At 41.5% G+C, this 72,089-nt stretch overlaps 1 long non-coding RNA gene across 2 annotated transcripts; it reads right to left on the bottom strand.

Annotated features, from left to right (window-relative positions):
* Window positions 1-18,762: 18,762 nt before the first annotated feature.
* On the bottom strand, window positions 18,763-57,989 carry LOC128947153 (uncharacterized). Of its 2 annotated transcripts, none has more exons than XR_008484030.1 (3): window positions 57,913-57,989; window positions 56,455-56,560; window positions 18,763-18,824 (listed from the first exon to the last, which is right to left on the bottom strand). It is a non-coding gene; the product is annotated as an uncharacterized LOC128947153 (long non-coding RNA). The 2 variants fall into 2 exon arrangements; XR_008484031.1 differs by lacking the exon at window positions 18,763-18,824 and adding an exon at window positions 52,776-52,963.
* Between the last annotated feature and the right edge of the window lie 14,100 nt (window positions 57,990-72,089).

The following is a 72,089-nucleotide window of genomic DNA, read 5'->3' as shown; positions in this document are numbered from 1 at the left end:
AGGTAAATCCTCAGAATATCCCTGTGAAATGGTAGTCTTTAGTCTCCTTTAGAAAATGAGAGGCCAGGAATATTTAAAACGTCTTGACCAACATCATAGAAGTTTCCATCAGGAAGCGAGCTGCACCCAAGGAGCTCTTGGCTGCCTGTGCCATGCCACATCTCCTGTAAGAGCACACTGTGCATCTCATTCCAGCCTAGTGCTGAGCTGGATCACCTACAGTCAACTTGTATGTGGCAAAAACATTGAAAAATTATAGCAGCTGGTCTCTAATGGGGTAAGAAGTGCTTTCATCATTGTCCTCATTCTTGAGAAATACTCTTTTTGGTAAAGTCAGTATAGTTGGTGGTGGTGACATTTTTGGGTGTTTTTTTTTTGAGGGTCAGAGGCTGAGACTTTTGTCCTGCTGCAGAATGAGAATGCAGAAAGGTGCATCACTGAATTGCCGGCAGTGATAGTCTAATTTCAGCAGCTTGGCCATTCAGACATGACTGAAGTTCATCAGGATTCCCTCTGTCGTGTTCTCTGTGTGCTCTAACACATAAACCCAACTAGAGCAGGAAGGCAGAGAATAAGGAACATGAGAGGGAACTCACTGTGTTCTTCACCCTGCTCTGTGCCCCCTCACTGACAAAATCTCCCACCTATTCTCCCTCTTTAGATCATTTCCTCAGGAGACCTGCTTCTCTTTTGCCTGAGCAATGACTGTTTCCTACTGCAGTCAGCAATTGTCCTCTCCTAAATATTTTTCTCTTCTGACTTTCTCACCTTTGTGTCTTGGTCTAAACGTGACAGATAAATTGCCTGATTGCTTTTGAGATGTTCTTCATTGGTGTTGGACATGGGCAGGACAACACTGGTAGTGGACATTGGTCACTGGTGCTGGACACAAGGACAGGACAACACTGGTACTGGACACTGGTACTGGACACAGGGACAGGACAGCACTGGTACTGGACATCGGTCATTGATATTGGACACAAGGGACATCCAGATGACAACATGGGTGAGAGGGACAGATCTTATCAAGATTTCAGCACTCCACACTGCTGCCAAAGGCCACCACCCACCACACCTCAGGGACTCCTGCTCCCCAGGAGAGTCAGACAGCCCAAGCTAGACAATTCCCATCTCATAAAGCCATGAGGCAGGAGAGGGAGAGAGCCCCTCAGCCCCTCAACACAGACCACACGTGCAAGTCCACTTGTCACTCCAGGTCAGCTTTATTTACTTCAGTACTTCGTGACCAGGAGTGAAGATGTGGAAGACCTGAAGATCTCAGGACTGGGGGAAAAAGCAGGCTCTGGTGTTTCCCCGAGGAAGGGAGTGAGCTCCCCAGAAAAGTGACATCACCCTCAGCGCTAATTGCGCTGAAGGCCCTCCTCTGCCCCAGGGGAAGAGCCCAGCCCACGGGGAAGCTCCCAGCACCACTGGGACGTGTGAACCAGGAAAGTCGCAGACCAGGGAAGCGTGTGAATGTATGTATCATTTCCTTATAGCACCATGCAGAAGAAGATGTCAGGAAGAAGAGAAAAAAATGATTTTTCTCTTTCCTCCCCTACAGATCTCCTTCCCTGTCGATATTATTGAAAAAGTAAAGCTTGTAAGCACAGATACAAAGAAACATGCATCATTTAACTAGAAAGTGAGTAAGTCCATGTTTGTTTATTTTTCCTTTGGCTAAACAAGTGATCTAGGTTCTGAGAACCTTTGCATTTAAAAAGCCAAACAAAACACACAAACAAAGAAACAAACAAACAAAAAACCCCCTAAAACTGAATCCTCTTTGATATTTACCCTTAAGATATCCATTATTTGTCTGTTTTGGTGGAAGTGGAAGGGCTGTATTAGCATGCTTGGCTGAAAATGCACTTTTTCCCACCAGCTTATGCAAGTTATGGTACCTGCAGTGACTGATTCACAGCATCAGTGTGCAGGAAGTCCCTCCGTGCTCAGTGCTATATACATAACACACGTCAGCGTTCAGAGGCACTGAGCTGCTCCTAATTTCCACTGGGATTGTTGGACTGCATCACCTCCACATTCCAGCTCTCTGTAAACATCTCTTTTTCATGTATAAAACATCTCCTTTGAACGCTGGCAGTGTGTGATCACAGGGGCTGAGCTGTGCTCAGCATTCAGCTCTCAGGGAACACGGCTTGTCAGGCACAATGATGGGCAGAGCTGTAACATTTGTGTTTCCAGTGGTGGGTGAAGACAGGAGCCTTCCACCAGCCATCCACAGAGGAATCTGGCACCAGCCTGGAGGAAACACGGCACGCTGCTACACATTTGTGTAATGAAAGAAATGCAGCTTTTATCTCTTCTTGGGGAAAAGCTTGTTAAAAGCTCACAAAATCATGATTAATTAAGGAAGAAATAATATTAAAGTAAGGTCTTCTGGTGTTCCACTTCAAGAAAAAAAATCCCTATGTATGGTTTTCTGAAATAATTATTTTTTTTTCCAAAGGTAGATTCACAAATACAAGAACCTGGCCAGTTTTAGCATCGCTTGCTGAATTTTAGCTCTGCTGAACTGCTGAAAGCAAACACAACTCAATGCAGGGCTGCTGTCTGCTAAAGTAACAAGAAAACCAGAGTACTGCTGCTCCTCTATGGCACTTGTGAAAAGGAAGTCTTGTTAGACTCTTATCAACAGAAGTAAAACAGCAGCGTGGAGAAGGATTTCATTTGCTCCGTTTCTAAATCAACTTTTTCAGACTACGGTGACATAAATATACAGTGGGTGAGGGTGGGGGAGGTTTGGGTGGGAGAAGGGGAGGATGGAGGAGGACAGGGTTTTGTGCCAAGAGCTGAATCATAACCATGTGAGTAATTTTGTTGGTTTTTTTTTTTCGTAAGGGTATGAATCAAATTAAATTTGTTTTGCTGTGGGTGAAGGAAGAGAGAATATAATAGCATGAATCAGAGCTATCATCAAATATGTGGCACAGACTAAAAATTAATTACAATTACTGCGTTCTTGTAAAAAGTTTCTGCTCTAAGATGCAGCAATTTTGTTAATCAATATAATCCATTTAAAATTCACAGGAATTAAAACCTTTCAATTACTTTCCTCTTCCTTTTAATTTTTTTCCTACTATAACAAGGAAAAGATGAGCATCTCTGAACAAAATCTTTCTTCATCTGTTAGAAGCCCTTTTGCTCCAGTGGTAAAAAGATTGCTGCTAAAAATGAAAATTAGATATTAGACCACATGTAGTCTCTTCAGTCAGGACTAGCTCAAGGATGCAAGTCCAGGGAATACATGATTTACCACCTTAGCACAGATGCTTTACTAGGCATTCTAATAAAAACAACTTATTTAGTGAATAAGCCAAACAAAAAAACACTCAGTATCTCTTTGTCTTTTCCTGTGAGAGTGAGATAAGGTCATGGAAAAATGAGTGTTTTTTACACTTTGGAATAGCTATTAAACTATGAGATACTGGGTAAAGAAAAGAGAGCTTAGACCATAAAACCTCTTTTAAAGAGGCCAACACAAATACTTAGGAATAAACCCATGCACTATTAATTACTAGTTAGATAGATAACTAAGGATATATATGTATTTTTTGTACTAGTGAGGAACCACTGATTTTGATAACTAAAAACTTTGCCTCCAAGCTTCTGGTACGGAGAAAATGTTATTTAATTCCCTGTCTGAAAAACACAATAAAGCCTCAGCAAGGCATCATTTGGAATCAATTCCTCCCCCTAAACAACTCCAGATCTTTCCCATAGTAATTCTCTTGCACGTGCCCAGTAAAACTCTCTGCAGAAAGGACGGGTGTACAGCATGTTCAGGAATTCAGCTGAACCACCAGCCTTAAGGACGCGACTCTCAGACAGACAGACAGAAAATTTCTGCACAGCCCACTGCAGCTGCTGTGCCTTTCCAGGGCTGTGTGTCACAGGGGGGAAGGAAGAAAATGGAAGGCAATTCCCTCAGCCATTCTGGAAAACCCCCTTTGAGAATCCCAAACATGAAGTTGCTGGTCCAAGAACCTCCTTGCTGCCTCGTGGAAGCTGTTCCTCTTTTTTGTCAGCATCACTCAGCACCCAGGTTCACCCAAACCTCTGCCAGGTAGGACAAAAGCCAGGACAACTTTGCAGTGCTGGGTGAGAGGCAGATTCAAAACATCCCATGGATTATCCCACAGCATCTTAGATTATCCATATTATTTATTTATTTATATATATAAAAAAAAATATATATATACAGACATAATACATATATATATACATATATATATGTATATACATATATATACACACACATATATACACACATATATATGCACATATATATACACATATATACATATATACACATATATATACACACATATATATACACATATATACACACACACATATATATATACATATATATATATGCACACATATATATATATATATATATATACACACACATATATATACACATATACATATATATATGTATATATATATAATATTATATCCAGTTTATATTATATTCAGGATAATCCAGATTATTCTTACAGCATCTCACAGTCTCACATGCAGGACATGTAAAAAGGAACAAAATCACTCAGAAGATGTCTTTGACACAAGCACTCAGGACTGCAGGATGACCAGACAGCAGCACACGCTGGAATCACCCTCTAGAACACAGCAACTGAAATTCTCCAACAATCCTTAAAAATCCCTCAAAACACAGCAATAGGAATCCTCCTGCAAAGAGATCAGTGCCACTGTGGCAACCAGTATTTTGAGATGGTCTGGTGGTATAATAAGAATATACAAATTTTTTTCTTTATATTCACAACCTCAAAGAAGAGCAATTCCCCCTCACTTGCCTCAAGACAAAAATCACTGATGTTCCCTAATTTTACTTGCAATGAAGAGTAAGCTCCAAGTAGAAATAGCAGAAATAAGCAGAAATAAAATGCAAGTGGCCAGAAGTTAACCAGAGAAGATGCTTAATATCTCTTCCTGAAGGATAAATCAGCATTTTTACCATAGCTGTGGTCATCTTTATTTATTACACAATAGCTTACCACAGACCGTGGGTTGTTGGGCTTTTTTACATTTCTGGTTAAATTATTTCTCAACTACTGTGTAGAAACCAAACTTCTCAAATGTCCACCCTCCTTATTCTGGCATACAATAGCAGAGCTCAGTAGGGATTTTTATAGGACTGTCCTACACACAACACTTGGTAAAGTTAATTCCCATCTTTCCATGGCAAAAGGCTGCCATTTCTTGCAGTTATTAGAAAGGTACAGAAAGGAAAAGAACATTTTTCTTTGGCAAAAAATTACTGTAAACCAATATTGATCAGAGCAGTAACATTCTCAGCCACTAAACAGAAAAGCTCTTACACCTCAGTCCCAGATATTAATAATGTTTTAAATATTGTTATCATTATATGCAATATAATTTTGTGTATGTTAGCTATGAGGTTTTTAAGTAGCTGCTGGAACATATCTTTTCTACCAGCTCTTCTCAACCATCTCAGCGACAAATTTCAAAGGGAGCCTTCTATCTAGGCACTTGGCTACAAAACCATATTAAGGCTAGAGAATAATTTTTATCCAAGTACAGGAAATAATATACTTATGCACTTAGCAAAATCATTAGGGATTTATCTAAACACTACAGATTTTTGTAGAAAAGCCTCCTGTAAATGCAATGGCTTTAAATTAGTACACATATTACTACTATTTGTTTACTTTAATGGCTTAAGAAATATTTCTGAAAGTAGTCTTTGAAAACTGAAATTCTGTTTCGGTTTCAAAAAAGTCCACACATCCTTCACATTTTCAGAATTGCTGGAACAGTTCAAGAAAACAAGATGGGAAATTCCATTTGAAAATGCCAACACTTGCAAACACAATTTGAAGCATGGGATGGGAACATCGTCAAGAACCAAGAACAAATATTTCTCCACAATTGCACATTTTGTTTCTCCCATCCCATGAAGAAAAGCTATAGGAGGGGGAGTTTGTGGGGATGTGAGGAAATGGCAATTGTAGTCAGGAACATAACAGACGACTCATAATAAAATGTAGAACTTCTTCCTTTCAAAACTCATAGGCACAGTGCAACCCTGGGTACAAACTATTGCTTGCCTTCCAGTGCATTCTTTATTCCTGCCCTGTTAAATTTAAAAGGCAGTCCAGGATTACGAGTCTTGGTGACTTCATAATGGATGCACATGTGAGTTTTTAAATTAGCCTGCGATGCCTAAAACGCGTTATTTGAAATTTGTTTCAAGGCATGCTTCGAGAGAGAGGTCTCAGCACAGACAATCCTGAGCTGGCACCTTTCACAGAGCTAACAGGAGGCTTTTGATTTGCATGGATTAGTGAAGGCAGTGCAGGCTGATTCACGTGCCTACAACAGCTCCTGCACCCCAGAACTGCATCCAGAGGAGGGTCACAATACTAATAAACGCAAAATTAATTTCACACCTCCTAAATTACAAGGCAAGTCTTATCAGTGCTAGACTGTGAGCTTCTAGGGGCAGAGACAGCCTTGTCTGTCTCTCTTGCAGAGCATTAATCATGCTGTGGGTGCTCAGGGCTAATAAGACGCACATAAATCTATTCTGATGTGGTTTTTTGCCACTTCAGACTCGAGGAGAGTCACACACACGCACAGACACAATCTTACCTCTCTACCTAACGCTACACTATTGCACCTAATTGAAAAAACAAGTCTTGATAGGAACAGAAAGGCTTTGTTTTTGTTTATGCCACCCAGACAGAGTCTGTGGCTATACAATGCAAATAGTTGGCAAAACCTAAACCGCAAGTATGCAGCAGCACTGTGAGTAATAAAGATAATGTTTGTATTTTGTTTATGAAGAGCCCTAACCAAATACTAAAGCAACTGTACCGAAACCAAACAACACTCAGATCTTTAGAAAGACTTCAGAGGATCCAAATAATATAATTTAATCGCTTTGTTCTTTAACAATCTAAACATCACTTAAAATTTACAAGCAGTAATTCTGTAAGTAAGTTCTCTGAGCTGAAAAATGGGATGCAGCCAGTTGCCTTTTTCTACCCCAACTATTGAAGTTCAAACAAATGAAGCTCTATTGCTGAGGGAAAAAGAAAAAAACACCTTACAAAATTCCCTTGCCCCTAAGGTTGAGAAATGCTGTATTGCTCAGCCAGCATGGAATTCCTCCATCTCTGGAATCATGTGAAAGTGTGTTGCAGTTACTTCACTGTGCTGAATAATCTGCATGCAGCTTTGACAACACACGTGCACTTCTGTGTGGAGTGCACATAAGAAATGTATAAGAATGGATAAGAAATGTATCCTATACTGAAAAAAAAGGAAAGGAAAAAAAAAAAAGAGATGCTGAGGTAACTTCTTGCTAGGAAAACCTAGGATTCAACTGGTTCATCCCCACAGGGTGCACCAGAGGCAGCCTGGACAGCTGTGCATGACTATCCCTGAAAGATGTTGAGCAAAACTGCCAATGTGTACCTTAAAAAGCAGAGCCTGGTCTGTAATTCCACTCTCTCCAATCCCTGTGTGTGACATAATTGATCAAAAGAGACAACACAATCAACCCCGCAAGGAGCTGCCCAGCAAAACATGGGGAGCCTGCTTGGAGAAGTCCCAGTAATACTTCACCGAGAATTGAGGTGTAGAACAAAGCAGCAGTCAGCTCCTCCTGCACACAAGTGAGACATTTCATTTCCTAACCCATGGTTCTGAGCCTCCACAGGCAGCCCAGACCCCTCTGGTGATGCTGCCAGGCAAGACTCAAACCCAGGGCTGCAGGTGACCCAGAGCTGCTCAGCACTCAGGTGCTAAAGCAGGGACAATGCTGACCTCCTGTCACCTGCCTGAATGGCCAGGTCTGGGTACATCACCCCATTTTATAGGAAATGCCTTTTGCATTTACCTTGGCTGCTGTGGCATGACTGGCGCCAAGTCTGCTTGGGCAGAACCTTTTCTCTAGCAAAAAATGACCACAAATGACATCTTGAAGAACTACTCTGCACACATGTGGAGAAGATCAACAGAGACATTCTCTTCCAAACAAAAAGCACTCCAGCAATACTAAATCTTCTGCTCTAAGCTGGCTATCTTGTCCTAAGGAAAATCTTCTGGTGATCTGTCTAGGCAGGACTTGGAGAAAGAGCAGAGATTGCCTTCTCCTCATGTTATCCACCCTGAAATCACCACTGCATGAGAGGCTGTGTTGGCTGAGTCTTTGCTTGCAGGGTTTCTCAGGGAGAGCCTTGGCAAATATGGCACTGGGAGATAACATCTCTTGTCTGATTATCACCCCCACACACTTAGGGACAATTGTGAAACACTCCTGTGGAAATCCTATCGACCTGGAGCTGGAGAGGAAAGACCAGCATGGGATGTGTGTGTGTGTGTGTGTGTGTGTGTGTGTGTGTGTGTGTGTGTAGGAGGGATCATCAACAGCAGAGCAGCAGCAAAAAGGGGGAAAAAAAAACCCCCAAAACAAACCAAAACAAACAAAAAAAAAAACCCCAAAGAAACCAAAAAATCCTAAACCAACAAAAACAAACCCACCCAAATAAAGAAAGCTCCAGGAGTAGTTGACATGTTCACAAGGATGGTTTCTCTCCTATACACCTAACATTTCTTTTCTCTTCTGCACCCACCTGCTTTGTAAAGGGAGCCACATCACAGGCATTATTACAATTAAATGGGAAGACTGGGAGTTCTGCTCAATCTTTTCAGTGTTTGTCTTGCCAAACCTCCCAAAAGTGGCACCTTGGTACCTCCTCTTTAAGGTCTCTGCTTGCTCAACAGCCTAAAGATCCCATTCATAGATCTCTGCTGGTAAAACACCTGTGAACAGCTACTGAAACCCTCCAAAAACAGACAAAAAGTGATCAGCTCATCTTCCTTCCTGTCACAGACATCATCAGCTCTGTTATTGAATATTCCTTGCCTCCAGCACCCAAAACTGCTCCATTTCACAAGGAGAAGAGTTTGGTTAAACTCTTCCCAAAGCCAAGGAGTCCCTGCACATGGAGTTTCAGCACTCCCAGGGCACTCCAACAGGGAAGGTGGCACATTTAGGTATTCCTGGAGCTCTGTTTGCACCTTCCTGCCCCAGAGCAGTCCTCCTGTGACACAGATGCAGCAAAGTTTGTCAGGATTATCACACCCCATGCCCAGGAATCCTTTGATTTCCTGCAGGCTCTGAGTGTCCTGCACTCAAGTCCAGGCCAGCTGACCGCTCCAATGCCTCCACAATTAAATGTTCTGGGAAGCAGGTTAGATTAAAAATACACTGTAACAAACATCTGAAAATGTGTCTGCTCAGTCAAGTCTGAAAGGCAAGAGGCGCTGGTGCATTAAAGTATTCTTGTTCACAGGGTAGCTAAAAAATCCCTGATTTATTGCTCTTTGGCAACATTGTGTCTAGAGATAATCAACCACTCTAACCTCTCCTACACTGAACAGACTATCATTCTCAGGGAAATACTGCTACACTTTTAGATATCTTGTTCAAAGTATGAATGGTTAGGTTATTTTCTCATCTTAATAAATGATGTAAAACCTCCGGACATATGGTAGCATTTGTAAGCTTTTAGGCAAGCAATGATAACTTTCAAATGTTACTTCCCCTCCTCCTCCTCCACTACATGAAACAAATATACTGGAACCCATTTAAATCTTAGTGACAAACACATTTAAAAGGGACTAATTCCAGTTAAAGTTTCCAAATGTCAGATGAACACGTTAAATAATTACACTGAAAAAATGAAGAGCAGATGAATTCTCATTCTCATCATTGGTTGAAAAAGTGCCTGTATATTTCCAATAAGGATTGCACAACTTTATGAGACAATGCTTGTGCCTAAATTAGCAAGGAACAAACAAGTGTCAGCTCATACTTACAGGGACATCTGACAAGTATCATTCATGCTAACTCAACACTACCAGATTAGAGGATTGCTGCTGTCTCATTCAGTTTTTGAGTATCCATCCACAACTGCTCCATTTTTTTCTAGTTTAAGATCCCCAGCACAGCTCATTTCTGAATAATGATTACAAACTGTCTGTGGACTGAGGCTTTGGTTCCTCAGAAGCAGAAAGCCACAAAATTCATAAATGAAGGCATGGCACCACACATGTCAAGGTACTTAATTACGAGGAGAAGTCATCTCCAGGAAGAACATGGACCTGTTTCAGCAAGTCCAGAGGAGGCCATGAGGATGATTATGAGGGTGGAGCATCTCTCCTATGAGGAAAAGTGGAGGGAATTGGGATTGTTCAGCCTGGAAAAGAGAAGATTTTGGGGTAACCCAATTGTGGCATTCCAGTACCTGAGGGGAGCCACAAGAAAGATGGAGAGGGACTATCCACAGGGAGCTGGAGTGACAGGAGGAGGTGCAATGGATTCAGATTGAACGAGAGGAGGGTTAGATCCAATAATAGGAAGACATTCTTCACTGTGAGGGTGGTGAGGCCCTTGTACAGGTTGCCCAGAGAAGCTGTGGATGCCCTGGAGGCATTCAAAGCCAGGGCTCTGAGCAACCTGGTCTAAGTGGAAGGTGTCCTTGTTGGGGATGTTGGAACTTAAAGATGATCTTTAAGGTCCCTTCCAATCAAACCCTTTCTGTCATTCTCTAAGCCTTTGCCTGCTGTGTTCTTTGGAAAAACAAAGGTGCATTTTCCTTAGGAGCTTTTTGCATTTACCAGATTCTCTCCTATTATCAAGAAGCACACATGCTCTCCCCAGAGCACGTAGCAGAGTCACACTGGAGTGGTTCAGACATCCTCTCTGATTGAATGCTGTACTGTCATCCATTATTACTCAAGGCCACTCATAGCATGCATTAACATTTATAAAGTTGGAATCTATTCAGCCTGTCCACCCAATACTGACTAACTGGATGTTATTGCTTGAAAAATAAATCTCACAAAAAGGGAAAACAAAATAACCTGGGTACACAGAATAACACACTCTATGTTCTCTAACACAAGCATTACTAATACTGAATAAATGGGCAAGTATTTCATCTGTAACAGCTTCTAAGCTTCTCACAGAACAAGAAGAGTGAAGACTACACACTTAATATTATTTTGCACTTTCACAACTGAAAGGAAAACTAAATAGGCAAATACTTTCTACTAGTTAGGGGCTAGCTGGTTAACTAGTTAACTTATTGCTATTCCTTTAAATTAACAAAGGTGCTGTGTGCTTCAGGGGGAAACAGGCACCAGTAGCAACAAGCTGTTCAGCACTTTGTGCCAAATGCTCACAAGAACACTGAACACAGAACACATCCAGAGCTGCAGCAAGCCAGGCTCAGGAAACCCAAAGGTGGAAGAAACACATCTTGCACCACCTTGACCAAAATTAAAAGAGACTAAACCTCACCCCAAAATGTTGCTTACAAGGGCTTTGCTTGCAGCAAATACAATGTAAATTTGCTTGAATTGGAAAACAATAAAGGCTGCATTCCTGGAGCTGGGCGGTTTTGGGTTAATATGCAGAACCTTTAGGTGCTGCCCAGAATTACTCTTGTCCTGGAGCTCAGCGGGTTCCGCACGCCGTGTCCAGCCTGGGGCTTTAAAAGGTGCTGGAGAAAGCGGGGCCGGGATCCCGGGATCCTGCCCTGGGAGCTGCCCCCACCCCATCCCATCCCATCCCGTCCCATCCAATCCCATCCCATCCCATCCCATCCCATCCCGTCCCTGTCACAGACATCTTTTCATTAAAATCCTTTCTTAGGATTTTTTCCTGCTGAAGCTGAGAAATTTCAGCAACAAATTGTAAACAATTGTTATCTGCTGCTGTGGAATGCAACAGGTTGATCCGTGATTGGTCTCCTGTGGATGTTTGGATTTACTGACCACTCACGGCAGAGCTGCTCTCGCTCTCTGCCGGGACACACAGATCTTTGTTATTCATTCTTTTCTATTCTTAGCTTAGCCAGCCTTCTGAGAACTTTTCCTTCTATTTCTTTTTAGTATAGTTATACTGCAGTATATATATATCATAAAATAATAAATCAAGCCTTCTGAACATAGAATCAACATTCTTGTCTCTCTCTCACCCTGAAAACCCTTGTGACCACCGTCACACACCCCATCCCATCCCATCCCGTCCCCCATCCCATCCCATCCCAGGGCTCCCCGGTCGCCACCTCAGCTCCCTGCTGGCTCAACCCTGCTCAGTACTCGAGGTCCCTTCTTTTCCTTCCTTCTTTTCCTTCCTTCCTTCCTTCCACCACTTCCGCCACTTCCTTCCACCACTTCCTTCCGCCACTTCCTTCCTTCCGCCACTTCCTTCCCTCCTTCCTTCTTCCTTTCCTTTCCTTTCCTTTCCTTTCCTTTCCTTTCCTTTCCTTTCCTTTCCTTTCCTTTCCTTTCCTTTCCTTTCCTTCCCTTTCCTTCCCTTTCCTTCCCTTTCCCTCCTCCCGTGGCTTTGGTGCACGGGCAGGGCTGCAGTTGAAACCTCCTCCAGTTAAAGACCCGAACCAAATGTCCCCAAGAGCCCAGAGCAGGCACCGCCGCCCCCGGGCAGTAAATCCCCATCCCCACTGCTGGCCTGGCCTGGGCTCTCCCTCCAGAAACAGAGGTTTTTCTGAGGGGGATTCCCCCCCTGTTCTCAGGGAACATTTACATCAGTGCCTACAAAGCATTCTTCAGAGACTGATGAGAAGTTCTAAAAAGAGCTTTGTCTTCAATTGCGAAGAATATTCAGCTTTAGCACGTAATGTATGTCCCATATCAGCCAACGCTTCGCACAAGTGGCCACAGAACAAAATGTTCAGTGAAAAAGCCTCAACTCCGTGGCTTGTTTTTCTTCAGAGGAATTTGGTGTGATGATGAACAGGTTGGGCTATGGGAAAGGCTCATTAGATCTTCAGAATTCTCACAACAATGAGACTTTTTAATTTCAGTGAACCCCAGCAATTATTTTCTTCACTATTCTTTGGAAAAATACACTCTCCTATACATTTTTCAGATGGAGAAGTCAATAAGCCATTGCTCAGAAACACTGGGACAATCTGAGCACAAACGGATTAAAACACAATTAAAACCATAGTTGCCTGTTTGCAAGATTTATTGCAACACTTCAGATCTGGCCACTCCTCAGGAGCAAACTTCCTGAGAATGTTACAGCCTGCTCCAAAAAGCAGCAATTCCCACCCAGTAGGAAGCAGTGGGCAGTCTTGGAAAAAAAAAGCAGTGAATTTGTATCACAGATGAAATGTAGAGATTAGAGGATTAAAATTTTCTATCATGTAGTGCACACTTGGGTATTTAATAATTACATAAACGAGGAGAAAATAGTTGGAAAAGCAGGTCTTGAACTTCTATTGTTATAACAGACAAGATGTGCCATCAAAATAGGTCTCTATTTTTAAAGGAAAAAAAAAACTCTAATGAAAACAACACCTTGAGCAGTGGCACTGTGCAGTAGAAACTACATTAACTTGTCATAATATGTTGCTTCTGTTGGTATGACTTCCAATTGAATAACAAAATAAATATGAGCTTCAGAATACACAGTGTAACTGAAGTGCTTGGAATGCAACACTTGGGAAGCCCCCTAACGTGGATTTTCTGATTCCTCTCAAGATTTCAATGACTGCCAGCCTCAGCTGCAGGTCACTGTTTTGGGGTTTACCCATATTCTTGTCTTACAAATGACAAATCATGACACTATTTTAAAAAATGCACACACACAAATGAATTCCTCAGAAAAGGTGATTCAACACAAAGCCAGCTATGATCTGAATGAATGGGGAAAAAAACCCTAAAACCCCCAAAGCTTATTAAGATGCCATTTGCTTCATTTAAATTGCAGCCTTTTTTTCTTCTTTATTTCAGTCATATTCTGCTTTCTGTGAGCGGGTACTGAGTCCTAAATTTGCTGAAGAATTTCAGGTATCATTAGCATCACTGGCTAACTCTTTTCATACAAGGGAGTATGAAATTCTTTCGCCATTTTTTATGGTATGGGACATTTATGATGCTTGCTATGGCACCTTCTGTGTTCAGGCTCCCAAAAATCCTTCTCATCAGCTTCCACAGAGTGCAACCTGCTGCTGCTGGTCCCAATGGTGCCTGTGGTGGCAGGGGAGAGAAAATATGGCAAAAGCTGCCAGGGACAAATTCCATGCAAGCAGCTCCACATGCCTGGTCCTCCCATCTCTCTGAGCATCCCCTTGGTTCTTAAGATGCTCCAAAAGTACAGAGTCATTTTCAGATCAAGGATAGTTCCTTGCCTGTGCCTTTTCCTCAGTGAACTGAATGGATACAGGGTTTGTGGAACTGGGGTTTGGAGTACATGGTGCAGTGACAGCTCTCAAATGAAATGTGTGTTGTGGCAGGACTTCTGCTTCTGAATGATCATTCATCACAAAGGGTGATTAAGTGTCAGAGCTCATGACTCTTTCAGAAGCCTATTACTACTATCAGTGCAGTGGGGGAATATTTTGGGTTTTTTCTTGTCTTCTCAACTCCCAAGATTTGGAGTTCAGAAGAAATTGATTTGGGAGGTAGCTCATGTATATTGATATTAAATATCAACATGAAACACTAGATTTAGAAAGTTTTGGGTATTTCCAACATTTTGTTCCAGTCTAAAAGATTATGCAAAGTTCACAAAGAGCCTTTCCAATTGATCCAGACATGTAAAAAATATCATTCTGCTTTTGCTGCAAGGCTAAATCCGCTTTGCTAACTTTAATGTCACATTTCAGTAAATGGAGGCTTCTGAAGATTCGGGTTTTTTTATTGTTTCAGCATATTATCAGTTTTCATTGAGGTGTTTTTAGTATATCTCTCCAGAGTATTAATCACCGTTTACAATGTTTTATATCACACAACCTGCATGAATACAAAAAAAAAAAAAATCGCAAAACTATAGAATTTTAGATTATGATTCTATGGGATAAAATGATAGAATCATAGAATGGCCTGGGCTGGAAGGGACTTTGAAGACCATATAATTCCAACACCCTGCCATGAGCAGGGACACCTTCCACTAGCCCAGGTTGCTCAGAGCCTCACGCAACCATGCCCTGAACCCCTCTGGGGATGGGGCAGGCACAACTTCCCTGGGCAGCCTGTGCTAGTGCCTCACCACCCTCACAGTAAAGAATTTCTTCCTAACACCTGATCCAAACTCTCAGTTGGAATCTATTCCCCCCTGTCCTGTCTCTACACGCCCTTGCAAAAATCCCTCTCCACCATTTCAGGGAAAAGCGAGAAACGCTGAAATTTGAAATTGCTGGAGCTGCCTCTAAGAGTTTCTTCCCTTTTTTTTTTTTTTTTTATTTTCTGCCGGTGAACAAATGCAAAAGGCAGGGAAGTGATGGACGGAGCTCATCCTTTGGTTTCTGCGGCCGCGATTCCCCCGAGCGGGCGGCGCGGCGCGGTGGGTGCAGTACCGCTTCCTGCCGCGGGGGGGCGACAGCGGCGCTGCCCCGCCCGCTCCCAGCTGCGAGCGCGAACCCAAAACAGCCCCCAAAAACACCAAAAACCGCCAAAAAACCCCTCTGGGAGCACCCCAAAAGCACCCGGAGGATCCCACCAGGTCACAGCGAAACCTGGCGGGGCTGTTCGAGCGTTAGTATGCAAGTGGAGCCTTGAGAGATTCGTGTGAATAATACGAAAAAGGTCTAAGCCTCTTAGTGCTGCAGGAGTGGAAAATCCCATTTCAGGCGTTTGTGCTCATAACTAGGAAAGGGGGGAATGAAGGGGTTTGGTTTTAAGCAGCTGAAGAGCTAACTGCAAGACAAGTGGGATGTAGCACTTAAGTAATGACTGTTTTGGTGTCAAGTTAAGCCCTAAAATGTACAGAGATCTTACTAAATGAGCAACATCGGGGTCTGCCCTCTATCTAGCAAAAAAAAAAAAAAAAAAAAAAAAAGGCAAAACAAAACAAAAAAAATCATTTTTCAATGATTTTTTTCCAATCTGTGATAAAATGTATAGTAAAAGAGTTCATCATAATAAATATTCCATTAAAATATTGTGATTCAACTGTCTCAAAGTTTTTTTGGACATTCTTAGACCAGTTTGTTTATGAAAGTAAGCATCTCTGTATTTAAAGGTGTTAAGAGCTCATGTTCTTGCAAGTTTACCCAGTACAGCTGTTGAACTCTTAATTCTTCTCCCACTGCTCTAAGGAAAATTAAATGCTGCAGATGTTATCCTTTATAATGTCATACACACTGAATCAGTTCCTCATTTGCAGGGCAAGTTATTTATTTTTTCCTACTGATCTTCAAGGCAATCATGATCATTAGGCATTGCCAGGGTTAAATAACCATGACCCGAAGTGATCACAAGTCAGAAGTTATGTGAAAGAGATATTCTCATGTCAATAAGTGGAAATCTAGGAACTGCACTTGAAATATTTCAAACGAATCCCTCTCTTCAGACAAAAACGTATTAAGAACACAAGCGAAAAGGCAGAAATAGACCTGAAACTAAAACGTTTCCTGTCTCTGAGATATATTTGAACTAGACAGTCTGCATTATTAAAGATGTTAGTGGTCACAGATAATCAATAGGTTAAACTTCATGAAGTAAAGGGAGCAAAACCCAAAAACTAAAATGGCAACAAGAAGACAAGAAAAAAACCCCAAAACCCAAAAAAAACCCAAGCAAGTAAGCAAAAAAAAAAAAAAAAAAAAAAAAAAAAGCCAAAATTAAGAAAAGAAATGGAGTCTGACCCCCTTTCACTGCACAGCAGCAGCCCTGAGTGAGGACATGAAGCCCTGGTGTGCCCTGGCAGCATTTCAGCATTTCAGCATTTCTGCAGCCTGGACAAGCCCACCTGCCAGGAATTCCCCTCAGGACAACTGCAAGGAGCTTAACAAGATTTGCATCCATTCATAAAAGATCCCTTTGCTTAAGATGAAGACAGTGTGGAACAGCTTGCAGGAACCTGGGGTACTTTCGGGGCTATTGCCCAATTTTCCAGCCCCCAAAGTCCGTGCAATTCCCAGTTTTTATGGGAATGGGGGGCACTGAGCACCAAGTGGCTCCTGGTTGGCCCTCATGGCAAGCAGAGGAGCCACTTCAGAGCAGTCCTGCTATCCAGAACCATCATTGCCTGGCATTGTTTCACTCCACCAAGCTTTCCTCACCTCTTCCCATCCCACAAAAAGGGGAAAGCACGTCTGGAAAACCTTCAGTGGAGAGCTATCGCCAAGGATGATTTGAAACTGAAGAGCTCTCTGTGCCATGATCAGTGCAAAACCCAGCTTCTCAACTCTCATCCCATGCTGCAAATCCGCTGTTACCCTCAACCTCTCTGATTCTTCCCGTGCTTTTGCAATTTCCCTCCCAGATTTCCCCCAAACCTGGGTTTTTCCTCAGGCTTGCACATGATAAAGGTCCATTGAAGCCAACAGAAATTCTCCTCCACCCATCCCACAACCCTTCCAGATCTCCTCCAGATCAAACCTCAGGATATCTGAGCCTCCTATAAGAACCAGTTGTTGTTACAAGACAATACCAACATCCCACAGCCAGCTCGTCACAAGCAGAAACTTTTTTTGTCACAAGAGAAACATCATGGAATTAAACAAAAAGTTGGAAAGCCACGCATCTCGATCATCCTTGTGTATAGCACCAGCCTCTTAGAAAACGGTGCAGCTCAAATAGTTTTAATTTAAATACTGAAAATTAGTGAGCAGGAGCAATGCCACCAGTAAAACATGGGAATTTCTGTGGCAGGTTTTCAATATAAAGTTTTCAACCCTAGACCACAAGGGGTTTTTCAGAGCTGCAGATGGGAACTCTTGCCTGCCTTTTTCATCTTAAAAAACCCTGAACACATCTTTAAACAGGAGTCATTCAGAACTTCAGAGGGTACCTGAGCTCTTCCAGTAAGGAAAAACAACAGTAAAGAAGAAAATTTTGAATGGTTATGCTTAAAGAGAAGAGAGTGTGGCACAGCAGCCACACATAAAACCAGTTAAACCCCACTTTTATCAGTCACACTCACCAGGAATTTTTATTCTGTACTCTTTCATTTGTTCTAAGTACACTTATTACTGGTTTTGAGTCTGTTTTCTCACTAAGACATTATATAACAGGAATTAAGAAGCCAGAAGCATCTCTTTGAAGCATCCTCAGCACATGAGAAGACTCATTCACCAGGTTGTTAGACAAAATGAAAGAAAAGATGCATGAAACCAAGAGCACTTGCACAATCCTCCTCCTCAGTCATCTGTGTCTTCTCTGCCACCTATCTTCTAGGTTGTGGTCAGCAGAGTTCAAAGAGCTCCAGCTTTGTGAATCTTTGGGGGTTTTTTAAGACAGATTTTACTACCAACGAGTACAAAAGCAGCCACCCAAGGCAGAACGGAGTTTTTATCCTGAACTGTTGCACTGGTCCTTTAACTTTTTATGACTCATAGTTCAAGTATCTGGGAATTCCCCTCTAAATATGAGTTTGACACACTTGCATTATGGAAAGTTATTTTATTCAAAAAGTAACAAAATGCACTGTTCATGCAATACCCAGGTCTATATTTAACACCACACAATTGTTTTTTTTTCTTTTTTTTTTTTTGCAGTGAAGTTTCTAATTAAAGACAGATTCCAAAAAAAATCGAGAACAAGCCTGAATAGCAGAAGCAGCAGCATTGAGGGAGACAATCACAGTGTTACACATCCAAGCAAGTCAGGATTTTTTTTAACTATTCAAACAATGTCAGAGCTGTTTGCCTCCTCCTCCCCAGAGCCCCCAGTTTCATGTAAGAGTGCACAGCTTCTCTCTTACCTGTGCGCTCAAATCCCTTCTTGGTGGGCTGGCTGCTCATCAGGGATCACCTGACCAAAGCCTGGGAAGAAATTAAAATACAATCAGCTGAAACCCTCCTCTCCACAGCCCTCTGTCATGTGAGGCAGGACAGAACCAGCTGTCATTGCTTCAGAGAAAAAGGGAAACGGGCCCCTCTGCTTCCACCTCCTTCCTTCCTCCCCGCTCACTCTTTCCTCTCTGTCCCTGCCTCCCGACCTCCTCCCTCCTCTCATTCTTCCACTTTTTGCTCATTCACTGCCCGCCCGGCTGGGGTCTCCCAGGGGAAGCCGCATTCCACAACGCTCAAGCATTTCCCCTGCATCCCGAGCTTTCCCAACAAGCTGCCCACACATTTGTACTGGAGGGGAAAAAAAAAAAAAAAAAAAAAAAAAGAAATTAAAAAAAAAAAAAAAGGGGAAGAGAAAAAAGAAAAAAGAAAAAAAAAAAGGAAGAAAAAAATAAATCGGAGAGGAAAAAAAAAAAAAAAGAGAAAAGGCACCACATTCCACAGCCCTCAGTCAGCCCTGGCAGACTGCGAGACATTTTCAGTCACACAGCACAAAATGCATTAGTCAGAGCTGAAAGACCACACACTTTGTACCACTACCACGCTAACAGAGAATGGTCTGAGCACGGCTACAGGAAAAAGGAAAGGAGGGGTTCCTATTGGTGATTCCATTTTACACGGGGTGGTCACCCAAATATACGAATAAATCCGCAGGAAAGGGCCCGAAGCTGCCATTCCCAGCAGAAACAATGTGGACGTGGGCAGCGGGGAAAGCTCTCCCCACCTTTGCCAAGAGGACTCCCCCTGCAGCAGGATGTGCTATCCCAAACACTGATCCCAAAGGCTGCGAGCCATTATCTAAATCAGAACCTCTATCTCCCCGCCGGTTCGTTCATAGGAAACACCAGCCTAGAAAAAGTGAAAGTAACACTGCATGATTCAGATTCCCCGAAACCACATGTACTTTCAGTTCAGACTTCTCTCCTCTTCGCCGCTCCTCAGCAGCTCTGCAGCTTTATCCATCTATGGAGTTTTGTTTCCTCTACTTACGCGGTTTCAGCCCGCCGTGCTCGCAGGAATCTGATCAGCAACAAACCAGAAGGGAGCTCGGAGTAAAAAAAAAAAACAAAAAAACCCAAAAAAACAAAAAAACCCCTCGGTCCTCATGGCAATGACCTAATCACTCATCTATCTGCTCCTGCTTCCGTCCCCCACACGCGCTTATCTCTGCCTTGGGGCATTTTGGGAGTGAGGACGCGGCTCGGGAGAAGCAGCGCTGCTAAAACACAGCACAGGGGGACAGAGCTGCGAGGAGCACGCCGTGGTGTCCTCTGGGAGCAGCAGCACGGAGCCCCCAGCCCCAAATTCCTGCTGCCAGATCCAAATTCCCCACACCCAGCTCCAAATTCCCCGCTCCCAGCCCCAAAATCCGGGTTCCCAGCCTCAAAATCCCTGCTCCCCTCCCCAAATTCACTGCTCCCAGCTCCATATTCCCTGCTTCCCACCCCAATTTCCTTCCCCCCAGCCCCAAATTCTCTGCTCCCATCCCCAAATTCCCAGCTCCTAGCTGCAAATTCCCATTCCCAGCCCCAAATTCCTGGCACCCAGCTCCAAATTTCTCGTTCCCACCTCCAAATTCTTGCTACCAGCTCCAAATTCCCTGCTCCCAAGTCCCAAATTCCCTGCTCCTAGCTCCCAGTTCCCTGCTCCTAGCCCCAAATTCCCAGCTTCCCTCCCCAAATTTCCTGCTCCTGGCACCAAATTCCCTGCTGCCAACCCCAAATTCCCTGCTCGCAGCCCCAATTTTCCCACTCCTATCTCCAAATTCCCTGCTCCCAGCTACAAATTCCCGGCTGCCAACCCCAAATTTCCACTCCCAGCCCCAAATTCCCGCTTCCAGTTCCAAATTCCCTGATCAGGGCTCCAAATTCCCTGCTCCCAGCCCCAAATTCCCTGCTCCCCTCCCCAAATTCATTGCTCCCATCCCCAAATTCCCAGCTCCTAGCTGCAAATTCCCATTCCCAGCCCCTCAAATTCCTGGCACCCAGCTCCAAATTTCCCATTCCCACCTCCAAATTCCCTGCTCCCAATCCCAAATTCCCTGCTCCTAGCCCCCAGTTCCCTGCTCGCAGCACCAAATTCACTGCTGCCAGCTCCAAATTCCTTTCTCTCAGTCCCAAATTCCCTGCTGCCAACCTCAAATTCTCCACTCCAAGCCCGAAATTCCCTGCTGCCAGTTCCAAATTCCCTGCTCCCAACTCCAGATTCCTGGCTACCCTCCCCAAATTCCCTGCTCCCAGCCCCAAATTCCCAGCTTTCCTCCCCAGATTCCCTGCTCTCAGCTCCAAATTCTCTGCTCCTAGCCCCAAATTCACTGCTCCCCTTCCCAAATTCCTGGCTCCTATCCCCAAATTCCCAGCTCACAGCCCCAAATTCCCCATTCCCACTGCCAAATTCCTGTTCCTAGCCCCAAATTCCCTGTTTCCAGCTCCAAACTCCCTGCTCCCACCTCCAAATTCCCTCCTGCCAGTTCCAAATTCCTGGTTCCCAGTCCAAATTCCCAGCTCCCAACTCTAGATTCCCTGCTCCCATCTCCTAATGCCCTGCTACCAGCTCCAAATTCCCAGCTCCCAGCCCCAAACTCCCTGCACCCAGCTCCAGATTCCCTGCTCCTCACGGGACTGTCCCTATCACACCCTGCCAAGACCCAGGGGCTTATCCCAGATTCAGGGAAGTGCAGGGAGGTGGGGAGGGAAGATGGGGAGAGCCCTCAAGCGCCTGCCCTGGAATTTCTCTTCAGGAAAGTCCATGCTTTAATGAAAGACTGATACTAGATACCACAAAGAAACTTTTATTTCTCTAGGCACATGACTCAGATGCATTTTCTATGTGGGTTATGCGGTTGTGTTATGTTTCATCTTAAAAAACTGTTTCAAAGAGACCTTTAAACATTAGTTTTAAGAAAAACTCGATGTGTTTATGCATAGTGAGTGTTTTTAAACTGCCTTTTATTGCACAATGCTGTATAAAGCAGAGACACTAATGTCTGTTTTCATTATAGACATAATTTGAATCTAATACTAAACACAATAATCTGTAAAAATATTTAAGTTACATCCCTAAATAGTTCGCAGAAAAGTAAACAAACTGAACCCTTCAGCAAAACAGATCCCTTTAGTTACAATATTGTTATCTGTCCTCTTTTCTCATGTTGTCGATTTTGAAAATACATTTACTGACTGTGTTATTGACTTAGATGTTTATAAAATAAATGGTAGCTGCTGCTGTGCAGTATTTCAGCAGAGGAAGGCTGTCCAGAGCTGCCTCAGAGACCGAACACTGTCGCCATTATAACAAAAGCATTAAAATGAATAATTCATGAGCAAAGGAAGTACCCTACCATTAAAAGGCACCGAGTATTTAATGAATTGTCCAAAAGCTACCCCTTTTACTGCCCAGTTCCTCTTACTACTTAATTATGCTACATTTTTCTAAAATGGCATCAAGTAGTAATCAGCAGAAACACACGGATCACTTGTAGGAGACTTTGTGAGGAGTAAGAAATAAAAGCCAAAAAATGAGCCAGAGAGAGGGTGGGGAAAAAAATGGTTTATGTCTGATGATGGATATATTAAGGAAATGAGACTTCAGACTTGAAGGCTTTTCCAAATTGTGCTTTTAAATCTTGAAAAGGAAGAACATCGACAAATGTTCTTTGCAAAAATAAAGGCAATCAGTTCTTTGCCTTTATCTGGTACCTTCTTTTTCAGGATCCCAAGGCATCATGAAAATGCTCAGGAATTCAAAAGCCCCATTACTGAGGACTTTCAGAACTTTCCTCCTGTTTATAAGGTCTCAAGAAGACTAAAATATTCTCTCCAGGTCACACAGGAAGGCTTGGAGACTGAGGCAAGAATAGAGCTTCATGTCCTGGTTACCAGTCCTGTGCCCAACAAAAGGAGCAACTTCCTTGCTTTATGCTAACAAGCATTAAAAACTTCAACAGTCCTGCAGGTTTTAACCTAATAAAATGAATAGTGGTGGACAGGCATTTTCTGCAGAGATAGTAGAAAATTCCCAACCATTAAACCCATATTACACCAGAATTATGTGCAAACTTAAATTTTGAATAACATATTTAAAGGAATTTGGCCTAAAGTAGCATCTGCTCATGTTTCTTTTAGCTGCTGCAGGAAACACATATGCACTGCCTGGAAAGAGATTTATTTCTAACATGCACTTCCAAACTTTTCAAGACATTCAAAATTGGTACACTAACATTAATAAACTTCTCAGATTCAATTTGAACCAACATCCAGTTCTTAAAATTCAAGAAATTGCATCTCTAAGACATTTTGCCAATTGGACAGCATTCCATAATGTTGAGCAAAAGCCATCCTAAACATCTTTACTTACATGGATCACTTTTCAGCTATCCTACTCTCCTACACTATTGGGAAGAACTCAAACACAATTCTCATTCCAAGGCTCTCATTTGCAACAAGTTCACCAACTATGTGGCAGCTACCCCATTAATATTGAGATACAAAAACATGTCCCCAAGGCATCGTGGATGGAAGGGAAACACGAGGTGTAACCCTGCAAAATCAGGCACTGTCACTGGTCAACACTGATGCTTTTTATTTTTAAACCTGTTGGCTTCTTTGCAGAGCATTGGTAAGCGCTTTTTGGATTGTGACTTGCAAATGTCTAAGTTTTTTTCACCTTTTTAAAAAATTTCAATAGCATCTATTTGAGAGGGATGCTCTTTTGATCTGGTATTAGATGGATGATTTTCATTCTGCCAAAAAAATTTGCCCTTCAGTCAACTCAGAGCTGCTCCCACAGCAAGTCCTTACAGGAATAAGGAAATGCTCTTTAACAGCTAGAACAATCTGTACAGTTAAAAATATTTTTAGTCTTCAATCCCCAAGGAACTGTGAGTAGAACTGAACTGCAAAACAAATATTAAAAAAAACCCCATAATTTGTTGTTAGATATAATTAATATAGCCCAACTCACAGGTTTATTGTAACTGATAGACCTTTTCAGCACAAATGACCATTAATGGTTGGATAACTTGTGGCAGGAAGAAAGAGGAGGAAAATCCACAAAATATTTATGGTAACTCTTCCAAAGATGGAAGAAGTTCTCTTTTTTAAAATTGCACCAAAAAAACCCCAAAAAAACCAAGAAACCAATTAAAGAAATAAATGCTACGAACACTTCAAGTTTATCTCCTTCAAAATATTTATCTTGAGTCTACATTACAGGATAAATTCTGTGTTGACATAAACCAGTATGAGTGTGTCCACCAAGCCAGCAACCTCCACCAGGGCACCCAGACTACTGAGTCACTACCTAAACACAAGTGTTCCAGAGAAAAAACAGCATCAAATAAATTACTTCAGAGAAAACAATGGGAAAGATCACCACTGCTTCTACTTGGAGGTAGGTGGAGGAAAAAAAAAAGGAAGAAAAGGAAACAAAAAATGATCGTGTCTGTAATCAGAGCAAAATTTCCAAGTGAAAGGAACTTAATCAGCATTTTGCTACTTGGACAAGAGGGAGAGGGGATGGGAAGAGGCAGGAGAGACTTGTAGAGTAGTAACAATCAGATTGGTAAAATGTTCAGTATGCACAAATGTCTCCAAACTACATTATGGCTGCAAGCAAGAATGAATGGAATTATATCTATCAGTGTAATGATAAGGTGACAATCAAGTGCAAAAGAAAAAATAACAAGAAATCAAAGGTGAAGGAAGTGTTCAGCTATCCAAGAATAACCCATCTGATCTCAGTATGCCAAAAGTGTGGTCAGATAATGTATATAAATTTATATCTAGGAGCTTAGATATGTTTAGAGAGTTTTGATCTTTGTTTTACCTCCAGTGAGTGAATTTGTGTTCCACAGAGCAGTGGTGTTTACCACACTGTTGTTTACTTGTACCAGCAGAGTTGTGTAGACTGTGCACTGAACTACTCACAGACCTTTCAGTGCTACAGAGGAGCAGAACTTATTATCTCAGCCTTCTAAAATAAAAACCAGATTTTAGACGTGAATATAAATTAATTTTATAAATCAAAAAATAAAGGACATTTAGAGGGCTAAACAGAGAACGTTTTGAGGGCTAAATAAACAGATGCGGATGCAAGAGTAGTGAAGGTATTTTCCACCTTCTTTATTGTAAGAAATACCTCGAAGGAGGCATGTCAGCATCTACAAGAACACAAAATAGTTTAGGTTGGGAAAAAACCCTGGAGGTCAGCTGGTCCAGCCCCTGTGCTCAAACAGGGGTACCTGCAGCCCATTGCCCAGGGCTTGAACACCTCCAAGGACAGAGACTCTACAGCCTCTCAGTGCCAGTGCTCTCTCACAATGTACAAGTGATTCCTAATGTCCAGATGGAGCCTCCTGTGCCTCAGTTTGGGGCCACTGCCTCTGTTCCTGTCCCTGTGCAATGCTGACAAGAGCCTGGCTCTGTCTGCTTTGCAGGATCCCTTCAGGTATTTGAACACATTTGTGGTCCTCCCTCAAAGCCTTCTTTTCTCCAGGCTCAACAGTCCCAGCTCGCTCAGCCTTTGCTCCAGACCCTTCATCACTGTTGTGTCCCTTCACTTGAAGGCACACAAAAGTAGCTCCATCCAAGTAGCTCCACCTCTTTTTTACTGAGGAATCCAAAACAGGACCCAACACTGCAGATCATCACCGCTGAGCAGAGAGGAAGGATCACCTCAGGATCACCTCAGGATCACCCAGGGATCCCCTTAATAAACTTCTTTGGGCAGCACTGCTCCTCACACAGCCCAGGATGCAATCAGCCCATTTCAGAGGGGCACACTGCTGGTTCCTCCTCAGCTTGGTGCCCACCAGGCCCCTGGGCCTTTTCTGGAGAGCTCCTTCCCAGCTTTTCACCCCTGGATGGTCCTGGACTGTCCCTCCCCAGGGCAGGACTTGGTGCTTGCCTCTGAGATCCTCCAGGTGTGCAGGGCTTTGAGGAAAGGAAAGTTATGCAACTTGGACTAAGGTGCACACTGCCTTCATTGATACCATTGGCACAGACACATTTTATGAAAAATCCTTTCCTTAGGATTTTTTTTCTCCTGAGAAGCTGGGAGGCCTCAGGAACAAAATGTAAACAATTATTATCTGCTGCTGTGGAATGCAACAGGTGGATCTGTGATTGGTCTCATGTGGTTGTTTCTAATTAATGGCCAATCACAGTCAGCTGGCTCGGACTCTCTGTCTGAGACACAAACCTTTGTTATCATTCCTTCTTTTTCTATTCTTAGCTAGCCTTCTGATGAAATCCTTTCTTCTATTCTTTTAGTATAGTTTTAATGTAATATATATGATAAAATAATAAATCAAGCCTTCTGAAACATGGAGTCAGATCCTCGTCTCTTCCCTCATCCTGAGACCCCTGTGAACACCATCACACACCATTATTTCTTACTTTCACATACAGGCTGGGCTCCCTGAAACAGGTTTTGTTTTCCTTCCCTCCCTGCCAAGGAACCCCTCAGCCTCACTATTCTCTTCCTCTCCCTTTCAAATACCAGGTATTCCCTGGAGTGAAAAAGGTAAGATTTTAGTGACAGTTCATTTCTGTTACCTTGACATTTTCTGCCTCTTCCACAGTTTTCCAGCATTTTGAGAGAGTGGGCTTAGAACAGACAATTTAGGAAGGAAATATATGTCAAACATTTCCATAATTAATAGTAGTAAAGTCGCTGAGGTATTTGTTTGCAGGATGCTCTCGCAGTGTTTTCTAACAGAACTGAAGCAGCAAAAGCTCTCTGAGTTTGATGAACTGGTAGAGTCCCACTGCAGTCTCTGAAATGTCAAACTGCCATAGGAAGGACAGCAGAAAGTGTTTTCTTTTGGGTCTTCTTATCAGAAAATCTACTGCCAAAGTGGTAGCTACCAAACAAACAGCTCCTCTGACACAAATACAGCAACCACAGATTCTCTCCAGATTCCACGGGTGTGATTAATCTCTTCCAGCCCAGTTTTCTCCCCCCTGATGCCCTGCAGCCAATTCTCCAAACTCCAGAGGGCTCAGGATCAGCCCCAGGGCTGCTCACCCCATCCAAGGGCCTGGGACACCCTGCAGCACCCCAAAGAGCACTGAGCAATGATGTGCTGGCACCAAAACCCACCCCAAGCACCCCAAATTACAGTGCGACTCATTTTCATGCTCATATCTGAATCCTTTGGGCAAGCTGTGTGTCCAAGACCCTAAATCTCTTTATCACATAAATGTATATATTGCCTGTCCCAAAGTAAGAGCAATTATACTCAGCCGTAAATCAGAAGCTACTTAAATTCAACAAGACACAGAGGAAAATCCAGGCCACCTCACCACAGCATTAAAAGGGGAAAAAATTGGTTTGTTTCCAGAATAGGAGGGAAAGTGATTTTTCTTACAGCACAAAGTTCACTGAGAGCCCCTCAGACATTGGCAACACCAATAAAAAAAAAAAAAAACCCCAGCCAAAACAGAACAGACACCTGTGCCTCATATTCCCAACAAAACTTCATACACTCTGTCCCACAAAAATAATGACACTGGATTTTCCTCACATCTTTTCCAGCATTTTCCATATTTTCAAATCCATCTTTATACTCTGAAATATTTACAGAGCCATGATCTTTCTAATTAAGGGAAAAAAAAAAGAAGAGGAAAGGTATCTTCAAATATTTCTTCTTTGCTATTAATACACTTCTGAAAACATTTAAAAGCTTCTCCAGACCAACATTTCTAAGAAAAGCATGAACTCAATCACTTGGCCCAGAAAGGTGCAGGGATGTTGTAGCTCTGAACTGGCTCCTCAGGGACCAGCAGCAGTTTGAGCATATTGATATTTATTCAGAAGTATATTGATATTTATTCAGCTTCCTCAGAGAGGCCAATAAAGCCAATCAAGGAACACAGCACCAATAATTACTCTCATTTCTACTGCAGTATTTTCAGGTGCTGCATCTTCAGGCTTTGGTGCTGACACCTTTTGTTTGATACACAACATTAATTTTGGGATTTTGCTTTGAATGGACACCCTTAAAGCTTCCTTTTGGGGCTCAATGGCTACAGTGACATGCTGTGAATAATCTCAAACAGGAGGGCTGTAACAGCTCCCTCATACCTGCACTGTTCCTGTACAAGTGAATTTTTGCCCCATGTATACAAAACCAGGAAGAATATTTATTCCATGTGTCTATAGAAACATCTGCTCAGTGTTTTTCAGCATATTTGTATCTTGTTACATCATCTCAAGCAGTGATTGCACCCAAAATGAAGAGTCCTGCAGTGATTCTCAGCAGAAAGGAAGGAGGAAGATTTCAGGGCCTCTCATCCATTGTTATTTTCCAGTTCTATCTCACTGGGATTATTCAGGACATCAAAAACTTATCAGCATAAACAAGGCTGATGATCAGTGATCAGCACCCTGCTCTCTGTTCTGCTCTACCAAGCTGTTTTATAAACAATCATTGCTATAATTAATAAGCAGTGACATTCATCAACAAGAACTGCACTTGCTTTCACTGATCAAAAAAATTAAGTATGTTACATTATATCAAAAAAGATTCATTTTTGATTTTTAAATAATTTTAAATAGAGAAGAAATGAGAGTTGAAGTTCTCTGGTCTTTGAGAAACTGTCATTATCTTGTTCTGGTTAAAAAAGATTTCAACAGCTTATTAAAAAAATTTATCCTGTACAAACGTGAGGTATTAATTAAAATTCAAATAGCTTATTCACAGTTTTTATGGCTAGAAGCCTAATTCTTTTCTATAGCATGTCATTATTTAAATCAAGTCTTATTTAATTTGAGAACCATGGGAAAACAAAAGAAAGGAGAGGACCCTGGCAAACTGAATGAATGTCAGATTTCAAGGAAGAGTGGAGAGCAAGAACAAGACAGCGAGAAAGAAGAGGAGTTTTCAAGTCCTAAAGAATGTTAAATTTGCTTAAGCAAGTCCTTAAATGTCATGTCCATTGCACCTAAACAATAGGACTGAAAGCCATGATTTTGAAAGAAATTATCTCAATGAATTTCTGTATCTGTGTTTCAGGTTGTGAGCCAGATGGAGCCACATGTGGGATTGCACAGCTTTTTAAAACTCTTCTTAACTACTTATCTTAGGAAAACTTTAGTGCTGAATTACTATTCCCAGTTCCTTAACGCTTTCACAGAACCATTAAGGAGGTAAAAATGCACACAGGTCTGTAACGCATTAGTGCTTCTAACAATGTATGATGCACAAAAGGCTATCTTAAACCTTTGAGTGAAGCTGAGCACTCAAAAGGCAGATGGGGCCAGACTGAAGGACCCTTGAGCACCTGCAAACCCATCTTGCTTTGTGTGTGCACAGACCACAATAAAAATCTTCAGGTATTATTCAAAACCCAGATTTCTTTTTTTTTTTTTAATTTTTTTTTTATTTTTGAACAGGTCCGTCCTAGTCAGAGCACAAGATCATTGGCTGTTTGCTCAACAAGCAAAGGGATATTCCAGTTTACTCTGCCATTCAGCAGATGGCCACAGGCTTTCCTGCCATCTCCTATTCAACTCCAGCTTTGAGACTTCAAATTTCTACATAGTTTTATCACCACCATATGGGAAAACGAGTCCCATAACATTTGTAAGCACCACGTACCTATGATAAAAGAGGAGAAGAACTATTTTAATGGCGCACCTGGGGAACTGAGGTATAAAGAGAACAAGGCTTGGAGGACTGTGGTCATCCAGCTTAAGTAGTAGCAAAGAAAATGAGAAATGGTGCCAGGTGCCGACAACAGGCTGAGTTGATTCTGAAATATATAATAATAAATAATGTTATTACATATTTCAGAATATAATATATAATATATAATATATAATATATAATATATATTTATTTTACATTTATATAAAACATATATTATATATTTATTATATAAATATATATATATATATATATTTTATATATAATATAAAATATAAATATATTTATTTATAGTAGGTATAAATAAATACCATAATGGTTCAGCTGCTTCTAAACCACCCTGGCCATGCCCACAGACTTGGGGACCCTATTTTTTACATATACATATTTTTATACATATGTGTATATATATAAAAATATTATAATATAATATAATATAATATAATATAATATAATGTAATATAATATAATATAATATAATATTATATAATATAATATAATATAATATATAAATATATTTATTTATACTGTGTATAAATAAATACTGAAATGGTTCAGCTGCTCCCAAACCACCCCAGCCATACCCACAGCAAGACACTCCTACAGACCTGGGGACCCTATTTTTTTACATACATATATACAATATATTTATGCATAAATATATATTTATATATTTCATATTATATAAAATATAAATATAGTTATTTATATTGTGTATAAATAAATACTGAAATGGCTCAGCCACTTCCAAACCACCCCAGCCATGCTCACAGCAAGACCCTCCCACAGACCTGGGGACCCTATTTTTTACATACATATATACAATATATTTATGCATAAATATATATTTATATATTACATATTATATAAAATATAAATATAGTTATTTATATTGTGTATAAATAAATACTGAAATGGCTCAGCCACTTCCAAACCACCCCAGCCATGCTCACAGCAAGACCCTCCCACAGACCTGGGGACCCTATTTTTTACATACATATATATATATATAAAAAATTATATATATATATATTATATATTTCTATATAATATAAATATAATTATTTATACTGTATATAAAATAAATACTGAAATGGTTCAGCTGCTTCCAACCCACCGCAGCCATGTCCACAGCAAGACCCTCCCACAGGCCTGGGCTGGGGCAACCATGTCTGAGCAAGGTGTCTCCAACCAGGAGCCACAGACCTTCAAAATGCAGCTGTCACTGACCTCTCTGAAGGACAGGAGGCTGCTCAGCAATGCCAACAATCAAGTTCTGCAAATGGGATAAAAGAGAAGGGAGCACAGCTTTCCAGCAGGGGTGGGGGACTGGACTGTCCCTCAGACCTTGGGAGGGTCCCTGGGCAGCCCTCAGCTGTCCTTGAGGGAGTTGTTCTTGCTTTGCAAACTTCTCTCCTTCACAACACATCTTTCAGAATCCACAGCTGTCAAATTTCAATGTACCCCCATGCAAATGCACCTGAGCTACTGCGTGCAAGAAGGAAGTCCTGTGGAATAAATACCATGTGAACATGTAATTAGATCCTCTAGCATGGCTAAATAATCAGAACTATAGTGAGCTAAGGCAGCACAGGAAAAAATTGATTCCAACTTTTCCAATCTTTAGCACCTACCTGTTTATTTTACTACCTTATTATGAAATGTGTTTTTATTCAGTATATTTTTTAAAACCCAAGGGGGAAAATGCAGAACAAATGCTCACAGGGAAATGGCCCAATGTGGAACAGCTGAATCCACACTACATTTGTCTCTGTCATTTGTACTAATGGAGGGAATAATTACAGCAGTGAGATGCTCTCATCCATGCCAGCCATCGTTTTACAGTGGGTCAGCTACACAAGACATGCAGGAAAAGAAAGGAGGCTCAGAAATCTTTGGCTCTTCCCTGCAAGGAGCAGTGCACCTGAGTTGCACGCAACTTTTGACCCATTTCCTCAGCCTTGACATTTTCTGCTTCTATAATCATAATTTTTTTCCTTCCAGGACTTGTTCTTCATCAACTCTTAAGCTTCCAAGCACTGGCCCTCATCATTATCCTGCTTTCCCACTGCCCCCAGCTCCTCATTTTGTTTCACCATCTAGTCCAGTTCTCCTTTCTCTCTTAAGACTTCTCTCTTAAATTCCCAGTTTTCCTGATAAAATAGCCATTCCTCACCACACCAGTTGACCTAATTTCCCTGGCTTCTCCTCCATCTCCGATCTCTGTTCTGGACTTCTCAGGACCCTTGTCTCAGTGTTTTTATACAGAACAAGTCCAGCCCTGGTATAATCAGTCCCCATCAGGACCATTCCTTCCTCACTCTGTACTCCACAGTCTATCTTATGTGTCCACTGCAAAAAAACCCAGGAGTTTGCTGGAAAAGCTACAAAATTTACTTGAGGAGGGTCTTTGATCTCAGTTTCAATATCCAGGGTCTGCACTGCTATGTACAGCAGGTTATTTAAATGTTTAATTACACTTATCAAGAGCAAAGTAAAAGGATGCTGCCTCACCCCCAAGTCTCAAATCCCTACCCTCAGTACAGGCAAAATGGCACTAAAGCAACAGAAGACAGGCACAAACAGCTGAACATATTTCAGCTGACAATTTAATTCCTCCTCCTCAACTCCAACAAATTGTGCCCAAGGCAGAGATGTGATGAACAATTGATGCGGTGTGGTGGAGCCATGCTCTGAAGGAGAGCACAGACAAATTGTCCGTTTATTCTCTTGCCATCCTTTCCTCCCCAGCACAATAAATCCTCCTCCGTGTCCCTGGACAAGGGATTAGGCTGGCACATGGTCCATGGTGGGGTGCAGACCCTCAGCACAGTCACAGAGCTCAGGAGCTGCAGCTGGGTCCACCAAGCACACCCCAGTGAAGGGCAGCCGTGGCCTCGAGGAGCAGCTGGACAAGGCAGCATTGCAAGGCATGGATGTCACAGTGAAGGACAAACACAGCACAGCAGCCACAGGAAACACCAAAATAAAGTCCACTTCTCACATTTTCCCTTTTCCTGGTCCTGGAGCACAGATCTGTGCTGTCCCAACCACTAGGTTCTCATGAAGTCGCTGGTGAGTGATTCCTCCCTGTTCTTAACTCATGAGCCTTCCTTTAGAATTTCTCCCATCCAGTTGAGGAGGGGAGTGAGAGAGTGGCTCTGGTGCCACCTGGAACCCAGCCCAGCCCACCCCAGTGCCCAGCCCCACCTTTCCCAGCAGGGCAGCATGAGGTGGGCATGGCCCACGCCATCAGACACAACTCCGAGCTGCACAGAGCTCCTCTGCCTCCTGATTGTCAGCCTCAAACCCACAGAGGCGATCACAATTAAATCCTGCAGGACAAATGAAATCTGGATGTTTCCCAGCTGAATTTTTTAGTTCAGATTTACAGCACCACTTAAAGTAGTTATAAAAATTATAACTTATTATAATTTTTATTGTATTTTGGAGTCACATTATATCACATACATCTCTTCCAAAACTCAGTTCTTTTATAGTTTTTAATGTTCTGAAAGCCTGTTTTGAAAGTTTATATGAACCAAATTATTTGTTTATAATTACACTTTTATTGTTTTTAAAAGAACTCTTAATCTCCTTGACAAAAAAAATAATAATCTTTTTTGTTTTAAAAAACAAAGAGACCGAGCCAAAATATGCAAGGTATTGTGCTGGCATTCCACTTTTAAAAAATAAAAGCTAAGGATACTTTTCTAACAAAGCTTTCACAAATTATTCCTCCTTTAATTAAATCCCTCTTTGCTGGAAACTAACAAAATGCCATTAAGAGCAGAAGACAGTTATTATCTTTCAGTCGTTTTCCCTTTGTATAAATCATTATTACCTAAGTTTCAGTGATTCTTGCTGTGTTATCCACCTCTCCTTTAAAGAAAATACTCTGTAACCATAGCAATACTTTCCCACCCCGGTATTATTTCCCGCTGGTTTGTTCCGGGCTTTTTGCACATAGCAACCACATCAACCCTTGGTCCAGGCTGTCAACTTCTTCTTGGCAGCTCTTAGCAAAATTGGTGGATCTCTGAACTACCAAATATGCAGCTTCATGTTTTCAAAACAAGATCAGCACCTATCTTCTACATAAAGTGAATCTTTAAAATTGTATCTCTACTTTGTATGGTATTTCTAGTGCCACAAATGTGATATTTTGATATCCTAGATGCTGTCTTCTAGTTCTATCACTTTCTGCAGAGCAGAAGGCTGTGACATCTCACTGCAATTCACCAAAACTTGCAACAAAACTTCAGGGTCCTGCTTCAAACCTGCCCCATTTTTCACTGAATTCACCAGGTGTACCACCAGGTTCACAAAGGCATCACCACTATTTATGAGACATAAATACTTTGAATCCAACATCTAAACACTCAGAAACCACAGAACAGAGGGCAGATCTCAGCCATGTGCATCAATGTTTAACAAATTCCTTATATTATTTCACTGCTCATCATTTAATGCCATTAAGGTTCTCGAGTCTTAGCAGACTATCAATGTACTTCTTGATCTCCACTTCACTGTGGATTTGAACTGAAGAGGAATTATTTCTTTCCTCTACAGAAGTAAAAGCACATGAGAGAAAAAAGTGTTAAACCTCTCTCCCCATTTAAAACTGACCAAGTCTGATTTTGTTCAACACCTTTTTAATAGTATTTTAAGTTGCTGCCCAGTAAGGATAACAAAGCACTAATAAATTTTGAGATTTAGCTGAATTTTGCTACTAGCTGAGTTAGTTTTCACAAGCTGCATAGTACGGTAGAGTCAGAGAACTGTGGTGAAGCAGCGCAAATTATATTTGGGAGCAACAAACAAAGTCATTTAAACCACTGGTGTTTTATTGTGACTCCTCTCATCCCACTGGAGTCAACAGGGCTTTTGTCATTAAATTCTCTGTCAAAATCTTACCCCCACTCATTATTTTTTCCTATGAATCACCCAGGGATATTCCCTTCATGTGCTCTCTGGAGGGGGAGTTCCAGAAGTGGAACTAGAAGTGCAGGACAACTTCATGTGCAAATCACCTGCTGAGAGAGGTGATTTTCTTCCTTTGAAACAAAAAAAACCCCCATTTGTCTCAGCCACAATGATAGAAACAACCAAAGGAAGTTGGATAGTTATTAAATACATGTGTGTATATATATATATATGCACACATCCCCATATATTAGTATTTATGCATATGTACAGCCCATATTTTTTATATATATGCAAACCCCTCCCATATTTTTATGTATATATACAAACATAAATAAAACAGAAGGGGTATCATATATATATATATATATATCAAACAAAAATATACATATATCAAACAATTTGAATTTTTGTTTGATATACATATATCAAACAAAAATTCAAATGACCTAACATATTTGTGAGAGCTAACAAAAAATAGAAATAAAAAAAGAAACTCACTAAGGCAGTATAAGCTAGCTAGGTTGGTTTGGGGTTTTTTTTAGACTCATTTTTTAGAGTCTAAAATGCTACAGAAGAAAACTAGAGTGGAAAAAAAAATTATAAAACAATTATTCCAGGAGGGAGAGGAAAGACTACAGATTACCCTACTGTTTTAAGTGCTGCTTGATTAAAGCACAGTCTTGTTTATATTCTAATTTATGGATGCACCAGATACCCATACACAAAAAATTCCTCTACAACCATGACCCAGCTAGGGCTACACACCAGAGAAACACACACTAACCAGATGGGCCAAAGTAGGAATATAGAATCACATTCCTGATGGAAAAAAAAATTAAATCTTTACATCACTGTTGTCTGTGGTTTTTTGTCTTTTTGTAAATTTGAGTTAGACTTTTATGCATGCAGGAAGAGAACAAGACCCTAGATATGGAAATAGAAAGGAAAAAAAGGTATGTCATAACTTTCCAATAAAATTTAAAGAGAAGGACAAAAAGTTATATTTTGCTATTCTGGTAATTTGCCTAGCAGAGACACATATTTATGAGTAACTTACATTAAATTTACTAAGGTTTTCTTTTTAAAGAAAAAGGTGGAAATTTGAAATTAGGGGTTCCTATGATTTAGCTGTGTTCACTGAAAGATAAGCACAAACACAGAAAATAGGAGTAATTTTGTCACCAGAGCACTTCAAAATTAAGACTTAAAACTAGCAAAGTGCCCTATCACTGTACACTAAAACAGTACTTTATATTTTATCAGCTGTTATGCTCAATTTGTGGGAGAATTTCCAGACAGAATCTCTCAATTGATGATCACAAATAAGAAAAAAAAAAAAGACATTTTCTTTTTCCATAAATGAAGGTGGTAATAGTTTTATTAAATTCTAATTCAAATTATGTTATTTTAACACGTTGATCAAATGCATCATGAAACCAAACATTATTTGCTTCGTTTGGTTTTATGAGGGTACAATGGGAAATGCCATTCTCTCCAATCACAGCTTTTCTGAATGCATCCACTTCACCAGTCTCTTAACAACAAATGCAATTACATTTTACTGTAAAATAATCAAATATTCACTTCCTGCACATAACAGCTATTTTGCTTTGGATGTAAACACTTTGGTTAAATTTTCTATTATCTAAAAGATGCTATTTTCTAGAAGGCGGCATCCCCACTTAGAAAACTGTGGCATTTTCTGACTCTTGATTTGACTTAAAGAGAGACCTAAAGGAAAAGGAATCACTGAGAATTACTTTAAATTTGAAATTATAATTAAATCCACAATGCTAAAGAAAATGTACTTTTAAAAAATTATTATTATTTCCTATAAACTAATGAAGGACTTACAACATTTTAAACAACATTTTGCCAAGGCGCTCTTGCCCAGAGTCACAGGAAATAACTCTGAAGACTTTTTCAGAAATTAAATGCAAAATGAAGTCAATATTTTTTCAATGAATTGTCAGGCTAAAACAACATGTCTTTTAATTTAATTTCTGTTTATAATGGTTCAGGTTGACATGACTTTTAACAGGACTTCAAAAATCTGCTTAATGTTTTAGGCACATCTTGTGCCTCTTACATAGACAGGTCCTTGATTGCACTCCTTATTCCCTTGCAAGAAGTTTACTTTTCTTGTTCTTACTTCATGTATTTTGGAAACTTTTAATATTTATCCCTTCCTTTAAGAGGATAACTGTCCAAATTTCTACCTTCTGGAAGCTGTGAAAGTGTTAGCCTTAGTGTTTCTGTGGTTTTGTTTGGTTTTGTGTTTGGTTTTTTCACCTACCAAATAGTGTCCTTTTTAAATTGTAAAGGTCTCATTACAGTGACCTTCCAGACACAATTTACATATTTCTCCATAAATTAAGAATAAGCATTGTTTTAATACTGGTCTACTTAAAGAATGTTTGGGTTTTTTCCCTTCCAATTTCCTGAAGCCTCAGAACCCTCTTTCAGAAAACCTTCTGCAATTGGATCTCCTACAGGGACATCAAATGGCCCAATATCCACCAGAAAAGTAAAGAAGTGTTAAAGAAATCAAAGCAGGAGTGAGGTCTGTGACAGACAGCAGGTATTGAATAGATTACGTGAGACTGGAATTTTGGGAAGTTAAAGAATATTGGGAAGTTAATAAAGAAGTTAATAATAAAGAATTTTGGGAAGTTAAAGACTATCCTTTGTTTATAAATCCATCACTTCAAAATAAAAAAAAATCATTTTCATCCCATTATTACTGGAAAAATATGAACCAAACCCACAAATAAATCAGCTTTAAATTGCAACCCTGAATCTGAAGCAGAAGGAAGAGCACAGCCCTGTTTGGGACATATACATTAACCATTGTGGATGCAGAGCTCCTATTAGAATATATTATCACACAGCATCCAAGTTTATCAATGCTGGCCTCAATTCAAATATGCCGTGAGATGCCTCACTAAGTGCTTCACTAAACTGAGCCTTTCATGCTATTTAAAACTAACTTAATATAGAAAAGAGCTATAGATTAACTGACACATCTATTGCCTTTTTTGTTCCAATCACTTCTGTTTAAGTGCACTGCACTCTGGGGAACATAAAAACCTGGTGGGGGGGAGAAGGGGAACCCCAGAAAGTTATGTTTGACCTGGAATTGAAAATTCAGCCGCCAGACCATTCCAGACCTCAGGCTGTCTGATTCCTCCAGTCTCACGTAATCTATTCAATAGTTAAGCCTCACTCCCTATTACCCCTTCATAGTGGTTGTGCCTTTTATTGAATTCCTCAGAGCAAATCATCTAAAACTGGCTTTGAACGGCCACGTGGCTCCTGGAGCTGGTTTGGAAACCCAGGAAACAAGACACGTACCAGGATTTGAGCAGCTGGCCACGAAATGACAGCCTCAGGCAGGAGCTGCGTGGTGCAGGCAGCAATGCCAGAGCCCAGCTCCCTCTCACACCACCTGATTCTTTAGCCAGGAGACCCTTTTTTGTCCTTGTGCCTTGCCAGGCACACCTTCCCACTCTTGTGACAAGGGGAGATGCAGAGATGAGAAGTTCTCTGGGTACGGCACACGCACCATTACTGGAATGTTGGCTACTTCAAAGCCATAAATGAAGGCAGACTGCAGAGCCCAGCTCCCTCTCACACCACCTGATTCTTTAGCCAGGAGACCCTTCTGTGTCCTTGTGCCTTGCCAGCCACACTTTCCCACTCTTGTGACAAGGGGAGATGCAGAGATGAGAAGTTCTCTGGGTACCATTAGTGGGATGTTGGCTACTCCAGAGCCATAAATGAACGCAGCCTGCAGAGCCCAGCAGATCCCAGCCCATCTCCCCTGGACAAGGGCTCAAAGCAGGGAACCCCCTCCCTCCAGGGGTTTTCAGCAAGTCCCAGAGGCTGCTGCTGCTGCCATGAGTAAGGTTTTCTGGCTGCTGCCATGAGTAAGACGGGAGATGCACACAGAGACAGGTGGGAAGAGGAGATTGCTGAGGGTAAATGTCTGTCACAGCTTTGTGCAGAAAAATTCATCTCAGAAATAGCTGTGGACACCTCATTAACTCCCTATCCCTGATTCACCCCATAGTTTTATCACAGGTGTGTTTCTCCCAGGAAAAACAAACCAGCAAACAAACAAAAAACCCAAGAAAACCTCCAGTACTTACCATTTATTTAGATTTTGCTACAGCACATGCATCCACGAAAACAGAATTAAAGTAACACATGCCACCTTGATTTCAGCATTTCTCAGTTCTGGTGGCCAGGATTTGTCACCTTAGCAAGATTTTAAAAGGGCATTGTGCACATGTAAAGTTTCTTTAAACTTAGAGGAGACAAAAAAGTAAGCAAATCAGGTAAAGTCCTTTTTTTTTTCTTTTGGGTCAACCTGTTGACAATTGCACACCTGAGAGATAGGGTGAGAGTATTAAAACCCAGTGCTGTTTCTTGAAGCAAAACCAGGGTCTATCCTACTTTGCAGTGCCCCAGGGTAGGAGAGAAAGCAGAGCCCAGAAATCCTGTGTTTCAGGCAGTGATCTGGGGAGCAGCAGCATCCAAGCTCCCCATGGTTGCCCCTCATCATCTTCTATTGCGTCCACTGTACCAGTCTGACTTAATATTTCCTTTTTCTGTGCCCTCAGCAAGTCTGGCCCTGTTTCTTGCCTGTTCTTCTGCTTCTATTGCACATAAATCAGAACTGCTTCCCACCTTCATCCATCATCTTCCTCTGCTGCTTGGAGCTTTGCAGACTTGGTCTGCCTTATCCAGACCTTGGTCTGCCTTATCCATCTGTCCCATCCTCCAACTGAATCCAATAAATGGAACATGGGGCTGCACTCGAGGTAAGATGTGCTAACACACAGAAATATCTCAAATACATTGGTATACACAGTCCTTCTTCAGCCTCATGTTTTTCTACCTCCAAAGAGGCATAACTCCCTTCTTTTCACCCTATTTTCTGCCTCTCTCTGCCAATCAGAAGGCATTTCCACAATCCATATTCCCCAACATGGAGCCTGGGGTTTGTTTTGAACCAGAACAAAAGGAATAACTTCTTCCAAGTGGTGCACAGTGCAGTTCTGGAGTCAAGGCAATTAGGCCTAAAACTGTCTAAAGAAAATGACTTCACATCCCAACTGAAGAGAGAGCATATGGAACAAAATGTAATGGAAGAATGACACAGCTGAAAACAAAACAAAGACGTGCCATATTTCATAACAATGCAGATGTTTAGATATTGAAAATATTTTTAGCATGTACCAGAGAACACAAAAAAGAAAAAACCCATTGGGAATAAGAGCTCAGATCTACATTGTTCCCCTGCTTTCATGACGTTTACAACAGTATTATTCCCTCCCACCCGCCACGAATTTAAACAGCTCCAAAACAAGCTCTTCATTTTGCCAAAAAACATCAACATGTTCATTATTTTTAAGTCTATTCTAGTGGATACTACCTGAGGCAACCCATTCAACTCTCTGCAGCTGGTTTTCTGCCTTCAGAGGCCTTAATTTTCTCTACGTGGACCTCACCTTAGTCACAATCCCATTGGAACTTTCAACTCCCCCTCCATTTTTAGTTTTGAGTTCTAGCATGCTGTACACTCAAGTCCCAGAAACTCAAAGTAACTCAAAGGGCATATATTTTATTTCAAGGTCAGTTTAACACTGTAGGAGTTGTTCATGTACACTCACTCCACTGTGTCTTATCATCTTTGTCCATTGCCCCCTCCTCTAGAAATTCAATTTTTCTTCATCTGGGTAACCCACACATCCTTGAGCTGCTGGGAAAGGTGATTTCTCCTTTTCTTTTGCCCATGACCTGCCCTTGTGCAGGCACACAGATAAACCCTACAGTAAGAGGAAGAGCCAGCACACCATGGCAGAGCTGCTGTGGTCCCCAGGGTCACCTTGTGCCCTCCTTGGTGTCACTCTGGGCTGTCCCACCTGAACATCCCTGCTGGCCACTGGTCCTTGTGCCTCCCCAGCTCCCAATGACAAGACCAATTCCTTGCTTGGCACTCTGCTGCCTTTCTCCAAAGGGTGAAAACAAAGCACGAATGCAGCCAGTGTGGGGGTTCTGAATTCCCCTACCCACCCAAAGAAATGGTTTGCTGGGGTAGGCAACTTGATGTCACAGGGGGACAGAGAAGGGAGTCACAGTTTTGTCACTATAACTCAATTCTCCAGTTTCCAAGAACCAGCACTCGTGGTGACCTCACAAACTGGACCAGCTGAGGAGCAAAAACTCCAAACCTTCAAAGCTCCACACCCAAAAAATGCCAAACACCACAAGGTTATACCTCCTTTCTCAGCCTCATGAACATCCTGTGAGATGTGCAACACCCTTTATTTGCACTGAGGGCTCTGCACATCCCTGCAGCACAAAATCCCACAAAAACATCACAGCCAGTGCAAATCCTGGATGCTTTCTCAGACTTTCTGAACTTATGTTACACAATGTCACAGACATCTTTTATGGAAAATCCTTTCCTTAGGATTTTTCCTCCTGAGAAGCTGACAGGCCTCAGGAACAAAATGTAAACATTGATTATCTGCTGCTGTGGAATGCAACAGGTGCATCTGTGATTGGCCCATGTTGGTTGTTTGTAATTAATGGCCAATCACAGTCAGCTGGCTCAGACAGAGAGCCCGAGCCACAAACCTTTGTTATCATTCCTTCCTATTCTATTTTTAGCTAGCCTTCTGAGGAAATCCTTTCTTCTATTCTTTTAGTATAGTTTTAATATAATATATATATAATAAAATAATAAATCAAGCCTTCTGAAACATGGAATCAGATCCTCATCTCTTCCCTCAACCTCAGACCCCTGTGAACACGGTCACAACACAACACAGTCTGAATCCTCACCTGCCCCCAGGGATGGGAAGACAATGGCCAAGAATGGGTAATTACTGCCTGGATCATTCACTCCACTCATAAGCAGCCTCACTTATCCCTCAGCAACAACTTAGATAAGGAAGGGACCCCCACAAACTGAATGATGCTGGTGGTGACAACCCATGTGCAGAGGAGAAGTACAGAGAGTGACAACAGAGGGAAAACAGCAGCAGGTAACAGGGTGGCACTTCCATGGCCAGGGTCTGCACTGGGGAAGCCTTGGGGTAAGGCCACATATGGATTTCAGCAGCTGAGCAGCCCAAGTCTAGTTTCTATTGGGCAGGAATAGAGAGGATGTTTTGAAAAAATTCTTCAGGCTGAAGCTCCACAGTGCTTTTCCTGGTAGCTCACCTTGTTACAGGGAACCACCACACACCAGGAATTCCTGGTAGCTGGCAAAGCTGACCATTACTGAAACACATAAACGGGCAAAAAGGCTCATGTGAAGGCAGCTGAACAGCTCTGTGGTGATCTCCACCTGTCAGCTGCCCAAAACAGATCAATAGTTCCAACTTTATTCATGGAAAATCCAACATTTCACTTCACTGTAAGTAAAGAAATGCTGCTTGCTTCTCCCCTCCCAAATTTCCCAGGCAGCTCTGCCACCACAAGGACATGGCAGTTTAGAGTCCCCAGGACCTGTTTGCCACCATCCATGGCACTGAGTCACAGGGTCACACCAGACTGTTTATGCAAGAGGAGCAGCTTTGGAAAGCCTGGTTTAGTCTGACTGTCTTTAGCTACAAACTACCAGACACAGGTTTCAGAAAGATCTGCCAAGAAATTAAAACCTAGCTTGTCAGAAAGGCAGAAACACACTGCAGAAGGGCAAGCTGGAAACAGGGGAGTTCCCAAGAGGTCTTAGGGTTTGTAGAAAAAAAAAGTAAAATTTTTCTTGTTTTTCCCTACGTAAGAGGAAAGTACAGTTTGACTTAATTGCAAAGCATAATGATAAGCCAGCATATATGTACATGACTCATCTTCAAATAACCACAAAATGCAAGGAGATACAGAAGACACAATTTAGGACTTTTTTTTTACTTTCAAGACTCACACATTAGAATCAGGCCTACAGTGGTGTTACAAGACTCAGGCAGCCTATATAAGCAGATTTATCTCCAGTTAGGCCTGGTATTTCCCCAAAATCACATCTGCAGACACCAATTACACACAATGAAGGCAAACTCTAATGCTAATTCATGGCCATGCTGCTCTGAGAGCACACAAAGCTGGTGCCTGTCTCAAATGTGGGACCACAGCCTGGACTGATGCAGGATCACTGAATACATCACCCAACACGGGCCTGGCAGGCAGTGCTGTGGAAAAGAAGGATTAGGGCAGCCCTCAGACACCCAGCAGACACCAGCTCACCAATCTTGCTCTTTCTCTGCAGGGCGAGATCAATACCAGCATGCACAGGCACTGGAACTGTGTGCAGGAGGTGCTAAATAAAAGTGGGGAAGAAATAGAAGAAGCCCCCAGGTGATTAAAGGGATGAAACCAAAGTGCCTTCAAGTGAGACTGGAGGGTTTAAGTCTGTGTAAATTATCAGTGAGGATAATTTGCTTGAACCGAGTACCAGGCTAAGTGATGGATTCTCTGTCATCCCCTCCAGTTTTTGCAAGATACTGAACGCAGCAGAATCATTGCAGAATATATTTCTGTGTCCTTTGGCATGCAGGATGTTTTAAAAGACAGCATGAGGATCTTTCTGACCTTGGAAACAAAATTCTGAGGGCTGTACTAAAGCTGAAGACTGAAATCTAAAGAAAATACTTAATGTTTTAAACAAATAATGTGTTTCTCATTTAAATAAAACCACTTTCAGACAGTAAGCATTATGAGTGGGGAAAGCACAAGCATTTACAAATGCCAAGTCAGCTTGACAGAATTTTAAAGAAATAATTTAATTTCTATGAAATATTTTCTGCTCATTCTCTAATTGGGGAAAATTCATGCGAGTGTCAGTCTCGCCTCCTACCAATCATGACCAAAATATTGCCTTTTACTTCCCATCAGTGACACCCCAAGTACTGGCATTTTTATTTCAAAATTTGTATGTGAGGACAAAGTTAACATATCAGTAAAAGGCTGTGGTTAGTTAGGTAAACTCCCCGTGGTAAATTTAGTTATTTCCTGATGTCACAACTTAGTAAGACAGGAAAGTCTTCTGCCAGTCTCCACCTTCTCAACACACAGCAACTCATTTCACACCAAGAGGAGATACCAAAAGCTCCCCTTTTTGCAATAAAGCAATTAATCACTGTCTGCTAACTTTCTTCCCTGCTTTTGTGCCACTTTTTAAAGGAATTCCCCACATTCTCCTCTCCTATGTATAGCATTAAGTAAGTTATTAGCATCAAATAAACCATTTAATTCTATGTCTCTCAGGACCATGGCTCTTTGCACATCTTCACATCCTTTTGTCATCCTCAATCCCCTCCCAGTAGGTGTAGAAAATGAAAACATAAAAAAAAAAAAAAAATGAAAATACATGTAGAAATGTGGCAGCAAAAAAATCTGTAAAGGAAGTGCAAGGTCAAGAAGGGCAAATATTAAACTCATTCACTTTAAAAACTGAGAAATGCAATTAAGTTAATCTATCATTCAGGTTTCATCAATGGGTTTCTACTTGAATTACATGAGGGACAAGTAAGTATTACAAATTTGAGTTTGGAAATTAGCTTTAAAATACACAAATTATGTATTTGAGGGAATCTTTCTGAATGAGATTAGACAGTGAATATGATAAGCAAGCAAAAACAATGAATTAAGAGAGAGCAAAAGAATTCACAGCAAAGGCTTTGTCTGTTGTCTAGTGTCTTATTCTACAAAAAACTGCCTGAGACCAGAGAGGCCATTTACTCCTAAAGGTTCCAAAATCCATGCATGGTGAAGCATCATGGATATCCTCAGTGGCAAACACTCACTTTTGATTTAATACAGTCTGGAAGCACTCAAAGGGATGAGGAGTAAGGCCTCCAAGGTCTCAAAGCCAGCTTTGTCTCCATGGAAGTCTCATTTTTTCCAGAACAAGAACAGAAATAGAGACGTACTACAAGAACTGAAATTCTTGAGTTGTAATTAATTCATTAGTGACAACTTTGTAAAAGCACCACGTAATATTTTAACCATGTATCAGCTTCAAAAAAATCTCCACAATCCAGGCAAGATAAAAAGCACAGATTTCTACATGGCAGAACAGGACAAGTTCCACAGAGCTGTGATGAAAATTAATGACTGTATTATGTAGCAAATGATACCAGCCACCAATTATTTGCAGCTCAAATAAATGAGAGGTACCCTGAGAAAATTACAGCTAAGCTGTTTGGATTCTGCACTTTCCAAGTGGAAACACAACTCAAGCACTGAAACACTTGTAGGGTACATTTTATATCATTTTATATCATTTTATATCATTTTATATCATTTATATCAAGCCAACCCAGACCCTGCAACATAACAAAAAGGTGGAATTCCAAACCATTCATCTTATTTTCCTTTCCAGATGCACTGAGCTACCTGGGGCAGGGAGATCCAGCTCCTCACCAGTGACCGTCAAACAGCCCTGCTGCAGCTGGAGGAGTCTCTGAATGGCAATTCAGAAAAAAAAACCCCAACCTGGAAACTCAGAATTGCCCTGGAAACCCCATTAATTCTCCACAGCCAGGGAGGAAACACAGTCAGTGCTCCCTCCAGACTGAGGACAGCCTTTGTGAATGCCCCAAAGTGCCAAAGCTGATGCCCTCAAGCCAACACTCCAGCAGAAAATAATGCTGCCTAAAAGAGGGGAAGCCTTGCCTGACAAAGCAGGAGCATGAAATGGATTTATCAGAGTGGGAGGAAAAGGGTGATAATGAAGAACATTTCAGTGAGACCAGCTTGAGAGAGATTAACATTCAGTGTAAAAAAAAAAAAAAAATAGATTTAGAGAAAAAAAATCACAGTAAAGAGACTGCCTTGGGAGAGAAAAACGTGCAAGATCTTCAAGGTGCCATGTGGCCACATGTCTTTACCAGCAGAGCTGGTGGAAAACCCAAGTGACTAAAAGGTAACTGCAATCAGCCTGTAAAATAAGAGAAACTTCTTCATAAGGATCCCAGACTGAAACAGTGGAGATGGCAAAAGTAAAAGAACATTTGGGACAATTAGAGCAGGCAACAAAACCATCTATGAACTTTAACAAGAAGGCAGAAGTATTTCTTTCCCCATGTAACCAAGAAAACACACAGCTGCCACTCAAGGAAAGTCCTGTGCTATTTCAGAAACATTTGGTCTAAGAGATGAAACTTTTTATCTTCAGATACACTTCTGCATAAAATACCAAATGTAAGGGTTGAAGGTCTATAACATTTTCAGAATAAAATATTCCCCAGTTCAAAGGTGAAAAATTAGATGGACACATTTGGAACCACTGAGGAAAAATTGTAAAATAATCTTCAGCAAGCAGGTAGCAGTCAAAATTCAGATGTAAAACCAGAATTGTGTAACAAGACATTTAACAAAATGATTTTTAATGGACTTTTTTAATAATACCTGTTTAGTTATTTAGCCATTAAATTTTTTGCCTGGTCTTGTTGTTTGGTTCTTTATTCCCTAAACCTTTTGATAAATTTCTGTCCTAACCTCTGACTGCATTAAATGTGAAGAGCCTGATGGACACAAAATCTACACTTTTTTCTTTTCCACTGAACAATTTCAACTCTTACTGCTAATTACAAAATTCTGGCCTGAGTGCCACTGCTGTTACTTAATGTCTGTGATTTTTAGAACAGCTACAAATTTTTCTTAAACTTCATTTTTTACACCATACTGCTCCCCCAAAACCTTACAGATAAGTTTGATTTAATTCTAACCACCTAAGAATTTTCCATCTTCCCGGCTTTATATCATCCATAGGTTTGTCACCTCCTCACCATGTTCCAAGGCATTAATTAATGAGACATAAAACACAAGGAAATGTCTGTGGGACAAAACCTTCTTCTATCTTGAATCATTAAAATGAAATAAAACCTGAAGTAATTGTTGAACCAGTCATAAATCAGCGATATATTTAATTAAGTAATTCACCTGGCTCCAAATTCTCATGAGTTTTCTAGGTTTTGCTGAATCAAAGGAGCTACAGGAGACTTCTTGGAAGGACTGCTACCTTTTAAAGGCTTCAGAAGTCATTACAAGCACTACTTCCACTCTCCTCCATTCCCCAGCCTCAGGAATACAAAGCAATTCTATTTTAGGCTGGGATTTCTAGGTCTGTTTACAGAGGAGCAGGGTTGGGGGGGGGGGGGGGGGAAATATTTCTTCTCACAGCCTTTGTTAAATAAGAGATTTACGAGATATTTTTGCAAGAAATTAACAGAATCATAGAATTGTTTAGGCTGGAAAAACCTTTAAGGCCATCAAACACAACCATTAACCCAGCACTGCCAATTCCTCACTCAAACATGTCCCTGTGTCTCAGATATCTGCAGGGACAGTGACTCCACCACTCCCCTGGGCAGCTGTTCCAGTGCCTGATCGCTCTTTCCACGACATTTTTTTCCTAATATCCAATCTAAACATCCCCTGGTGCAACCTGAGGCCGTTTCCTCTTGTCTTGTCACTGTTACCTGGGAGAAGAGACCAACCCCACCTGGCTACAATTCCCTTTCAGGGGGTTCTAAAAAGAATTAAGGTCCCCTCAACCTTCCTTTTCTTTGGGAACTAAAATTAAGAAAATCAGGGTTGATGAAGAAGAAGATGATGACTGATGAAGACTGATTCTTCTCCCATCTTTGAGAGAGATGAATGTCTTAGGCTATGAGGAAACATCGCCCCAAAGCAGCTGCTGTGTCTGGATGCTGCAGCTCCTTGAAATTCCACAAACCATCAAACAGAACCTCCTGCTCAAAAACATCTTCACCATGGCCAACAAAATCTTACACCTTTACAGACTGAAAAATTGAACAGCAAATACCCACATGGGAAAGAATTTGAGAAAACAGAGAGTTTAAAAAGTTGTCAGTTCTTGGCTGGTCTCTGTAAAGGATCATATGAATGTTTATCTGGTGAGGAAATATATATTAAACTGAGTGACCCTCTCAAGGCTTTTGCCACCAGCAAGATGACACAGCACACCACTTCTGGATGCTGCAGCTCCTTGAAATTCCACAAACCATCCAACAGAACCCTCTGCTCAAAAACATCTTCACCATGGCCAATAAAATCTTCCACCTTTATAGATTGAAAAATTTAACAGGCAAATACCCACATGGGAAAGAACTTGAGAAAACAGAGTTTAAGGAGTGGTCACTTCTTGGTCTCTGTAAAGGATAATATGAATGTTTATCTGGTGAGGAAATAAATATTAAATTGAGTGACCCTCTCAAGGTATTTGCCACCAGCAAGCTGGCACAGCACAGCCCACTTAGGGTAGCCCAGCTTGCTCTGACTGAACAAACAAAAAAACTTCTTCAAATTTCAAAAAATAACCCAGTCTGGGTCAATGGAGAGAGCATTGCTATGTCTATGTGTTTGATATGCTGCTAAATATTCATTCCAATTAGAAATTGTTTGTGCACAGGGTAAAGCAACCACAGACATTATGTTTACATGTGTCAGGAAACACCAAGATGGATCAAAATTAAAAAAAACTCCACCTGTAAATTTGATGATTAAAGGTAAAACTGCTGTGAAGCAAAGAAACAACAATCAGAAAAACAAAACTAGAAAAGAAGGCATATCTAAAAGTTGAAAAAGCAAATTGGCAAAGGTTTCAGGGTCTGAAATTAGAGGAGCTGGAATTTCTGTGCATTCTCAGGAGGCAGCAGGACCCAAGGCTGAAAGAGGTGATGTCAGAAGTTGTCTGTGCCTCGCCACTGGCTCTAGAGAGACCTGATAAGCAATTTCTGATTTGCTTTGGGCCCTGGCTTCCATCTTATCAAAGGTTTCACCAGAGTTTACAACTTTCTTTGTGAGCAACACAGACTTCTTACAACCAAAATCTGAATCAAAGGCAGCATGTGACTTTCATTTTGACTTCAGAATTATTATTATTTTCATTATATAGGGCTCAACCACCTCAATTATCAGGAACACTAAGAACTATTCACATAAAAACTAACAAGTACAATCAACTATTTGTAAGGAAACAGAGAATAATTACAGTGCCTGATACCTTCCCCCAAAAAATGAAAAATTCAAGTAGAGTTGATGATAAAAAGGAAAATAAAAAAAAGGTATGTGTGCACAAGCTTTGTAATACTGAAATAAACAACTTGTTTTATCAGAGGATCTCGTATTAGAAAAATGTAACTGAAATAGTTTCCAAATAACTGATTCCACTCAATTAAAAAGAAAAACAAAACCATACAGCAGTGCCCACTTTCTAAGACAACACTGGAATAAATAATTGCTTGGGAAACATGCTATGGCTGGTGCATCCCCTTAACCACTTAAGGCCACACACTACAGCTTGAAATAGGATTTTAAATAGATATGAAAGCCTAACCCTCTATGTTACTGGTGAAGCTCATCTCCACAGTGCCTGGTAACAAATTCTTTTTAGAGAACAATCAAACCTTGCTGCTATCTGTGCTGACCCAAATCCCCTTCAGTGCCTGACTGCCACTGGTTCAGCTTCATTACCTCACTATATTAATTACTGGATAAAGAGAAAACCAAGATTTTTCCTATATTTCTTCTTTCCTTTAGTATAACATTCTACCATGGAAAATTAAAAAAAAGAAATTACTCTGTTTTGCTGTTGTTGAACGAATGGGAAGACTGAAAGCCATTCAAGGTAATCATCAAAATAACTGAGCTAATGACAAGAATGATTCCTCTCCCATCTTTGAGAGAGATGAGTGTCTTAGGTGGTAAATAATTAGGTAAATAATTAAACTTTTCTTTCAAACAGACCCTACTGCCCTAATTTGGTAATTTACAAAAACTCCATATAATTTTTTTGCATGATTCTTCATTTTATTTCAGAAAAATATGATTTTAGAGGTTTTTTCCTCTAAACAGAAGAATATTTTAGTCTCGTGTTTTAATCTGACTCTCAGCTTAACAGGCAACTATGGAAAACTTTGTGGGACAATCTGAACTTTAGCAGGAAACAGACACTTCTCCATGAAACTCTTAAAAATGGGTTTAGCTGGTATTGTCTTTTCATGTATTTTTTATCTTAGTATCACTGAGGAAAAAAAAGTGACCTACAAAAAATCAGAAAAATCAGATCTGACAGTAACATATAGGATGTGTATATTCAAAGGCCAGCTTTGACTGAGGGAGGCCAGTCTGCTTTGTTTCCCTTGTCAGTGAGTGTGGACAGAGAAAACCTCCCCCAGCAGGTAATCCAGAGCAGAAGCCAGCTTGGGGTGCTGCTCATCACCCACTGGGGAAACTGAATTATTGTACAACCCCAGGAACCCAAGGAGACAAATATTCCTGGATTAACCCTTGTGTTCCCTGCTCCATCCCCTCCTGTGACTCCTTGTAGGGCGCAGCACAGTGTTCGTGCTGATTTTGTTGTGTTCACACCAAGATTTTCCATTGGGAGACTCTCCTTTGATTTCATTTATTACTGGGTTGGAAGGCTACACAAGCCTGGTTTTATAACTTCTAAATACTTTAATTATTTAAATGCCATTCTCATGTCTAATGGTCAAGTTGTTGTTTATTCTGAATAACCTATTCTCTCCAAGTTCTTACTCAGTTCAAGTCTGACATAGCTTTAGTCCTTCTACATTTGGATAAGGAGCAAGCCAAGGTGTAACCTCTCCATTTTTATAGGAAAGGAGATTTCATCTTCCATGTTGAAAACCTGTATTTTTCATTTTACAGTGTCGATAAGCATTTTATCCTGAACCAAAATTCTCCAGTTTATTTTTGAATATAGGTTTTTAATTCAGTCCCTCTCAAGAGAAACTGCAAGGTATAACAAGTGTCCAACTTACTTTGAACAAGGACAGAGGTACAGCTGAATGCTGATACTCCAGAACTAAGAATATTAATTCCCTTATATAGGCATTAAATTCCACATATCACACAACCAAAAAGGCTGAAAAAGACCTCCTAGATCAGAGAGTCCAACCTTTGGACAATCATCACCATATCAACTAAACCACAGCAAGAAAAAGAATGTACCAGTGTTCACTATACCTCTACTATACTAAAGGTATAGTAAAGACTGGTACATTCTCCAAAGAAAATTGAACCTTTTTTGCTTTGGGAAGCCATCAGGCCCAAGAAAATAAAAAAAAATCTGTCCTTCTCAACATGTTTTCCTCACCAATATTTCTGTTATGCATCTGGAGTGGCATTTGGTCAGCATCTTCTGTATGGGACTGCAATTTTTCTTCATTTTGCATATCAATAACCACGTTAAATCCAGCCAAAGATACATCTGTCCTCACATTGTCTTTAGCAAAGGCTGGGAGCAGAGGTCTGGGAAGAGCACCAGGACAGGAACAGCATGCAGGGATGGACTTTGGGATCCCTCTGCAGCCTTCAGGGACCAGTCTCTGTGTTCTTCTAAGCAAGAGTTGGTGCTTTTGCACCGAGTCCACACCCAGATAATCCTGCAGCGCATGCAGTGGCTCACAGCTAAACTATGCGCTATGAAAAAAATACCACCTCTTGTTCTGAATCTGTCACCTGATAATTTTATTTGATCCCCTCTGGGTCTTGTACTACAAGAGACTCTTAATGAACATTCCCTTTACTTTTTTTTTTCCATTACACTCCTATATCGATTTTTATCATTTTCATCTTTTGCTGTTTCTTCGCCAGTTTGAAGGTTCTCAATCTATTTAATTGCCCTTTATCATCACTGCCACCCATTTCTAGTTCTGTCATCTCCCCCTTTTTTTTCCCCCCTCATTTTTCCTTTAAATCCAGGGCTCAGAACAGCACTCTGAGGCCAAGACAAAAGCACAGGCAGTTTACAAACTGGCAGAGCAGACTTCTGCTCTGTGAGCCATTTTTCCCTAATTTTTCTTTTTATTTTGACCAATCCCAAACACTTGATCAATGCTTGGATCTGGCATGATAAACTCTCTACAACATCACTTCCTTCCATGCTAATAACTTCAACAATGGCAGGATTGTTCTCCTGCACATGCATTAATTCATAGCACCAGCAGCAAGCTTCAGCCCCAGTTACCGAGCATGACAAGCTCCCACTTGGGTTCTTCATAATTGGCTTTCATTTATGCTGCTCTCATTAACTTAGAATCATTCTGCACTCTCCCTTCCAGATCACCAAGGCATGCTGGTGTTAAACTTAGCACAGATCCATGAGTAACTCCATCCATCCCTTCTGTTAAACAGGACATTTATTCATCTTTTGGCCAGCAGTCTAGGACAAAAAAAAAAAAAAAAAAATCCTCTTATGTCAGAGCAGTTTCATTTTGCTCAGCACCTTTGGTGAGTCGCTCTCACAAGACTCCCTGAAACCCCAGTGTTGTGCATCAGCTAAATCACACTTACTCACAGCCTCAGTGAGCAGTGCCTTCAAAGAACTCCACCAGACCTGAGAGACTGTTCTGACTCTTTCCTGGTACACCAAACTGTCCATGAATGCTTCAGGTTTCTCCTCCATGGTATTTACCAGAAAACTGGCTGCTATGAATGCCAGTCAAACTTGTCCTGTTCTTTCCCACAGGCTTTCTGGAAGCCTTTTTAAAAACTGGCATCACCTTTGGCACCCTCAGCTTCACTGCTGCTGTGAACATTGTTATCTCACATGCCTTTAGCTACAGGTGCAATATGCTTTGAGCTTTTTAGAGTTTTGTTATCTGTTGGACCATTGGCCATCCCATTTCTGATTGTTTTGAAAGAACTTATGACAAGTTCCTCTGCCTTTTACAAATAATCACATATCAGGCTTTAACTTGTTTTACTGTATATTTCTTGCTTATTTTGCATGAATTTCACCCTTATAAAATTTTTGAAAGAGTTTTTGCAAAGTATCTTTCTGTTCCTTACATCTTGCTCAACCATGCTAAATATCCATCAAAACTTTTTTAAAGAGTCAGAGAAGCAGGTTTTAAGAAATAGGCTTTTTTTTTTTATCTCTCCAGAATGGCTGCAAGCATTTTATTCTCTTGACGGGTCCTCTTACCAGGCTGTCCACAGGAACCTTAATCAATGTCCTGCTTGATACCTTCTCTATGGCAGATGTGGACTGTCAATAACTCACTGCAGAACTAAGCCATCAACCCCTCCATTTTACATTCCACTCTTCCAACATTTCCATAGAAACCCTTCCATTCTGGTCTGCCAGCCTGTCCTTCTGTGCTCCTGTCTAAACAGAGCCTAATTTTCCAGCATCTTGACTGTTCTCTAGATGCCCTTCATCAACTTCTGCCCCACACACTTCAGCCACAGCCAGTGTCACCCTGACCTGTGTGCCTTTCCTCAAGCAGAACATTGGGATCACACTGCAGACTGATGCTGCACAGCTCTTTATTTATTCCTTTTTCCCATGGAATTCATGTGCTGCTTCCAGCACTCTTTTGGGAGCCTTTGTGTCACCAGCACTTCCCCACCATGAGAAGACAGCCCAGACTCCTGCTGCTGTGTGCCACTTTGGCATGTGGTTGGGAGGTCACCAAATGCTCCCTTCCAGCACTGGTTACAGCAGGAGATGTCTCTCCATCACCTGGAACCAAGACCATACAATGGAATTTTTAGGGCAAAAGGATGCTTGGCCATCACCTGACAGCAAGGTCTCATCTACAGCATGAGATTTTTTGGATATAATTTCAGGGTCATTTCTCTTTTGCAGGATTGATGTCCTGCTGCATTACAGCTCCAGTGGCAGCCTCCCTGGAGACAGAGGTGGGAATACCTGCTGGGAGGTTTGCTTTACACATTTGCTAATTGAGAGTGTTTTCCTCACAATTTGCATGTTGTGACTTTCACAAGAGTTCAGTTGCATTAATCTGCAATGAGCATCTTGCAGTGTCATAACTATCCCTCTGGTTTAACAGCTGCTTTAATACTGTTGAGGGCAAGTAAATGCTTCTTTTTATGTTGTTTTTTTTTTTCTAACTGGAGATCTGATATCAACCTCTAGACAAAAGGTTTAGGCTAAATGGCCTCAGACACACTCTTTGTGTTTTAGGCTTATTCTCACTGAATTCCATTGAAATTTTCACTTTGTGTCTCTCCCTCCAGAGACTTTGATTCAGACTGTCCTCATCCTCCTGGAAGACACTGGTTTTCTAAAAATCTCAAAACATTCTAGTTATTTTCTACAAATCCATCTTTAATTCTGGACTGGTTGGTGCTTGTGAAAGTTTAAAGTATTTATTTATTTTGTGAAATGCCAATAACATCTCTGCCTTCCATTCAGCATCTTTAATCCATTCCTCAGGCTCCCACAAACCATTTTCAGGACAATCCTATGAAGTAAAGAGTAAGAAAGTTTAATTTTTCTTGTGTAACACTCTGGTATCATTAACAGCCATTTCCCATAACTGCTGGGCAATCATGCTTTATAATCTAACAGATCACAGCCACTTTATGATAGCATGAAAGGACTGATTGTGCAAGCCCTTAAACACTGCTTCCCTAGGACAACAGAACACAACCAGCCACAACTTTTAGCTCAAAACAGAAGCACAGAATTATTTTTTTTTTTAAGATGCAGCCTCTTCTGCACTGCTGAGGTTTGAGCTGTACCTACAAACACACCCTTCACCAAATCAAAGAGCATTCTACATAACCAAGACTTGCTGATTCAAAGTGGGACCTCACGTGCTTAGATGCCAAATTTAGATTTCTTACTATGAATTCTACTTTCAATTACCCCAAGTCTGCTGCATTTTGTTGGCTCTGATGTACACAGCTTTCGACACAAAAGAAGTCTTGAGAGCTTCCACACACACATGCTGTCACTGCTGTATTTATAGGCAAGATGCTCAAACATTTGCATTTTATTGTAAGGGGTAAATTGTGCCATACAGTACAGAAAAAATTCAATACTGATTCACAAAACAGCCCTGATTTTTCAGCTGATAGAAAATGGTTCTAGTTCCCTTTCCACCATCAAATCTAATTTAAAGTAACCCACTGTAGTGCAAATACATCAGATACTCAGTAATCTCCTGTAATGGCAGGGAAATTCATCACAAATTGCTGAATGTTATGAATCATCTTGTGAACACATAACTGCCATACACTGAAAAAGGCGCTCTAACAAGTGATTTCATTCATTTATGTCAATACTTCATAATTAGCACAGAGAAGTGTCTGTAAATTGAACTCTTGAGCATCACACTGCTTAGTTACCATTTTTTAAAAAATATTTTCAGCACTTGATGTAATGGAAGACCCCATTAAAATTTTGTGCCGATGACAAATGGCATTTTTATTTTCTCTTCTAAATGTGTTAGCAGAAGCTAATGAACTGAACAATGTTCAACAAAGCCATAAGCATATGCTGACCTGTACTACATAAACAGTTCCATTGACTTTATCAGGGATATTAATGTGAGTTTTTGATGGATATTCAAACCCTGTTGCTCAATAACATATAATAATAAAAGAACTATTGGTTTATATGGAAGTTAGTGCTGGTGCTCATTCAGAAGTAACAGCTGACAAGACAAACATGACAGCCAGATGCTTAGAAGAGCTCTCTTCTGCACACCAGCCTGAAGACCCAGATTTAGCCACCTTTTCATTTGTAAGTGAAGAACTTAGAAAGCTTTGCAGGGTATTCTATCCAAGGCACACAGAATTTTGAAAGCATTATGATGTACCCAAAACCAGAGATCAGGGTCTCACTATTCCCCAAAAGACACTCAGCTTTTCTACAGAGACTTTACAATTTTACAATTTCAGGGCTTGAGTGCCCACAAAGCCATACCTGGACTATGGTTTTCTGGCCACTACTTTAAGCACTGGGTGGAAATAATTAATAATTTCTACTTGGATTCCATGATCTCAAGATGCCAAGTCACTAAAATTTAACAGTTTAGTGGTGACAGCTGGTCGGTTGTGCCTGTGGGGTGCACAGCCTTGGCCCATTTTAACAGCAAAATAAATAATTCTCTCTGCAATTTCCTTTGCAATTGGGCATAGCCCAAACCATGCCCAAGGCCAGCTCCTGCACAGGGGCTGACACAAGGTGGCTTGGTCATCCATGGGAATCTGCAGTAGAACCACGTTCTCTCAGGAGCAGCTGGAAGGTTTAGACAAACTGCTCTCCTAGGCCAGAGAAGGAAGTGCAAGACTATAAATATCCCCATGATCACAGTGATAATTCCACTTTGACGCTTCTTACCAGGGTAACTTCCCACTCATCAGTTCTAAAAAATCCTCAAGCCCCAGCTTTGAGTTTGTCTCATCCTCCATGGCTCCCCAGGAATGCAGAGCCATGGACTAATTTGCACAGGCTGTGCACACCAAGGTAAACATGCAAGAAAAGCTTTGCCTTACTCTAATGTTGCTAATTAATGACCAAATAATTATTAAAATAATCTAGTATTTCCCTGTGCTTTGAAATAGGAGACCTAATCTTGAGCTCTTATTACATACTGCTTATTTTTGCTTTTATTTCTTAATTGAAAACAGTGTTGCCTTTTTTTTTAATTTCACAAGATTTAACCCTTAACAAGGTATACATATCTCCTCTGGACACTTATTTGAAATTACATGTAATTTTTAATTACATCTTCTTAGTTCTGCAATTTTCCTCACATTTTCAGTCCTTCAGTGCTCATTAAAAAACTTCACTGATAATACATCCAAAACACCCAGACATGCAAACTTGTCTCTTGCATCTAAAGTTTCTCCTTTTCAAGAATATCCAGGCCTGTAACTGCTGCTAGGTTTATCAATACAAAATGTATTTATTTAAAGGGATAAAAAAACCCAACTTCAGGCTACTTAGTGTTCCAATTCTCAATAGATACAATAAACCATAAAAAGTAGGAAAATCCCACCTCTCCTTCCATACCGCCTTTAAAGTATTTTTTCTCCTTTTAGTAGTCAAATATAGATTTTTCCATGACATTTTGATTAGGCTCTTACTGTGAACACATTAAGTGATAATTGGTCCAAAAATACTTATTGAGGCAGGAATATCAGCATACAGTAAATACCAGGAGCACCATAGGCAGCTGCATGAATCACTTCACATACCTGTGGTTTTCCAGGTTCCTGTGCTTAGTCATGAGTACACTCTTCATAGTCTCGTACACAGAGCACAATTTCTGCCAATTCTTGTTCTTGGCTTCTACACTGCCACCTGTAGTCACACAAGAGAAATTAGCAATATTTTATGCTGCAGATCCTATTTAGCACAATGTTTCATCTCCCTTGTTTTTCTAGGCAAACATTTTAAAGCGTCCCCTTTTGTAAAAGGTGCATTTCAATATTCAAACCCAGTTATTTACATTTTTCTCTTTAATACATTTGAAGAAAAAAGAAAGAAGAATTACCACCAAGCAATCCCAATTAATTTTAAACCAAGAGGACACTTAAAACTCTCAGACTCTTTGCAGATTTTTATTTTATCCTCCTTGCTTGGTGGACACATCATAACCTTGACAGAGCAAAATGACTTCTGAAGTGGCAATGAAAAAAAATCTGCACTTAATTCCTTGGTAAATACAAAAAAAAACCTAATTGGATTTGTTCTTCCATCTGAAAAATGAACATAGTTTTACAGAAAGATAATATCCATGCTCAGCTTGGTTACCTTATATAGGTTATAAGGAAATGTATGCAAATAAAAATTGCTAGTATTTGAAAGCAAATACTTCTCTTATATCTCATAGAAATAACAGCGATCTTGAACTTTTTTATACAATGAAAACCATTCAATTTATTCCAGGCTTAGTGCACTTTGAGCAATCTGCCACAGATAACAATTTACAACAAAATAAGACCTAAACACAGTACACCCAGAGACCTCACGTTAATCCTTCCCTGAAAATGTGAAAAAAACCAGAAGATTCACGCCTTCCTAGAAAAACCGAAGCTTCCTGGTGCTCAGAGCACGGGTTTCAGCGAATAGCGAAGTTTCGGAGTACGAGCTCTGGGGGAAACCTGGCTTTTGCACGCACATGCCTTCTCCTTTCCCGCAGCTCAGAGCCGCTCACCATCCCTGGGAGCCCGAATGCTCCCTGGGAACACACTCGGGAGTCGGGAGCGGGCAGGAACAAACTCGGGAGGCTCCGGGCGCCCGAACCCTGCGCTGCCCTACGGTGAAACCGCGCACTGAATGGAACAGAAACCGAAATCAAACGCGATTTCCAAGAACAAGCTGGTCTTAGAAAAAGAAAAAAAAAACCCAAACAAAAAAAAAATTACAACAAACAAAAAGCAAACCTGAAGATGATATAATAAAGAAATAAAATTCCCAAGCGCCGACGCACACGTCCAGGTAGCGCTCTCGCCTTCCCAGCAGCGCCGGCCACTCCCGGACGGGAGCGGCTCCCCCGGGACGCGGTCACCATCCCAGCCGGGCTGCGGCCGCTCAGGTGCGCCGGGCACCGCCCCAATGCCACCAAACCATCCCCAGCCCGAGCCCCCCGAGCCCCCCGGCCGCACTCGGCTCCGGCGCTGGCCGGGCGGGAGCCGGCGCTGCGCACCCACCTGCGCTGGCCGGGCCGGTGCCGCAGCGTGAGGCGGCGGCTGCTGCTGGCAGCGCGGCTCCCCCGCTCGCTGCTCTCAGTGCTGCCGCCGCCGCTGCCGCCGCTGCGCAGCCCCGCGGAGCCGCGCGTCCCGGAGCCGCCGCGCCGCCCGGGATTCCTGCGGGAGGGCGGGCGGGAGGCAGCGAGGGAGGCGGCGGCTCACGGCTGGGCACAGCCTCCCGCTCCCCCGCCGGCTCTGCCTGCCTCCAGCCCCAGCAGGCACGTTCTGCCGCACGGCGCCCGGGCGGACCCGCAGCGCGCACCTCCGGCCCCTTCCCTTCCCTTTTTATCGCGGGGCCGCGGCTCCCGCCGCCGCTCCCGCCGCCGCCGCTGTCGTGCGGGGGGCTCGGCATCCGCGCCGGAGCCGCCTGCGCACGGCCGGTCCGCCCCTGCCGCCGCGCTCGCACCGCCCGCACCGCCCGCCGCCCACCTGTCCGCGCCCCGGGCCCGCCGGAGCCGCCCCCGCTCCGGCCCCGCTCCCCGCAGCGGCCTCCGGCACCGCGGGGCTCTCTCTGCGGCTCCCCGGGCTCGGGGCTCTGCGCAGGAAGGGAGGGAGGGAGGAGGTGGCGGTGACGCTCCCGCGCTGCCACAGCCGGGCCGCGTCCCACCTGTGCCCGCAGCCCCCGCGATGTTCACTCGCTGCCCCCGGATGCCCGCAGCCCCGGGATGCCCGCAGCCCCCGCGATGTTCACTCGCTGCCCCCGGATGCCCGCAGCCCCGGGATGCCCGCAGCCCCCGCGATGTTCACTCGCTGCCCCGGGATGCCCGCAGCCCCGGGATGCTCGCTGCCCCCGGGATGCCCGCAGCCCCGGGATGCCCGCTGCCCCGGGATGCCCGCTGCCCCGGGATGCTCCCTCGCTGCCCCCGCGCTGCAGGAGCTCCGGGTGCCTCCCCGCTCTGCCGCCCAAATGAACGAGGAGTCTTGGCCGCTCCAAAAGAATTGACGTGCTCAGGAACGTGCTGGAAGCCCAGTTGTTGATGGGTCTCTGGCAGCTGGCGTTGGGAGATAACCTAGAGGGAGGTGGTGGGCTCGTAAAAATTTGAGTTGCGGTGCTTAAAAATTTCGAGGAAAGCAGCAGGTAAATAGAGGAAAGTGTTAGGGAAATGTCTGTGTTGTAACTAAAACTGCAGCTCAACTCGAGGTTGTGCACATGCCGTCTGAGCTCTCGCACTGGTGGAAGAACAGCTCATCCTCATGAGCACTCCTCTCATCCTCCTTTGTCGTGTGTATTTGCATCTTGGAAACATATGATGTATTTAAATTGTTGAATTTGTATCTTTTTGTTCAAATGGATGATGTTTGCATTGAAAGTGTGCCCTAGCACAACCCAGTAAAGGAGCCTTGGGAGGAGTTGGGTGCATTGGTGCAGCGTCACACCAACTGATACCATTTTCAAATTCGTGTAATAAAAATACACTGCGTTCATTCTTCCCACAGCAATAGGTTCCGCTTTGTTTAAGACAATCTTTACCTTTCCCAAATGTTTTATTCTATCCTAATATTTTGGGACCCAACTTTTTCAAGGTAAGCCAGAAATCCATACAGTCATGTTACAAACTGTGGTACCACCCTGTAGTCTAGACATGTTAAGAAGTATGCTACAAAAATAAAATCGCTTCTCTTCATCTAGTCTTCTGCAGAATTAAAGTTATTTTCAGTTCCTCTTCTTACATCTCATAAGTGAGACACCAGACTACCTGAATATTTAATGAGTAGTAAACCAGAATTCTGTAAAAGTAGCAAATATAACACACATATTTTGATAGCAACATACACAAGTATTTATCTGAGAAAAGTTTGTACAGTTTAATTCCACTAGATTAATAAACAGCAATTATATCTAATCATATCTGCAGCCATTCCTAATGTAAAAATATCAAAACCAAACAAAGCTTACACTAAAAAAAAGTATAAATTAACACAGTAAAGTTGAGGATAAGAACTGATACAGGCATGTAGAAATTGTTTTTTTAATGTACTTCATCCAAGAAAACATTCCTTGTCTTTCCCTTCAAAACCTAACAACCTAGTGGCACATTGGTGCAATAATTCAGCAAGCAATGTGAATATTGAAAATGGTTGTGCCACAGCTCTGCTTAAAAAGGCATTTGTTAGACATACAGAACAAGCTTTTACAGCTGATAAGTAATAAAATTTATCTCTAGATTGTGAGTTTATCCTCTTTCTTTAGAGCTTATGATACATGAGACAAAATTGTTAAGTTTTTCAGTTTTATCTCCTCATCTAAATTTCTATTAAATGCAACTACCAATATACCAAGAGTTACCAACTGGTGAATATCATATGAAATTCCATAGTTATCCACAGTGAGGTCTGCCCATGACTTCCAGGACTGTGTCTGTTCAAACAATACCTCAGCAATAAAAACCACATTGACATGCCTCCAGTGCAGAAGAATTCATTTTCCACTAAGCCTTTCATAAACATAATGTTTTGTCAACAGGTGTCTTTCCTATAACTGTTACAAATGTATTAAATGCTGGTAGCAAGTTCTTGTCTTTTCACTGAAGCATGGCCAGTGCACAGACTGTTCCCTCTGCGAAAGAAGTCATTGTTCCTTTCAGCTCTTACACAACACTGCTGTTAAATCCAGCCCATCACAGGAGAAATGCTCTCTCAAATCTTATTTTCAAACCAAGAAAATAAGCATTTGGTCACTTAATAATGACTATTAATCAGACACTATCATACTTGCCTTGAGTGTGTGAGATGAAGAAAATTAGATCAGTCATGCACAGACCCTTTCTTTCACCTCCTCTCCTCTCTACCACCCACCTCCCAAACAGATCTGTCTTTTTTTCTTCAGCAATTCAGGCTTGGGAGAATAAATTCCATTGTAACAATGATTCAGAGACAAACCGAAAGCCAAGTGAAATATTGTTCTCCCAAATCTGACAGGAAAACTTATAGGATGGAAACACCCAGAAGATAAAACCCAGTTCTCTTATAATATGCTCCAGAAAGCATTACTTATCACTGTCCCCTCATTCCCAAAATATATACATCAACTAATGTGTTGCTGTAGTACTGAAAATTTCCAGTTTTCCAGATGATGAGCTGTGACTCAGTACTCCTACTGATACATCTCAATGCACCATCCATTTATTTTATGTGCTGGTAAATCATCTCTCCTTCCACCAGAACTTGCTAAGAACCCTCCTGCAGGTCTAATCTGCCACACCATGTCCTGCCCTGCCCATCTGGGACCAGATCAGGTGAAATCTCTTCTGCTCCAGTATTTTTCTGGTCTAGCTTCTTGTTTTAGTTGCTACCAAGTGTGCTTACAGCTCTAAGAACATGCAGGTCATAATCTTAAACTTTCCAGGCTGGACTACACCCTTGTTGTCTCTGGAAATCTGAACAGTGGGCGCAGGGATCTTGCACTTTGTGTCAAGGGAGTTTGTAGAAACTACTTTGGAGAAAATATGTTTTGTTTTCTATACAACCAAAACCCCTTCTAAGAGTCAGTGAGGTGGTGAAGCCAATTTTGATCCATTTATCATCAAAAGAATGACTTTGGTCTACTCTAAGGAAACCAAAATTTGGCATAATAAAGGCAACAGCTGGTTGAGGAAGAATAACAGTGTGGGGTCTTTGATATTCACAGATGAATGCAAACAATCAAAGACAGAGTTAGGATGGCACATGATGTTTCTGAGTAGTAGTAAGGAGTTAAAACTGTTTCATAAGCCCATTTATCAAGAACCAATTTTCTTATAGGAAAACCATCCATTGCCTGTAATAACAGCAAAAAAATACCCTATAAAACATTTAGTATGCAAGAATAGTGTGCTAATGAGAAATCTGTGTTAAACAGTCCTTAGGAACTATGCAAAATGCAGTGCAAGCAGCTGGAAAGTTCTCCTAATTTCAGGGAGTCCTCTTGCCTCAATTTGCTGTGTACACTGAACATCAGCACGGAGCAGTGAGGGTATTTTAATACCTTCAAATTCTGTCAAAGCTCTGCAACATTCCCCAATGGGCATCAGAGACAAAAACAGGCAGACCTACAGAGTAAAAAACCAGTTCTAGTTAAAACTATTGATTTAATTTTAACATCAGCTTAGAGACATTCATTAGCCAGTGAGCACTGAAATTTGCACCAGAGAACTTCAGAGCTGGAGAGGAGATGAAATGCCCTGACATGGGATTCAGAAGAGCAAAGGAAATGAGCTGGCAGTGGGAAGGAATTGCTCATGGTGGTGGTGGGAGATGTGTGGCCAGACTTCTGCAAGGCTAAGGAAATGTTATAATCCTGCACACTACATCTGAGCAAACAGAACTACAAAGGCTCTGTCTCCAGCCAAGCCAGGAAAATCCAGGAGGCAGCTGATCAGCTCCCCCAGAACAAGTTCTCCCTCGAAGAATCTGCTTTAGCTGAAATCATTGGGAATGATTAAGAGTTGCCTATAACAACAACCAATTTCCTCACGTTACATCTTTCCTCCCCAGTAAAATTATCATCCTTCTAATAATAGGATCATCAGGAGCCTTTTTCTCCTTCTTTGGAAAAGAATAGCTGAGAGTTATGTTCAGTCATAAGATGTTAACAAAACCTGGACAGCATTTTAAGGCAATAGGCTGTTTCAATTTGATGGTGTTACAATCATTCCAAGCTCCTTGTTTTGGAGTTAAAAACTATCCAACCATCAGGACAAGAAAATGAGATTTTCCTTCACGTCAATTTATTCGTTACCAACTATTTCTGATCTCTACTCAATGAATATGATAATGCCAGCAACCATCCAGCTTGAGCAAAGTAAGGCTTGAGTGTCAATTCCATGGAAACACAATCATTTAATGAAACCCTCCCACTTCATCTACTGAGCTTTAAAGTATTTCCCTTGCCATCTCTGCAGCAGGTTCATGATCAGTGCTGCTTGTTAGCTAAACACATAGAGTAGAATCAGTCTTATTTCTTAGGATTGATCTGCCCAAACCCTTGCCATGTTCTTCTCCAAGTGGATTTCAGTAGATCTCAATTCACTTTTTTCTCCCCTAAAGAATACATTAGTTTGCTGAAACCCTCTTCAAGGAGAAGCCAAAAAGCAATATAGTTTGCATTTAGATTCAATACAGGTTAAAAAAATGCAGTATTTTTCATCTAAAATAGAAGAGCTCTGTTCCAACAGACTGGGAAAACATTACAAGATTTTATCTGCTTTTAAACAGATTGTAGCTAATATGGGCCTACAAATTAGATGTCAATGACCACATAACTCCCTGGGAAACATCTTCCTTTTTGTCTACATCAACCATTGGAGCTGTTCATTAATCTGTTTTCTAATGCAACCATTTCCCTGGACCAAACCTATTTAGAGACACCACCAGTTATTAAAAGCATTTGCAATAAAACTGACATGCATTTCTAAGAACTGCGGTGTAAATCAATATAATTTCTTAATTGGTTAACCAAATAGCTGCCACGCTAATGAGTCACACAGAATCACAGAGAATCACAGAGAATCACTGGGTTGGGAGGGACCTTCAAGATCATGGAGTCCAATCCAGCCCCAACACCTCAACTAGGAGAGTGACTGCAATTCTCTGCAAACATCCCTTTCTGCCTGATTACACTTCTTCAACCGCTTCACAGCTGCACAGGAGGAAAAGTTCCAGTGCCCCTTTTTCTGCTCCCTACAGTAATTTCAGCTCATAACATTTGGTTTGGAAGGACAGGAGTCTGCTAAGGAAGGCAGGAGCCTCCCCTGAAATGGACAATGTGAACCCTCCCCACCCCTCTGAATTGCTATAAATTTTAAATTAAGGGGCTCTCAGGCAAAAATATGGGAGCAGGAAATAACAGTTCCTTAACAGGGAAAAAGAAAAAAAAAAAGAATAAAATAAACAATGCAGTGTACTGGAACAACACTGACAGAGTCAGAACCCAACCTGACACCCTGCGGGTCAGATTTCAACATGTGGACTGTTCATTTTCCAGTAGTTTGGATCTCTTTAGAATAAATTCTTAAAATTTATTTGTAAGAGCTCTAACTATCCATGCAACATATACATTTCTAAAATGAGGAGTTTATAACAGCAATAAATAGGATAATCAGATGTCTGACTGCCTAAGGAGGAATTGTAGAACATCTCAGAGAGAAAGCACTGGAGAAATCACAAATTTTATATATGCAAGTGCCAAACTTAATTACGGGTCAATTTGATGTAAATAAACTCCAAGATCTTTCCATGATAATACTCTGAACTCACGGGTTGTGAAATTGAGTTAACTCCAATGCAGGGTTATCACTTGTGCGAGTACTAAACACTTATTGAAGAGACATCTTCCAAGATATGAGTATCTGATGCTCCTAAATGATAAGAATAAATATAAAACCTTGAGCTAGACAATCTAATAGAACTCTTGCAGCTGGGGCTGCATTTCAAATGAAAAAATACAGTTTCCTCACTGGCAATTGTTTCAGTTAGTGGAAACAGTTTTGCCAAATATTTTTTTTTTTTTTTTTGAGAAAAAGAAAAGGCACTGATACAGCTTTCTATAGTTTCCTACTGGGTAATTTGCCACTGTTTGAGGCAACACAGTATATATCTGAGTTGTCTTTTCCCCTCTGTCAATTCAACCTCATTTACTGGGATTTAAGTTTTAATGTTGCCCATTCAAGAAGGAAGAGCCAGCCTCAAAGTTCAGATTGTGACTTGGGCCACAGCTTCCCCAGAGTCTGCTGAATGAAGCACCTTTGGTTTAGGATCCTCTTTGCCCTCCCTTTCTGCTATTCACAGCCAGGACAGGGCACAGAGGGAGGAGATAATTCCTATTTTGCTTCTGGTCGAACCAGAGTTGCATTGCAATTCCCTGCTTACTTTGAGAGCTGCATCCATGAAGAAAATTGACAGAGCTGTGGAAAATTGTACAGCAATGCTACCTAAACACAAGCTGGACTTCAGATTTAAGAGGAGTGGCTCTTTGTCAGTCATGGATTTTTTCTTTGCTCCTCCATGCCGAAGGGGTGTATCTCAAATCTGTTAATACAGAGGTTATTCTTCATGTGAGTCATTTCATCCCTAGGTCTAATACAGGGTTGGAGTTACTTTCCTGCGTACATTTAATCTTGGGCTCATATGCCCCAATTACTTCACAGGTGCACAAAAGTATCAGGATGAATAAAATTCCCTACACGTGGTTCAGCATCTTTTTTCAACATTTCCACATGCTGAGTTTTCATTTGTTGTTAGCAATGACTGATTTTTAAGCAGGCTACAGTATGAGATGGAACATTTTATTGCCAATTATAAGATGAATTAATGACTCCTGAAAGCAGGTTGGTGAAGTTAGGAGGCACTAACCAATAACCTTTTCATCAAATAAGAAAATTAATCCACAAAAAAAAAAAAAAAAAAAGCCCATCAAAAAAATCCCAAACAAACAAACTCAAAATAGCTCCCACAAAAAACAAAAACCCAAACAAAGCACAACCAAAAAACGCTGAAAAGAAAAAAACCCAAACCAAACCAAAACCAAACAAAACAAAAACAACACAGGAAGAGCAAGAACTTGCAATTGCTCTTGCAAATTGCAAGACTTAAAAATAAAATCTTCAGGCTCTGTCCTTCTCCTGAGATTAATTTTCATAAAGGTTAAATCAATACCATCAAGGGAAAAAAAAATAAAAGCCAGACAAAGATTGAGACAAAGAATGCCATCACAATTTCTGTTCCTCACAGTTGCTGTGGATCATCCATTTGTTGTCCCAAGCAGTGCAGGAGAAGTGAGATTGTGGATGCCATGGGAATATCTGGGGGTCTGTTCTGGTCCCCCAACACAAAAAGAGCCATTTCCCAAGGCCCCTGAGATATTACTGCAGTGAATTTAATTAATAACTAAATTATAACTAGCTAATAACTAGCTAATAATGCACAAAGATGACCTGGTAAGGGACGTGTACAAAGGAACTTAATGTCATCAGAATAAAACACCATAACTGCCCTTTTTGGTTTTATACTCCACGAGACAGTTCAGGATCTGATTTCCTGAGCTTGCTGCCATGCAGGGCCTTTAGAAAATGTTGGAAATTCAACATTTACTCACAAGGATTTCCTGAGAGAATCTTCTCTGTGGTCAAAACACTCTGTTTTCCCAGAGTCATGGAGTGGTTGGGGTTGGAAGAGACATCTGGAGCTGCTGGTAGCTCCATCCTATGGATTATTTTAAAAAATTTCTTGGACATGTTTGTATTTACACTTAACAGATAAGAAGACCATGAAAAGCACTAACAACTTCAGCACAGGGAATTTTCAGGGAAATTAATGACTAGCCAAGGTTAATGGCCCTCAGCTTCACACTGGTCCATCAACTCTCCCAGTCAGTCATTAATTCCCAGGGAATGCCTTGTGCCTTGATTGTTATTGCTTTAATACATTAAATTCAACTTAAAGGCTTGACTTAATGTTTAGCCACTATAAAGTAAAATACAAGGAAATGTTCCCACTGGACATACTCACTGTCAAATATATTTTTGTTTACCTTTTTCTCTGTAGCCATTTAGATAAAGGAATTAAATACTCATTGACCAATTTGCTTTGATTTTGCTACTCACAGTAGTACTCAAGAAATCCTCCAATCTTCTTTGTCATTTATTTTATATTTCAATAAAGATAGCTTATCTGAGTTCAAATTTGATTGAATATGCCAAATCTAAATGAATACATTTAACAATAAGATGAAGAAATTAAAATTTGATCAGAATTAGTTCTGTTTTGGCTCATTAGTGCCATACTAATGAAAAAACTTGCAGAAAAAAAAAAAAGACACTAGGGCTATTTACAATATCCAGCAGAAAGTGAAAAATCAATTACTATTTTGGCCTCAAACCAATTGAAAGGTGGAAATGTGGTGGTGCCAGTTTTCCTTGTGAAATTTCTGCCATCATGACCTCCACCTCAGGGAAAAATGCTGTGGACAGGATGATGCCAGTTGTCCTTGTGAAATTTCTGCCACCGTGACCTTCCCCACAGGGAAAAATGCTGTGGACAGGAATTTTTTCTGCCATGTTCTGATAAACCTGAGTTGGATTTAAATGTTTTTAAAAAATCGAATCAAAAAATTTCCACTAGCTAGACTTAGTGTGAATTCTGGTCTGGAAGTATGGCTCCCAGCAATGCTGAAAATGTCCTTTTTTTTTTTTTTCTTGAGACATTTTACTGTTAAAATTTTAAAATTTTTACTGGTTTTTTACTGTTAAAATTTTAAATTTTTTTTTACTTTTTTTTACTGTTAAAATTTTGAAATTCACATGTTTCCTGACATGTTACTCATCACATATGCTTGACCACATATTTAAACACAGCCAGTTCATTTTCCTTCAACATGTGAAGAAAAAACTGATTTCTTCAGCATCACACTCAGACTGTCGGTGCTTCTATTTCATTCACTGGCTTCTATTTCATTCATTTACTTCTTGCCATTGTGGAAAACTGGGCTGAAAAGGCTGTTTCTGAAACTTGCTTTAACATTTCACAGCCAAACCTGGTTCCTGGTGCTGCTCCATTGGAGCCAACAGAGTTATGATGGGGATAAAGCTGAATTGTAATGTGCCTGTGTGCTAAGGTGAGCTTTGATTTGATGTGCACATAAAAGCCCATCAGAATCACCACTGGATTCCTGTATTAAGTTTTCAGGAGTCTGGGAAATGCCATGCAGTCACTGCCATGCATTGCTGAAGACAGTATTCACTTAAAAGTCCTTGGGATGTGGGATGATGCTAAGTCAGGCCAAAATATGAGACAAAAGCTGCTTATAAAGGGATTCAGGCTATTTAGTCTCTGTTTTGACTGCTACCTGCTGGATGAGTGACATTGTATAAGTCACCTATCTCTGCATCAGTTTTCCCAGAATTAAAAATGAGAAATCTCTTAAAATAAAATTAAAAAAAAATGTTATTGTCACTTTTAATTTGATACTCCCCACTAGCAATGCTGCCAAGGCAATGCTTGTAGTGTAACTCTGGGCTTCAATCAATTCCACCATCCATCCATCCATCCATCCATCCATCCATCCATCCATCCTCCATCCATCCATCCATCCATCCATCCACCATCCATCCATCCATCCAACATCCACCCATCCATCCATCCAGCCACCATCCACCCATCCATCCATCCATCCATCCACCATCCATCCATCCATCCATCCATCCATCCATCCATCCACCATCCATCTATCCAACCACCATCCATCCATCCATCCATCCAGCCATCCTCTGTGTGCATGACATCTTCATAACTGCATTTGGAGCACTTAGCCTGGGTGAGAGTCAGGGAATAACTCCAGAGATGATGCACAAATGTGAGGTACCCTACAAAAATCTGTGTTTGAAGTTGAATTATCTCCCCATACAGGACAGAGTTGCTCCAAATTTTCCAATCTTGAAAACAGTTTCTTGCCTTCTCCTGATGAAACCTTTGAGGTGTATTGGGCAATCTGCCTGGGCATTGGCACTGCTGGTGTCAGCTTTGCAAAACTGCCAGCTCTGCTTTGAATGTGCCACCCTCCCTCTCTCACCTGGCTGCTCTTCCCCCTCCTTCAGTGTCACCCTTGTCACCTGTGCCTTGCTCGACCAGGGGACATGGCCATGGAAATGCCAGGGTGGAACAGGGCAGGGGCAGTGGCTCAGGGCAAAAAAGAGACAGAAATTCCTGGCTGAGACAGAAATTCCTGTCTGAGAACAAACTCCTGTCTGTGTGTCTGTCACGGCCTCGGTCCCCTCGGCAGGTCCTGTACCAGAGCCAGCAGCCTCTCAGGGCTCTGAAGCAGAACAGGGCTCTGCTGTGGCCCATGTGCAACAAGATGTGGAAGAGAAGGAGGTTTGGGAATGGAGAGTACAGGAGAGGAAGGGTGAGAAAGCTTCCAGTGAGTGTGGGGCAGAAGTTGACAACAGGAGGACATGGGTCTCACCTCAACAAATGCAGTGAGTGCAAGCAGCCGTCACAGCTCTCAGCACATGGAATTGTTGAAATTGCCTTGCAGTGGGAAAAAGTGGGGCTGTCCTGGGCACTAAACCATCATTTCCTGCCTGTTTGGGGGTGGAAGCAACCTTGCAGACCCTGGGTGAGCAGGAGAGCAGCACAGGGAGCTGTGCCCATCAGTTACAGCGTGGCTGTAAACTGATCCCATCCTTCTCAGTGGGGTGCTCAGGCTCAGGGCTAATGATGGTAATTGAAACGTCGACCTTAACAGTTTAATTGCACAGCAAACAAGTATCATCCAGCTCTACAGGAGTTTTACATTTATAGAAGGAAATTGTTTAAGCTACTGTGGTAGATAGATGCAGAGTCAACCAATTGCTAGAACTGCTACAGATTATCACCTCAAAACCATGTCTGAATCAAGGTATTCCTTAGTTTGTGTCAAAAAAATGCTCAATTTTCCTACAGATACCACTAATATAAACATTTCTGCTAATATTGCTCAGTCTCGCCTCAGCCAGCTGCAGAAGTATCTACATTTAATATGTTCTCAACAATTGATCATTACTTATTAAAATATTATATAAGGAATTTTAATAATTTATCCTATAATAATTTACTTTATAATAATTTCTACAGCATATTGAAATTTTCCTCAGTACAAATAAATGGTCTCAAAAAAGAGACTGAAACACGGAGGGACTCTGAGGTAAGTTGCATTGAATCTAATAAAATCTAATGACAATAATAAACAAACAGCACAGCTACTCTCTGAAGGCACTGGATTGTGTAAAGAACTTTGAAAAAAAGCCATGTGTGAGGGCCTTTCTTGTGATTTTTCAGCTTCTCTTAATATCAGCCATGGCCGGTGTGTTGCCAGGTTTTTCAAACAATACCACTGTGCCTTATTAAAGCACAGTCCCGGCTGATCCAGAACTATTTCTCAAATGATTTCTGTGAAAACTGCTTCTGAGATTACTTCTCAGGAGCCACAGGGCACCGTGACCACTCAATCTCTGCCCATGGCAGGGAGGCTGGAACTGCAGGATCTTTAAGGTCCCTTCATCCTACATCATTCTGTGTTCATTTTCCTGCTTTGTGGAAGCAAGCCCTGTGCCAGAGGTGTGAAACAATTCCAGGGCTTGTGATGTTCACCAGTTTCGAGCCAGGCCACTGTGATGCTCCCAAGGGTCTCATCTTCAGCATCTCATCTGGGACTTCCACCCTGTATCCCTCTTATCCCAACAATTGATGTGATGGAGCTCATGGGCTGCAGGTGGGACTGGCTTCTCCTCTGTCTTCCTTTAGCTCAGGAAGGATATCACCAGCATGCAAGCCCTTTTTGCAAACATTTTATTAATACAATTTGAAAACAACTACCACAACCCACTCATCCCTCCCCCCTCCTGCAACACACCATCAGACACCTTTCACACACTCCCTCTCTTTTCATCCAGTCTAAGTTTTTCCAAAAGATCAAAAGCTGCTGAGACTGCTGGCCAAGTCATATTTTCCTCTTGTCAGCTAGTACTATTTTCTTAGCAGACATAGGATTATAGCTGCCCCTTTATTTTTTTTTGTTCTTTTTTTTTGTTTTGTTTTGTTTTTTGGGGTTTTTTTGTTTGTTTGTTTGTTTCAAATGAAACTTTGCTAAACAGGGGCTGCAATTGTAAATAACTTGCTGGAAAGCTATAGCAAGCAGTTCAAAAGAGCATGCTGGCAGTAAATTATTTCTAACCAATTGCATTCTCTGTCTCTGTCATCGTTGCCACTGCTCTTTAAGCAAGCTGCCTGTTACCTGATGTGGTCTCATGTGCTCCTTGACTTCTAAGAACTCTGTGCAGGTTTGTCTCGTGCATCTCTCCTTGGGCTGGGTCACGCAACACCAGCGTGCTGCACAGCTCACCCAAAAGCCCAGCACACATTTTTATGTAGTTTTAATTATGTTTTTTAGCCTGCAGCCCATTGCTGTCTGCCCACCTTTCTTAATATTAGTAACCAACCAACATCTAGGCAAGGGCTTTCTGAGGGTGTCGATACAGCACGGCTGAAATCTACCTTGACTGATCACTCTGAACAGAGAGTTTGCCTTCTAGGATCCATTAAATGAAGGGAAAAAAATTATAAAATGTGATATTTCTAGGTGTCCAATACTCTCTTTATTTATTTGGCTGGTTTATTTGTCCTCCTGAGCTTCTCCTCTGCCTGCAGCTTCCTCATGCTGTGCTGCACTTTGGCAAAACCCAGGTCTGACGGGGAAGCTCAGCCCACAGAGGCTGTGCATGGGGAGCCCACCTCCCTGCTGACATTCAGTGCCATCCACAACCTCCTTTCACATGTTCATATTCATACAAAAGCAGCCCTCATGCTCCTGACTCCATTTAATCTCCCACATTTCCCCTCCAAACAGCTCAGCTCCTCTTTATTCAAACCCTCCCCAGATTCCCTTCCATCGTGCATTGTAGATGCAGTCCCTTGGCGTAATGAACTCCCTCACAGCTGTAGCAACTATTGTTGAATTGTCAGTTCTATTTAAAATGTCAGGATTAACTGTTACCCAGCTGGTCATCTGAGCAGGAGGAACATGGGCTCATTTGCTGCTGCCTGGTACATGGGAGACGTGAGAGATTTCTGCAGGGCAGCACCACGGCTTGGTGCGTTCAGAGTGAAAAACTCTGGTCTCTCTATTCCCTAATTAAATGCCACCTCTGCCCTACAAATATCTAACAGAGAAAACACAAAATTGAGCCTAATTATAATTTTCCATTAAGAAGTCATGGCCATGGTTTGTACAGAATAAAAAAGTTCATGCTTCAGTGCTGGAAATAGTTTGTTAATCAAAAAATAAAGTGGCTGAGGCTCTCAAGCCTCAGGATCTGTGTCTTTTCAAAACAAATATTGCAGTTTCACAATACTTGCAACACAGCCTGATCAATGCTAGCACGCAGCTCCATGGATGGATCACTGGCGCTGGAAGTGCTCTCCATGGAAATTTTGATCCAATTCTACTCAAAGTCCACAAAATCCATAGGGAATCAGAATTTTGAAACCAAATATTTCTGAAGCACAGACTTCTGGTTTGGATCCATACTCAGCCTAGAAACTTGCTTGAAGTGGATTGACTGATTTGACTTTAAGATGTTACAGACTCTCTGAATAAGTAAGTTCTACAAATCCTATCATTTTATCCA

This window comes from Melozone crissalis, unplaced genomic scaffold (genome assembly GCF_028551555.1).
Source record: "Melozone crissalis strain CALT ecotype California unplaced genomic scaffold, PUWL_Pcris_2 ptg000090l_1, whole genome shotgun sequence".
Lineage (NCBI taxonomy): Eukaryota > Metazoa > Chordata > Aves > Passeriformes > Passerellidae > Melozone > Melozone crissalis.
This window is presented reverse-complemented; position numbering and strand designations above follow the sequence as displayed.